Here is a 72,089-nt window from a genome sequence, read left to right as displayed (position 1 = left end):
GGTCCACTCTGCTAATCTGGCCTTCTCCTCCTATGAGGAAGAAGAGATTAAAGGGGCATCCTTCTCTTCAGATTCCTTCCCCAGTGGGATAGATTCTGAGGTAGTTTTCGTTTCCCTGGGTTCCTGGGAGCTTAAAGTCTCAGAGGCTTATGCTAGGATTCCAGATAATACCAAGCACTACTTTAAGGACAGTGTGCTGATCAATGGGGTAGATACTCCAGCTCTTAGGGATAGTGGGTGCAGTCAAACTGTAGTGGATTCTACCTTGGTAGACCCAGAGGAAGTTGCCAGACCTACTCTGTTACCCATTAATTTGGCTCATGGCCTACCTCTCATGCTCCCAGCACTGGCCAAGACCACTACAATGCCCCAGCCGAAGGGGAAACATAAGGCTAAAGGAATCTGAAAATCCAAAAGAGAAAAAGAGAATATTCTCCCTAACTCACCTACCACTGAGGTGGAGGTAGTTGGTGAAACACCAGAACCTGAAGAGGTAGAGGTGTTGCCTGAAGTATTTGATCCAAATGACCATCCTGAACTAAAAGACTTGTTAGTGGAAGGTGGTCCTAAAAGAGAAGAATTCAGAAAAGGCCAATGTGAGTGCCCATCTCTGGAAGGCCTAAGGAGACAGGCCTGCTCCTAGCTTGAGGGTGAACCTCCTGGGAAGCATAGGATTTATTGGGAAGGTGGGCTCCTGTATAGTTAGCCTACAGAGTCTACAGAAGGAGACCATAGGATGTTGGTGGTCCCCCTGCAGCTGATTCATGAAGTGCCCCTTGCTGGTCACCTTGGAATCAAACGAACCAAGCAAAGGTTATCCATGCACTTCTACTGGCCCATGATGGGGGTGCAAGGAGAAAGTCACTGCAGCAGTTGTGCCACCTGCCAGTTATCTGGTAAGAGTGACACCACTCCCTATGGTGGGTGTACCATTTGAGAGGGTAGGGATTGACATAGTTGGTCCTCTTGACCCCCACACATCCTCAGGCATTAGGTTTATCCTGATACTGGTCGACCATGCCACCAGGTATCCTGAGTCTATCCTATTGATTACTGTGACTAGTAAGTCAATTGCAAAAGCTTTACTTGGCATATTTACTAGGGTTGGCTTCCCTAAAGAAGTTGTGTCTGAAAGGGGCAGCAACTTCATTTCAAAGTATATGCAGGCCATGTGGAAGGAATGTGGTGTCACCTACAGGTTTTCATCCGCATGCCACCACAGACAAATGGTCTTGTGGAAAGGTTTAACAGAACCTTGAAGAGCATGATTGGGGCTCTGGAAGAACGCCAAAGAAGAAAATGGGATCTTCTGTTACCATGTTTACTGTTTGCCTACAGAAATGAGGGATGGGAGATGCCCACTCCCCCTATTACTACCCACGTAGTAGACTATGTGATAGGGCTCAGAAAAAGGATGGTACTCCTGATGGTCTGGCTAGTCAGAAACTGAAGGCCGGCAAGAACTGGTGAAACATTGGTATGGCCAGAAAGCTTCCCTCATCACTTTCACACCTGGTCAGAAACTCCTGATCATGAATCCTATAAGGCCTAGAGCTTTGCAGGACAAATGGTCAGGCCCTTACACAGTGGTGGAGTCACTGGGTGAGGTCAACTATCTATTGGACCTTGGAAGGGCTAGACAGGCTCCAAAAGTGTTCCATGAAAATAGACTGAAGGCTTTCATCCCAAGAGTTGAAATCGCTGCACTGCTGCTGGCTTGAGATGTTGAGGAAGAGGAGTCAGAACCTCTCCATGACCTGTTCCAAAGCGGTCCTTCAGACAGCTCAATTGAGGGTGTCCATGTGGCCCCTCACCTGACTTCGATCAAAAAGCAGAGGTGAAAATTTTGCTTAGGCAGTTTTCCCCCTTGTTTTCACAGTCCCCCGGTTTGACACCTTGGTGCAAACATGACATTGACACAGGATACAGTGTACCTAGCAAAAGTAGGGGATACAGAATGTCAGACAAAGTAAGGTCTTACATTACGACAGAGGTCAACAACATGTTGGATCTTGGGGTGATTGAACCCTCCTTGGTACAGCACAGTTGTATTTGTTCCAAAAGCAGGTACTTATGAGTTGCCGTTCTGTGTGGATTACAGGGCTCTGAATGCTGTCACCAAGACAGATGCACACCCCTTGCCTAGAACAGATGATCTGGTGGATACTTTGGGTGCCTCCAAATGCCTCAGCACATTTGACCTCACAGCAGGCCATTTGAAAATAGCTCTTGCAGAACATGCAAAGGAGAATACAGCTTTCTAAACACCAGAGGGTCTCTACCAGCTCAGGGTAATGCCTTTTGGGTTGAAGAATGCACCTGCCTCTTTCCAGAGGCTTGTGAATCACGTGTTGAATGGGTTGGATGAATTCTGTCTTGCATATCCGGATGACCTAGCAGTTGTCAGTGCCACCTGGGAAGACCATGTGAAACACCGTAGGATTGTGTTACAGGCTCTTCAGAAGGCCCACTTTACCATAAAGGCCAGTAAGTGCCAGATTGGACAAGGATAAGTGGTCTACCTTGCACATGAAGTAGGTGAAGGGAGGATACAGCCTCTACCCAGTAAAGTACAAGCAGTACAAGACTGGCCTACCCCCACTACTCAGACCCAAGTGAGAGCCTTTTTAGGACTCACTGGGAACTACAGAAATTTCATGGTAGACTATGGTAACATAGCTGCCCCTCTGAATGCTCTCACCACTCTAAAGAAACCCAAGAAGGTAACTTGGTCTGAAGAGTGTGAGAAGGCCTTCAATGGCTTAAAAGACTCCTTGTGTCAGGCCCCTGTCCACAGGGCCCCTGATTACCAAAGACCTTTTATTGTGCAGACAGATGGCTCTGACACTGGGATAGAAGCGACACTATCACAAGTAGATGAGAAGGGTAAGGAACACCCTATTGGCTTCATTAGTCGCCAGCTTCATGACAGAGAGCTCAGATGGTCAGCAGTGGAAGTGGAGAAAGAATGTTTCTCTGTTGTGTGGGCCCTAAGGAAGCTGAGGCCCTATTTCTATGGGACCCACTTTACTGTGCAAACTGACCATAAGCCATTAAAGTGGTTAATGAACATGAAGGGAGAGAATCCAAAGTTGCGTAGGTGGTCTATAAGTCTGCAAGGCTTTGACTTCACTATTGAGCATAGCCCCACTATCTTACCTTCTTACCTTTCAGAGCCGCCAGAGTGCTACTCCGGTGTTGATAGTGCATGGTATAAATATCCTTTAACATTAGAATTGACTTCACTTTAACAAAGGTTTTTCTCACTGAATTTCATGGGTTTAGTTATGCTTTTTCTCACACCACCTCTAGTAATAACTTGAGTTCATGGCATCAGCAAAGTCATAATCAATATTAACAGCATGCTTCTAAGTTACGCATCCTAGGATTGTTCACCATTCTGAGTACATAACCAACTGGCATTGGTCTGTGGCCACTTCACAATGGTTGCATTATGTGGTGCTTTTGCATAAATGTTGAAGCAGTTGTTTGTGATTCCCTTTTTTCTTGTGATCATTTAGTGGAAATATATCATAATATGAATGCACATTTACTTCAAACCTTTCACAAGAACGGCTCCTATCGATGAACAAACATGGCAGATTTTTCATTTCTGAAAAGCCTCAGTTGCTGCCATGCACCGTGGGAGTTATATACAATTTTATTGGGTGAAGGCACCCCTTTGTCCATCAAATTTAAAAATACAAATAAAAAATACACTGGTTTGCATGAAACCACCAAAAGGCATATCAGCAATGCTTTGTGCCCAACTTGTTAGTTATTTGTCGCAAATCTGTCAAACGGTTTTCCCTGTACACCCATCTTAAAGGATGCACATTTTCACCTAATCGGAAATGAATGGGCTCTGTCCAAAACCTGTTTTTTTTCAACACTTAATGGGCCCGATGTACACAAGGTTTTCCAATGGGATTGTGATATTGTAAAACACTTTTGTAAATCAGGACAAATAACTTTTCAACTGTTTGATGAATTTGCTCCAAATTTCAATTTTCGGCAGGGCAGAGTGTGCCAGGAAATAACTTTAGCAAAATTCAACCAGATAAGTCTAAGTCAAACGTTGCTAGCAATAGAATGTGTACCAAAGCCAGTGGTTCATATTTTTCACCTTAACTAAAGGGGGTTACTGTTGCTATCTATCTATTTATCTATCTACGAAATATTACATACATACATATATATATTCAGTAAAAAAACTTTGTTAAAGGGACGTTATGGTTAAGTTGCGCTAATAAAATCCTATGAAATTCAGTGAAAAAACGTTGTGAAAGGGACGTTATGGTTCAAAGTAAAACCGAAAACCCCTGAGATTCGGCAGTTATGGTAAGATAAGCAACCATAACTCGCGCCACCACCGTGCACTGCTAACACTAACACCCAGGACATCAAAGATGACATCACAAATGTCATTGATGACATCTCTGATGACATCACGTGGCTGGCTCTCCCTTTCTTCCTTTCCTGACATATCTAGGCCACATGATTTTCTTCAGTAACAGTCAGGAACTAAACATTGTAAATTACTATATTCGTAGACTTATCCTTCAAGTATGTTCTTAGAATAATTCCCTTATGGTCCAGTCATATCATATGAAACATATACATAGGAGAAGTCACAACCTTGAAAGACAGCAATCCTTTTTGTGCATTAAAATTATCAGTAGATTTATCAGCACTTTCTGATACTTTTAATGTTTTTTTATTACTGTACTTTCCCTGTATATGCTCATATTTTCATATGTTGTACTCACACTATTTTCCTTAGGGTCCAGACACATCATGTGATATATATAGATAGGGTAAGTAACAGCTTTGAAACAGAGCAATCATTTCTCTGCATAAAGGTAATCAGTTAGGTCATGAACACTTTCTGCTAATATTGCTGTTTCTTTTTCCTACTTCAATTCCCTTGTATATATTCATATTTGTAAGTGGTGTTGTCTCTTTGTGATTTGTGTATAATAATGCAATTATGTAGTAAGTGGGTTTTATTACCTACTTATCACAAGATTCACTGTACGCAAAACTCTAATATGAAAACAGTTATCATTTCAATATTTAACATGGCAAGTTTATGAATATTGCACCTCCATCATGTATGCTGCACACAATGCCTATGTTTCTACATGAGTACCTTAGTATACTGGATTGAAGTTAATAATAGAATGCTATTTATATCAATGCACAGCATAATGCACTGATTAGCACTTGATATTTATTCCAATAATCTTTGCCACTTTTTTATTAACATTACACTAAGAATCCCTTGTACAGACTTTTCATGAAAGGTAAATGCACATGTGATGTCATCTGTGATGTCATCAATGACATTTGTGATGTCATCTTTAATGTCCTGCGTGTTAGTGTTAGCAGTGCACGGTGGCGGCGCGAGTTATGGTTGCTTATCTTACCATAACTGCCGAATTTCAGGGGTTTTTCGGTTTTACTTTGAACCATAACGTCCCTTTAACAACGTTTTTTCACTGAATTTCATAGGTTTTTAGTAGCGCAACTTAACCATAACGTCCCTTTAAAAAAGTTTTTTTACTGAATTTCATAGGTTTTTAGTAGCGCAACTTAACCATAACGTCCCTTTAACAAAGTTTTTTTACTGAATTTCATAGTTTTTTAGTAGCACAACTTAACAATAATAACTTTGACTTTATGTACATATAATATGGAACATACTGAACCCTTTCTACTGAATTTGACGGTCCGCAGACATGTTTGGACAACAGTACCACCACCTAAAAACTCCGGGGAGTTATGTGTAATAGTTATATCATAACATAGGAACATTTAACAAATTCACAAAGCAGCACACATACAAAGTATATGTAGTAATACTTAAAAAATGTTACCCATACATGTAACACACTAACCATTCATGTAAATACAATATGTTTTAAAATGGAATATACCAAAAGAAGATAAAGTGGCTTCCATTATAATTACCTCACAGACGCTCCACAACCAACAGCAAGACCAGACGTATACACTATTGATAACATATCTCACCAGACATAGTAAGTGCACTTCTTTTTACTCATATATTTATAAACTTTCTACATTAGAAAAAAAAACATATTACTTTTTTGTTTTCTCACAGAAATGTGTAGTACTCTCGACTGGCTAGAGGAGCATTTCCCACGAGAGGAAATGTTAGAAAATAGTCCACCTAATGGTGCACACTTTACTATATAAACCAATTAATAAATATTATTTTGTATACATTTAACATATACATTTTTTTTATTACAGACCATACAAAAATTCCAAGCATCTCACAACAATCAGAGGATATCACTGTACAGTAGATTAATCAAAAAATGGACGACCTTATGCAAAATTTTATGGATTTGAAAAACTTTGTGGAAAATTATGTGAAACCCCCAACAGCACACCATTGTCCAACCTGCACTTGTCCCCCCTCACCCTATCCCACGCAGTTAACCCCAAACCCTGTCTATGGACCAAAGCGTTTCGATGAGATTTCCTTCCCTTCTTCACCTGATCCAGTTATCTAGAAATCCCTAATTCTCCTGTTTTTGTTTCCGTTTCTGCCCCACCTTCCCAGTCATAATTGTATATATATATATGAAATAAAGTTACTTTTCTTATATTGTGTTGTAATTACTTTCAGTTCCTTGTGATAAAACCAATTTAGGTGTCCACGGACATCGCGGTTGTTCGGAAATGTTCGTAAAGAAACGAAAATGAAACTGTCCTGAGGACACTACATCTGTCCGTAATGTTCTCATGCAAGTTGAAAAAGTTCTAAGAACACTCGTAGTGTCCTGAAATGTTCGTAAATAAACGAAAATGGAGGCGCCCTTAAGAACACTATGCCTATTCGTAGTGTTCGATAGCAAGCAGAAACTGTTCTAAGAACACTCGTGGTGTCCTGAATTGTTCGTAAATAAACGAAAATGGAGGTGTGCTTGAAACGCTATGTCTGTCCGTATTGTTAGCAAATAAATTAAACTGTGCTAAGAACAAACGGCTGTCCGTAACTGTTTGTTTTACATGTGACGCACTTTTAATTAGTTCAGGATCCGAACACTGTCCGCAGAACATCAACACGCATGCGCAAAACAATGTCCGTACATTGGGTGTCCTGCGGACGACTGCTACCTTAGCGAACATGCTCACAAAACAATCATGTGACCACGCCCACGCTCATCTCGTGCTCTAAATGCAGACACTGTTGGTGTCCTTGACGAGTTTAAAAGTACATTTCCAAGTAATCCACAATATTTCTCATTAAAAAATCACCATACCACAAATCCCACATAATAATCCTAACTTTCCACATAGTTTTTGTGACTTTTTGAACCTTTTTTGATGTTCGATCTGTCTTGCGGATGGCACGCATGTCCGCGACCCGCGCACAAGCACCCCGATATAAGACCACGCCCTAGAGCGCATTCTCATTGTGTTTCTGACTATTCCACAGAGCACACTGCATTTTGCTGCATACTTTGCAGATTTTGAGATTTCCATCTCCAAGCTTATGACATCCATGGCTCGACTATTACCACATGGTGCTACATCTGCCTCAGCACCACCCCCACCCCCTCCACCACCACCATTTCCCCAAGGGCCTGAAGAGGGGAACAGGAGTGAGGATACAGAGGAGGAAGAAGAGGATGACGAGAATGAGGTAGAGGAAATCCCTACTACTCGCCGTCGGCGTGAATCTTGGGTGTGGCGGTTGTTTACCATTCATGGAAACGGTCCTAAGTCTCATGCGAACCGTGTCACCTGTAATGAGTGCAAAATGGTACTCAGTCGCGGGAAGCATGGTTCGTATAGCTTTGGGACCACTACCATGAAGCGACACCTGCGCTCATTCCACACTGGGGCCATTCGCAAGGTTGTAACTTGCGAGAAGCATAGTAGGTTGATTGCCTCTACTTCATCTTCCGTTCCTGATCCTGTCACCACAAGGAACACCTCTGTTGGACAGCGTCTTCCTCAAGCTGCCTCACAGGCCATACAGAATTCTGATGACCCTAACCTTTCGAGGGTCACAGTTGTATGTGTGTACTGTGACACAGTACTCTGCAGGGGGGAGCGACTTCGGAGTGCTTTTGAGACGATCGTCTCAGAGCACCAGAAGACCTGCTCACTACCCAAAAAAAACCCACTCTACATCTTCCTCTCTCAGCTCGCCCTTTCTTATCCCTTTGGTTGGTGTCCCCCTCCCTTTACCCTCCTTTCCCTCCTCTCCTAGTGTGTCGTGTATAAAAAAGAACAAAGAAATACAAAATAACAAAAATCAAAAAAAAAAATAAGGCTCTTTTCAGAGCCGCCTTTCACAGTTAAAAAATAGAAGTGAAGATACATAAAGCATAGCCATTTCCATTTCGTGAAAGTCTGCGGACGGTCCGCGAACAGAAAAACAATTGCATTGCTACCCTATTGAAACCAATGCATTTTTCTCTAACAGGAAGTGGTGGCTCTGAAAAGAGCCTTTGGGAGATGTTTGAATGTAAAACATTTTAACTACGTAAGACGTACTTCAAAACGAATGCTGTATTTCTAAAAAAGGTCGCAATGCATTTTGTACATTTCTCAGAAAAATCTGATTGCCAGCATAAGTAAGATGGACTCCATCTTTGCGAAAAATGTATGTACTACGAAACAAAATATTTTCATTGTTAAAAGAGGACAGGCCAAAATCTCTTAGGAAGGCACAAACAGCCTAATTAACATTACGCCTAGCTTTTTCCATTTGTGGACCACATGAGAAAGAACAAAGCCACACTTGTCTCTGTGCAATCCGTGAAAAAATTATTTTAGAGTTCGGAAACATGTCCATTATCTTCTGAAGTCCTTCTTTCATTGCAAATTGCAAAGAAATTCCAGACACATGTCCTAAACTGTTCCCTCCACAATGAATTACAATTATGTCTTGATGTTCCTCTATCTTCAAAGTTGCACAGAGAGGTAGCAAGTCCAACCACTTCATTCCATGCACTCCATGCTAGTGCACTTCCACATGTGGGAATCCAAGATCTATAGATCCTCCACAGCTTTCTGCATGCACCTTCAAAAAATGAATCCACGAGTCTCCCAAAATCCATACAATCTTTTTTTTTAAACACTCAGCCATAGCTATCTGTTCTTCTCTCTGCAAAAACAATATCTGAGAAAACCTCTCCTAGCACAACACACTCACTAAACTTTACTGACCAATCCCTTGCTTCATCCAATCTCATTTCCATACCTCCCCTCCCCAAATTCCCCAGATGTAATACGCGGTGTCCTAGAACTACCGCCATGTCCGTGAACGTATCGTAACATGTACAGCCCTTCTACCATTTCGATTTCACCCTCTGTGCCATTCCCTCATTGGATGTAGCTAAGCAATCACATGACCATCCACCAATCAAATCCAATAACTCTACATGTAACTGCATCATCATAGAGCAGCACTACAAATGTACGGTGTATCTCTCGGAGTACAAGTCTCATACCATTGACAACCACGATCTACGAGAAATACTATACAAATCTCCAATAGTTCTACTTGCAGCTTGGTCCATATCCATATACATGAACAGAAAGTACAGGTAAGCATATTTTCTACACAGTACATGAACACATTTTCTAACCGACTTTTACCTTCTATAATCTGAAAAATGAATGGACGATCATTGTTTCATTGTCCTAAAATGACCTGTCACTTACAAACCTTTATATCGTTTAATTTCTTCATACACACACACACATGCCAATACTATTAAACGAACATTTTTAAAATAAAATATATACACGACATATAATCACACAAAATAACATACACATTGATCAAATCTCAAACAATAATATTTGTACAAACACATAATTGGTTTGAATTTTTTTCGTTTATATAAGTATTTACATACATTTATATAGGACAAGCAGACTATGACATTCACTCACTGTTACGTGCAAAAGCAGGCTATGACACATAGCTCTCAACTCACACGCTTTTGGCGGGTGTCACCCGCCTTGTAAAGGAATGACTCACCCGCCAAGCCTCCTGCACACCCATTCATTCCAATGGGCGTCTCACCCGCCAAGAACAAAATCAGGTGATTTCAACCACCTTTGCGACACACATGGTTGAGAGCTATGATGACAATGACTCACTATTACGTGGAAAAGCTTAGTTACAAGAATAGTGGTATACGTTGGTAGATTATGAATTCCACAAACCATAGTAAAGATATTTTCTTTCCTACTCTTAGTCATAATATTGTTTTAATGGTTTTCAGGAAGGCGCTGAGCATTTCAATTTAAAAAAAAATCTATGTCTAAAATGAAAAAGTGCTATATAGCAACCAAATTACTAATTTCTTTCTTTTACAATTGCAGTGAAGCCCATTCTCCTGAATAGAAGCAGCCGATTTTGATTTACAAAGAACAACTAAGAAGCAAACTACTCATTTTTGAAAAAAAAGTAAGTAGATTGTTACCATAATATTTGATTTATAACTCACATGCACTGTACGGTGCATTCATGGTATTTCCGTGCCTAAAAATAGAGATTCTGCACCATTCTGACCAAAAATCCCCCCCGTCTTAAACAGTGATCTCCTGTCAGAATGGCCCTCAAATTCCTATTTTTCGGGACACAAATTACCCAACTCAGCCGCTAGAATGTAGATGTTGTAGAACAAACAACTGTTTTAATTGTATAGCTTTACCTATATTATTTATTCTTCTCCACACCACCGGCTTACTTTTTTCTGTCATCTGAACCCCAGTTCTGTAACACATTAATTGAAGAATACCCATCCCTAGTAGTTCAACTTCCCAATTCACAATCACACACCATTACATACATCTTTATCATCTTACTCAAACAATCATGCACACAACACACATGCATTGCATAAAACCCCAACCCATACCTTCTGTATTTTTTTCAACAGACGCTAAAGAATGCCGACCAAAAAGCAACTCCGTAGAAAGGGACGCAGAAGTAGAGCAAATGAAAAGAAAAGTCTCCAACATAAACACCCATCTATAGCAGAATTTGTAAAAAACGTTCAAACACAACAGCTAATACAGTCATGTTGTGAAATAGAAGAAGTTTCTAGTGCAAAAACGTTGCCTCCTCTATCACAAAGTAAAACGACCCAAAAAACTATTAACAGAAAATCAACTATCACTACAAATAAAACGTCTTTTATAAATCTTGATATAGTACAAAGTAAGCATACCAAGAAAAGTATATTAGCCAAAATGTTCTGTCACAAAGTCCTTCAAAATCTGATAAAAACAGGAGAGAAACCAGGTTCAACACTTCAAACCTATCGTAGGAAAGTAATCTTAGAAGCGTTGATAGACAGTGCAATTCTTCTCAAAAGAAACTTATTTATTGCTGTGTTAAACAGAATTAATCCACTAACAAAACTAATAACTAAATTTCAAAAAAGACTTCTCAATAAACGAAATGTGAACAGAAATAACTTCTTAAATATCTGTGGAGGTGAATGGAGTCACACTACAAGCACAGAACCATACTTTAATGAAGAAGCGTACAAACAAAAACAAACAAATACAATTGCCATACATAGCAGTGGTCGAGGTTATGAAAAAGTTAATAATACCATAATGGAACAAGAAGTACTCCTTACAAAAATGTGCCCTGAAAACTTAGATTTACCCATCCATTCGACTGAATCAGAACATCTAATTTACACAAGGCCATGCACGTCAATGTGTAACATTCCCAAAATAAATTTCAAATCTTTACGCCTATTCCTCAATCAATATGTGAAAAGCAAAGACAAAATCAAAATTAAAATACTGCAAAATATGGATGCTTGTCCAGTACGCAAGCACACAGGACTGCAAGGACATTCGTTGGCCTGCATATCAGGAGCTACTTGCAAAACAACCTTCCATGATATCAAAAGGATATCAACACATTATGCAAGTATAAGAAATCTAGTTTATAAACTGTATTATGCAAAAAGTCCTGCTTTAGCACTAGCCAATTTAAATAACATTCTTCTACATGGTACACCAAAAGACCTACTAGAAGAAATCGAGTATATACAGAAAAAATATTTTGGAAATGAAACCCACTTACAAGATGAATTAGCTGTCAACCAACTTCGCAACAAATATGTACATGGCAACCGTTCACTACACACATACAAAAAAGAAATACTAAAATTTCAAAGCACTTCAGCTGAAGTACCAAACCACGTGTGTGTATGTTGCCGCAGAACGTGTTATAAAAGTAATACCAAAACTATAGACCTTTCATACAAAATAGAAGACAAAGAAGATTCTAAATGGTTTGAATTAGCTCTCTACCTTATAGCAGAAAACAAATACGAAATAACTGACCCCATAATACTTTGCAGTTACTGCACTACCAAACTTGACAACAACCAAACTCCTTCATGTGCTATCTCAAATAACTTGGAATTACATCCACTACCAAAACTCCTTCAACAACTTAATTTATATGAGAGGATCATAATTCAAACAGTTCATCCATTTCAAGCAATAATACGCCTTCAACCAAAAACTGCAAAATTACCTCCCTCTGAATTAGTGAAAGGTATTTGTGGAAAAGTAGTGTATTTACCATTAGATCTAAAAGAAAATGTGCACACTCTAGGAGTGCAACGTCCAATGCAACAATCTTTAATTATCTTGGTAAATGGAGTACCTACAAAAGACAAAATAATTTGGCAACAACTGGTAGATTTACATAAAGTTAGAGAAGCCCTGCAATATCTCAAAGAGAATAATGATTATTACAAAGAAATTAATATCGAAGAAAACTTGAAAGATACAACTGAAATAATTCAAGAGACACAAGAAACTGGTCAATTTGAGCTCCTAGATCCTGCTACAATAGCAAACACTTTAGACCATTATACAATTCACCCATTGCACTCTAATGACACCATATAAGATGCACTGGAAACGTACCAAATGCGTCAAACAAAAGGATCACCAAACAGCATATGGGAAAAAAGTATAGAAGCACGTGCTTTTCCTCTACTCTTTCCTACTGGCAAAGGAGGAAGATACGATGATAGACCTGTTCAAATATCAGCATCAGAATATCGCTCATTACGAATGTATTCTGAAGATCCCAGATTTCGACAAAATGTGGAATACATATTCAACCTACTATTTGAAAGTGAACTAGCAACTTTATGTTATGGAGTTGCACACATATTAAAATCAGGATCACACTTTCAAAATATGACAGCCACACAATTATTACAAAAAGTTCAACAAAAAGATGAGGTTTTACAGGCAAATCTTACAAATCTATTAGCAAATATGCGAGGTACTAAAGAGTACTGTTTTCAACGCCATGGAGATGTACGTTGTATGATCAGAAACCTTGGCCCACCCACTTGGTTTTTTACATTAAGTTGTGCAGAATATACATGGGAAGATATACATGCTTTCCTACGCATATGAAACGAAAACAAAACAAACATAGATATACTAACACCTGGAGAACTTTGTTCTCAGGATCCTGTTCATGTTTCTAGATATTTTCACCATCGCTTCATTGCTATGCTACATTTTATTTGTAATAAAAATGTTCCTCCCCTTGGAGAAGTGCAACACTTCTTTTGGAGAAAAGAATACCAAGCCATAGGAGCGCCACATGTCCACATGCTTTTATGGATTAAAGATGCTCCTAAATTTGGTCAAGACAGTGATGCCACTGTTTTGAAGTTTATTGAAAAATATGTCACTTGTGAAATTCCGTCAGAATCCACAAATAGTGATCTTCATGCAAAAATCTTACAATTCCAAAGACACAAATGTGGCAAATATTGTCGTCGCAAATACAAAAACAAAGGGAAATACTACACCAAATGCCGATTTGGTTTCCCTAGACCAGTTACAAATACAGGTCAAGTGAACAACCTCATGTCTTCAGTTAGACATAGTGTTAAAGGTAAGTCACCGAAAAATACATATTGCATAAAAAGAAAAGAAGAAGAAAAATATATCAATGATTACAATGCAATCATTGCCCACTTGTGGAATGCAAACATAGATGTGCAGTACATTGCAGACAATTCTACTGCAGTTGCACTATATGTCACAGCATACTTAACCAAATCAGAAAAGACAGAGCTCCAAGACCTCTGGAATGACCTGTCATCAGATAAAACAGTGTCTCAGAAATTATACAGCTTGGGAATAAAAATGCTGTCCCATAGAGAATGTGGATCCTATGAAGCAGCTGATCGATTAACTGGTACTGCATTGTATGGTAAATCTGAAAATATAGTATGGCTAAGTCTTGGTCCAGCTAAATCGGTTACCAGACATTTGGTCGAAAAAAATTGGTTGACCAGACAAATGGTCGAACCATTTTGGTCGAAAACCAAATGGTCGAATTTTTTTTTTTTTATTTTCACCCCTTTTTTTTTTTTTTGGGGGGGGTCCCCCCCAACCCCCTTTTTTTTCTAAAAACCCATTTTTGTAAAAAACGAAAACCCGAAAAATAAATATATAATTAAAAAAAAAATTCAACCATTTGGTTTTCGACCAAATTGCGTCAACCAAATGTCATTCGACCAGTTTTAGGTCGACCAAATGTCTGGACACCGCTAAATCTAGAAAAAGAGTCCTAAAATCATACGAAGATATAGAAACAATAGCCAAACATGATCCCAACTGCCAAGACATTTTAAAAAACAATTTATTGGACACATACTACCCAAACAGGAGTACCACTTTGGAAACCATGTGTCTATACCACATAGCCCAAAACTACACATACACAAATAATATAAAACCTGATGAGCAAAACCGTAAATACAAAGTGACAAACTGTGATGGCAGCTTAGTAAAACTCACCAAACCAAATTTAATTAATCATATCAAATTGTCATTAAAGACTCCTCAACATAAAGAAATATATTACATGTCCCTGCTACAACTCTTCAAACCATGGAGAAAAGAAGAAGAAATACTAGATACCTATGACTCATATGAAGACGCTTTCAAAGCCAATGAAAGCAGTATAACTGATGTAAACTTTGCACAGTACAAAACAATGTTGCACAATGAACAGCAACACAAAGAAGAACTCCAGGCCCAACTAGATAAGGACACTCCTGACAGTAGTCAACCGTCTGTCACAGGAAGCCAAGAACCACTGGGAGAACCACTAATAACAAATGGGGCAGAATTAGCTATGATAGAAGTAGAAAACACCATGTGTCACTATAAAGATAAAGAAGACTTAACTACACTACAATCAAAACTAAACAAAGAGCAACGTAGCATTTTTCAAGAAATAACAAAAGAAATTGCACATGGTGTGCAACATGAAAACAAAGAATGCACCTGCCAAAATTACAAACCTATACTATTGTATGTCATTGGTGAAGCTGGTTCTGCCAAAACATTCCTAATCAAAATCATCAGTAAGTTCCTTCAACAATTGACAAACAACAAACTGTCAGCTGTTGTCACTGCCCCCACAGGTTTAGCTGCCTACAACATAGGTGGTGTCACTTTACACCGATTACTACTCCTGCCAGTAGAACACCAAAACAAGTTAGATTATTACAAACTTTCTGCAGAAGCTGCAATGGAAGTATGCAGAGTATTGAAACAAACGAAAATGCTACTAATAGATGAAGTGAGCATGGTGTCCAACCTAATGTTGGCTTTGATTCACCTCAGATTACAAGAAGTACTCAAAACAAACTATGAAGAGCTCTTTGCAGGAAAACACATCATTGTTTTCGGAGATCTTCTTCAATTGACACCTGTAAAAGGTGAGCCTGTTTTTAAAACATTAGGACACAAACTCTGCCGTAAACCTGTTGCCAGCATTGGAAATGTCAACCTTTGGCAACATTTCCAATACAGAGGTTAACAGAAAACATGCGCCAATCTGCAGATCTCACTTATGCCAACATCTTAAAAAGTATCAGAGTTGGTATACTTTCTAGAGAAGCAGAAGCAATATTGAAAACCCGGCACATTCATGCACTTTATGGTGATAATGCATGTGCTACAGATGTTATGGAACAATAAGCCCACAAACATGTCAATAGTATGGCCTTAATGCCAACTCTTGCAAGCTGTTTCAAATTCAATGAAATAATGTTAAGCAAAGAAATGCAACCAATTATGGAAATTAGCGCCACAGACAAACTAGATGTACATGGAATGACACTACCCATGTGTGACCAAGCCACAGCAAGACTAAATAGTTTAGAAAAATCTCAAACACAGCAGGCTTGGAAAAGATATTAAAATTATCCTTAAATTGCAGAGTAATGCTTAAACGTAACCTTGACGTGGACCAAGGGCTAGTTAATGGAGCACTGGGTACAGTTGTTGGCTTTCAAACATAACCCACGTGACAACAAAATTAAGTTTGTCAATATTCTCTTTGACAAACTTTTAGAAGTAAAAAGAATAGGACGCTCAACAGCTCGATTCCTTCTCTTCAAAGACATGTATGTACGCAGAGAACAATTTTCTCTAACTCTTGCATACGCAGTCACCATTCATTAATCACAAGGTCTTACTCTAGACAAAGCAATGATAGACATTGGTAACACAGTCTTTAAAGAAGGCATGAGCTACGTAGCACTGTCATGCCTACGTACAATTGACGGTCTATTTCTAATAAACTTTGATGCAAGTAAAGTAAACGCTGATATTCCTTGCATTTTAGGATACAATAGACTTCGTTCACTATACACCCCCCCATCTACAAACATATCCTGTTCCACAAAAAGGTAAATGTTCTAAAAGAAAACTAAATCAAACAGAAATGCAACAGGATGTCACTGCAAATCCTCCAAAGAGACTAAAAGAAGGTAAAACTTCATCAAGTACCACAAGCAAAAAAGAACCAATTAGGGAAAGTAAACCAGGTACTTCTTTAAAGAAGGAAGACAAACTCCAAAAAAAGCAGTTAGATACAGAACTACCTGGACCATTTAAATTCTCAAATATAGCTGGTGTAAGTTGCTACGGAAATGTAGCAATGAATATTCTATTTCAATTACCACCAATTGTTGACAACATTTACTTACACAGTACAGACCCATTGTATTTGCAAATGTTAGTACTTCACAGAAATGCAGCAAACAATCCTGACAACACGTATAGTGTTTTTGGAATAAGACAACAAGTGGACTACTGTGCTGGAATGGTGAAATTCACTATAAACTCACAGGAAGATCCACAAGAATTTCTAATGTACTTACTATTAGTACTGGAAAACAAAAACATACCTATAAATGAAATCTTCCAGATTTCATACATGTGGAAACATACATGCACTCTCTGCAACAATGTGACACAAGAACAAATCCCCAATGAGTGCTTTGTCTATATATCAATACCTAATTGTGAATCCGTTCCATTTCAGCAACTTGTACAAAATGCAAACCACGGTAGATTATGTTCTACCTGCAATTCGAATAATCGCTCCACATTACTAATACAAACACATAGTAAATACGTAATACTAATGCTTCTACGTTACAATGCAGATGGTACGAAAAACAACTGCAAGCTGACTGGATTCACACATGGTCAAATATCACTTGGTAGGAAAACCTTCACAACAATAGGTATAATCTACCACGCAGGAGCCACAACCAACTCAGGGCACTACACTGCATATATAAAAAAAAATGTGGATGGTTTGAATGTAATGATAGCACCGTTACTCTAAAGCAGAGATTACCAGCTAATCTTACAAACGCATATTTAATGTTCTTAAAACCAAAATTCGATAACTGAACTGTACTTAAACCTTAAGTACACTTGTAGTAAAAAAATATAAACTGTCACAATATTTCAAAACCTATCTAACTGCCCAAAGATTCTACAACAACTAATCAGATTAATTAATACCACTCAAATGGAGCAAAAAATAGACAGTTAGAATACGCCAATTGGTATCTAACTGTCCCAAAATTTACAAATATGCAAACAGATAAATCAATACCACGAAATTATATCAAAACATAAACAGTTAGAATACGCCTACAGGTATCTAACTGGGACAAAATTTTACAATATCCAAACAAATACCTAATATCTTACTGCTCACAAAAACTGAAACAATCCAATCCATAAAGCATTAGGCAGAAAGAACAAGTAAACGAGGAAAACAAACAAATAAATAAACTGTAGCATAACAGAAAAAGGGTTTTTTTTTTATCCAACATGGATTTTTTTTCTCCCACAGACCCAATGATTTTAGCAACAAACAGAGAAACTTTGCAAATTGCACAGTACTCTGGTTTGTAATCTACTAAATATGAGGGTCAATAAAAAGAAGAAAATGTTGATTGTACAATGTAATAAGTCATTATAAAATACTAATACTAACATGCTATTTTCCTTTATTACAGAAATGAACAAGAAAAACATGGACTCCCGTTACTAAACCAAATAGTACGTATAACAAGATAAATACAACCATCGCACCATATCACACGCATACAAGCTTATAACATTGTTCCTTATAAATTAGTTTTTGACCCAAAGTTAAAAGCCACTATGGGTGTGATATGCTGCGGTGGTTGTGGCCAGGGCATACACTCTTGGGTGCATGGCCAAATGGCCATGCACCCAACATTCTATACCCTGGCCACAACCACCGCAGCATATCACACCCATAGATGCAAGCATTGCAACCATTTCTATGTCCGCGGACAGGGGGAAGGTCCTAGGACACATTCAACTTGCCAGAGGACAATACAAACAGCGTCCTCAGGACACCCCCATTTTCTTTATGTACGAACATTTCAGGACACCGCGATTGTTCTTAAAACATTTTCACCTTGCCAAAGAACAATACAGACAACGTCTCCAGGACACCCCCTGCAAACATTCCAAGACCCCATGAGTGGTCTTAGAACACTTTCAAGTTGACATCAAATCCATTCTGTTTATTTACGAACATTCCAGAACAGCCGTGTTGTCCGCAGACAAATCGAACACAACAAAAGCGTCTAGCACATAAATAAAATACAACTTTGAACCTATCTCATACTCCCCCATCCTCCCCAAAGACTTCTACACACCAACACACTCTACTAAATACACATTTTGAACAAACTTTCACTGCGTTGTCTGCGGACGTCCACAAATGCAAGAGGGCGGGCGCGACAGAAAATCTGACGTGCATCACGCACCACGCCGCCCAATCAGCGAACACGTCGCATGTCCGCGGACATGACGCAAGCCACTGGGCCAATCAGGGTGCTGTCCGCGGAGCAAACAGGGAAGTCCGTCCGCGAAGCGAACACAGATATCACTAATTTTTTTGCCTTACATTTTGGTCATTTTTAAAAAAAACTACTGGACGGATAAAGACTACCGTTTGTGAAAATGTACAAACCTATTGAATCATCATTTGCATACACCTTACGAGGATGGAATCTGAACATCAACATCCAATAGTCAATGATCTAAATTCAGAATTAAAAAAAAGAATTATACAACATTTTGAAATACCCAGCAGACATAAACCCTTATCATAAAGATTTCTATTTTCTAACTTCAAAATATGAACAAAAATGACCAACTCATACCCCAACTGAACACAATCCTTCCCTACATATCAACATCAGCATGCAAATAACATGATTACATCTTCAGGAAGGCAGGAAGGAATAGGGCAGCTCCCATCCCTGACCACCTCATACTGCAGGAAAAACACTGCCACTACATCCGGCAAAGTAAGCCCTGAAGGGCTTTACTATATTATTGAGGGCTGAAATCAAATACTGTGCAACAAGCGTACCACACCATCTTTATTTTATCTGAGGATCCTCATCATCCTGTTTAGTGGAAGCACACGTGTGGGGAAGTATTTGTGAAGCTGCATATCCTGTTTTTTAGGCAGTTGACTATCAGAGCCCTTCTTACAGAATTTGCTGCAAGACGGCCGCCTCCTCCTCATGCAAAGGAGTCGATGCATGACCTGACAAGCTTCCGTTCTGATTGGGCAGCATCACTGTTAATTGCACCAATCCTGAGCACCGGCAGGCGGAAGCCGGCCCCGTCAGCAAGGCCCCTCAGTAAGGCTCCTGTCTGAGCCTATCCGCAACCCTCCCACCCTCCCCACAGCACTACACGCTCCACCACCTCTCAGTCTCATGGAACAACCACCCATCATGCAGCCAGCCCACAAACGTGTGCCTTTGAAGCTTTCTCCCACCAAGAATACCAGTGAGTCATGTCATGGACTTTGAAATGCCTTCTTACTGACTTACAAAACTGCTGAACCTAGGTGTGCCTATGCCATTCTGCCTTTTCTGAACCTTAGTATATCCCTTCTCCCTTTTGCATTTCTGTGTTTTTGGGAAATTCGAACCGTGGTGTGTTTTTACAATCCTTCACCCCTATTCTTGGTAGTCAAGTGTTTCTATTGCATCTGTTTCCTCTATTGTTGACTACTAGGCCTGGCGAGTTTGTTTGTGCTGTGCAGTCTCTCTAGCTCCTATACTTATCTCTCCAGGACCCCTATGGTATTCACCATCTCACCTATCCATAACTGCTATACTATCACCTATTCTCCATCTCTTACGAAGTCTGGAAGAAAGACATTCAAAAAAGATAACTTGACCACAAACCCTGGTCTACCCGTTGCAGACAAGGTGAAAGCAGATAGAGGTCAAGAGGAAGGAGGGCAGAGTCAGCAGCTCGAATCAGCTCTTTACCCAGAGGCGCTTCACCCAGAGGAAGGTGTCAGCAGAGCTTTATCAAGAGGAAGGTGGCAAGCAAAGTGGGAGCAGAGAATTTAACCTGAGGAAGGAGTCAAACAGCAGGTGCAAGTAGCGCCTACCTAGAGGACGGGTTCAAGCAGCAGTTGTGGCAGTGTAGTGGTTGTCGGTGGTTGCAGCTGAAGCTTTCGCTGTCTTATGTGCAGGTGTGTTTTTTGCAGACTAATCACTTGTAAGTAAGCAGTGAACTATATTTTTGTATTTCACGTGAGTGCCAGCCAAGTAGTACTCCTCTTTATTTGGTGTGTTGAGAGTAGATTATATTTTAAGGCGCGGAAACATTTTGTAAGAAGATTCAGGAGTATTTGGCAATGTTGTATGGTCTTGGTCTATTTCATTGGAGACCAATTACTACACAAGTTCTCTTACTTTGAAAAGCAAAGTTACTTCCTGTTTCAATCTGTATCTGATCTTTGGGCAGTAGACATTTAGATCAGCACATTTGTCATAGCTTCACGACAGATGTCTGGTGAGGAGGTTCCCAATTTACTGATGCAGTTTGACTCGGAGCAAGGCACAGAGTCTGAAACAGATTCTGAGTGTGAGCATGAAGTAGATTCGGGAAGTGAGTTTTCTGTTGAGGTTAGTTCAACCTCCTCGTCTGATGAGGAAGGGTACAAAGGGGTACATGCAGCTTTTGTGGCACTTCCCACACAAAGTTCACCTGCAAGGATGTGGGGACATACAAGGAAAATGCCAGTTCATCACATGGGTGATGAGCCTGACTGTGTGCCTCCAGCAATGGCTCAGCCTGTTCTACCACCTTTCACTGGAGTATCAGGGTGCACAGAAAACACAGATGTGTTGAGCCTATTGACTTTTTCAACTTTTTTGTGGATGATGGGTTTATTTCAGATATGGTTGAGCAAACCAATCTGTATGCTGACAGTTCTTATAGGCATGAGGTGCCAATCTGAAACGCCATTTCCAAACACACCTTTGGGTTTCAACTATGGGTGTTGAGATGAGAACATGTGGGGTCTCACTCTGCTCATCGGAATAGTGTGGAAGCCGTCTATCTCACTGTACTGGTCTACTGAAGCTTTATTTGCAAGCCGTTTTTTCCAGAAATAATGAGTAAAGATCGCTTCCTAGTACTGCAACGTATGCTGCATTTCAATGATTGACCCAAATTGTGATAGACTATTCAAAGTTCAGCCATTACTAAAGTACTTTGCACAGCAATTGTCTGAGGTGTGTGCTCCTAGCCAGAACATATTCATGGATGAACCTTTGGGATTGTTCGAAAGCCAGCTTCTGTTCAAGAGGTATATTCCGAGCAAGAGAGCTCGATATGGAATCAAGGTTCATATTTTGTTTGAAAGTACCACTGGGTATGCCTACAACATGATTGTCTACACTGGAAAAGACTCCAGTATAAACCCTGCGGGCTGCCCAACCCATTTCAGATCCACCAGAGCACCGGGGGACCACTCCGGTTGTGATGGTGTGCAGTGTAAATACTCATTAACATTAACATTGTCAACCATTTTCTGAAGCATAGGCCTTTTCTCCCACTATCCAGGAATATCAAATCTAGGTGTTTTTTTTCATTGTCTACCACTTTCGGAAACCTAAGACGTTTCTCCCACTATCTAGGAATCTCGAATCTAGGTGTGTTTTTCTCAGTGTCTACTATTTTGAGAACCAGAAGGAAACTACTAGGAAGCATAGACCCAGTGGGAAACAAGAATCCCAGGGAGGAACCCATGACCCCTAACTTCATCTTCACTAATCAGAGGGTGGGGCAGGGACACCCCAACCACACATGTCCACATACTGCTAGCCCACAGAGGAAACTTAGGTAGTTAAGGACCACACATGGGATTGGAAGGAAGGGAACAGAATCCTCTAACCCAAACATCGCCAAACCGCGGGCGGGGGAATATACCCGCATCAGCCAGGTACACATACCACTAGAGCAATACAGGGGAAAACTGCCACTCCTCAACATGCCTGCTAACTAGGCGGCCAAACAACAATTCTAATCACACAGGATAATCACAGATATGATATGATATGGCATTTATAACGCATCTATACACAAGTGTATCAAGGCGCGACGAGGCAAGGGAGGGGGAACAAAAAGGGACGACAGACAACGATCTTACTAGGCCAGGTGTCATTCAGATCGCGCAAGTGCAATGGGAGGGGGAAAGGGAAAAGTGCGAGGGGGAAGGGAGAGAGGAAAGTGCAGTACATGGGATAATAGAATAAATAAGATAAATAAAAATGGCTAGATGGTGGCAAGTGCAAGGTAAGCACAGACATAAGTGCTGGTAGGGGGACTGAAGGGAGACAGAAAACAGTCCCCAGGTGCAGGGGTTGCCAGGGAGGCAGTGCAGGTGTGCAACTGGTGGGGCCTGGGCCAGAGATCAGAAAGGTAACCAGTGCAGTTTCAGCCAGGAATTCAGCAGGGGAGAGAGGGAGAGAAAGCAGAAGCAAAGAGGAAGGTTTTGAGGTGCTTCCGTAACCGGACGTGGTTCTCCTCAAGTTTCAGGGAGGCAGGAACGCTGTTCCAGAAGGAGACCCCTGCCGAACAGAGAGATCTTCCACCAATCCGTTGCTTAGAAACACGACTGCCCCTTAGGGAGTTGGAGGTGGATGAGCGAAGAGCTTGAGAAGGAAGATATTTGGGAAGAGAGCGTTGGTATTTCGGTCCCAGGCCCCAGAAGGCCTCGTGGACAATGCAGAGAGTTGTGAACTTAATCCTCACAGTCACTGAGAGCCAGTGCAGAGATTTCAGTCCTGGAGAGATACGATCCCTGGGCTTGAGGCCCAGGACAAGTCTCGCAGTCCTGTTCTGGATAAATTGCAGAGGGCAGAGAGTAGAGGCAGGCAGATTTAGATAGAGGCTGTTGCAATAGTCCAGCCTAGAGAGAACCTGGGCTCTGGAGATGGTGAGCTTCTGGGGGAAGTAGAGGAAAGGAAGAATACTTCTGAGGAGGTGCAGCTGGTAGTGTGACTTCTTAGAGACGTCAGAGATGTGAGGTGAGAAGGAGAGTGTGGAGACGAAGATGACACGGAGGTTTTTAGCCTTGCAGGTGGGAGCAGGAAGAGGGCCAAGAGAGGCCAGCCACAGAGAGCCGCAGGGAAGGAGGGAGTGGGTGTGCCGATGAGTAGAATCTCAGTCTTACTGGCATTAAGGCAGAGGTCATTGGCGGCACACAACTCCTGTATAGAAGACAGACAGTCAGAGATGAGGGAAGGAAAGGAGGAGGCTGAAGGTGGCCTGAAGATGAGCTGGGTATCATCCGCATAGCACTGAAAATTGGGGAAGAAAATGGCGATGTGGTGGGCAAGGAGTGCCAGGTACTGGTTGAACAGCCAGGGAGAGAGGTTAGATCCTTGGGGGACACCACAGGTAGAGAAAAAGATATCAGAGAGGAAGGACCCAAGTTGGACCTGGGAGGGTCGGTCTGAGAGGACAGAAGTCAGCCATGCAAAAGCCTGACCAGTGATACCCAGATAATCACGGAGACGGTTGAGCAGGATGGCATGGTGGACAGTGTCAAAGGCAGAATAGAGATCAAGCAAGATGAGGACACACAGGGTGTTGGAGTCAAGCTTGGAGAGCAGGTCTTCACAGATGTTCAGGAGAGCAGTTTCTGTGCTTCTGGCAGCTCTGAAGCCAGACTGATGGTCATGAAGGCAACCAACAGATTTGGTGTGAAGATTTAGCTGGGCGATGGCCAGTTTCTCCAGGAGAATGCCCAGGATGGGAGTGATGGAGATTGGGTGATTGTTTGCCGGGCAGGAGGGGTCGACAGAGGGTTTCTTAAGAAGAGGGTGCACAAGGGAGTGCTTCAATGGGGGGATGAGAAGACTCCAGTGGCGAAGGAGTGATTGCAGAAATCAGCCAGGGAAGGAGCCAAGGAGTCAATGTGGTCGTTGATAGTTTTGGAGGAACAGGGGTGTACCTCTCTCGACAAGACTTTCATAGTTTGGGCTTGTCTAGAAACCTTGTCTGCAGAGAAAAGGGAAAAGGCAGAGAAGGAGGAAGGGGGTGGCTGCAGAAAGGCCAGAGGAAGAGCAGGGAGTAGTGGGAGGAGGCGATAGGAGGAGAGTGAGGACAGGATCTCCTGGGTTTTTGAAATGAAGTGAGAAGCCAGTGCCATGCAGAGGGCCTGGTAAGGAGAGGTAGAGACTGCAGCCAGATTAGCCAGTTCCTTGCAGATTTTAAAGAGTTCAGCCAAGTTGTTAGATGCTGCAGAGATGCGGGCTTGGATATGAGCTCTCTTCTTGGTGAGGACGTAGAGCCTGTATTGCCTTTGCAGTAGGTGGCAGGCCAGTTTGTCAGAGGATGAACATGAAGCACACCATTTCCTCTCGGCCACCCTGCACTTGCGTTTTAGGGAGACGAGGTCTGAGTTTTACCAGGAGTTACACTTGACTTTGGGTTTCAGGCGTTTTCTCATGACAGGGGCAGGGATATCAAGAGTATCAGATATAGGAGAGTGGAGAGCGTAGAGGGCTATGTCAGGGTGAGAGTCAGCCAAAGGGAGAGGGGGGGGGGGTGAGAAGGTGGTGGCGAAATCCTAAACTGACACATGCTTTATGGGTTGGATGCCCGAGAAGGTGGGTGACAGTGATGGAGGTGGCTTGGCCTGAGGGGTAGGGAGGGTGAGGTGGGAGGATAGAAGAAAGTGATCACTCCAGGAGAGAGGAGTGGTGAGCGGGACAGAGAGGGGACGGTCTGTGGGGATCAGAACATCGAGAGTGTGCCCTGCAGAATGAGTCGGGCCAGAGGGGAGAATGGTGAGTGAGAGAGAGTCGCAGAGGTTACGAAAGTGTCCAGAGGGGGGACAGAGGCATCCAGGTGGATGTTGAAGTCTCCAAGAAGGAGGAGTTGAGTGTTTGAGGCCAGGAGTGAGGAGGAGAGCTCCGCCCACTCAGAGAGGAAGCAAGAAATCTGAACAGGTGGCTGATACATAGTAGCCACAGTAAGGGAATGGCTAGGGGAGAGAGAGAGCCTGCAGATGATGCATTCAAAAGAGGAGTAGGTCTGAGTAAGAGTGACAGAGGCAGGAATCCACTCAGGGAAGATAAGGGCTATACCCCCACTAGAGCAGTTGGGCCTGGGCTTGGAGAGGATCTTGTAGCCTGGCCATGAACCATGTCTCAGTGAGACCGAGGACATCAAGGTCAAGTTCTTCAAGAAGGTGGCAGATATCAGAGGAATGTTTGACAGCAGAGCGAGAGTTAAGAGTGGCAATGTGGAGAAGGTTGACATCCTTGAAGGACTTCCAGGGAGGGGTACAGATCAGCGGTACGCTCTGCGGAGGTGTAGAAGGAGCCCGAGAAGGCAAGGTAGCCAAGGAAAGGGGAGAGGGGCTGCCGTAGAGAAACGGAAGTTGATGAAGCGCGGGTAGCGTCTATCAGAGAGGTGAAGGTTGGCCTGAGGGCCTTGGACCAAGACGGTCCCATTAGAGTAAATTAATGATGACCTTAGAGGAATTGAAAGAGGCCAGGAGGGCATCCCAACGGGTGCCACCATTAATGGGAGAAGAGGAGAAAGGAGAGAGTACAGAGACCATATGAAGGGTCCATAAGTTAGGTGAAGGCACAACAAAGAGGATGTCAGTGAGAGTTTCCTTGGAGGAGGCACTGGTGTAGGTGTCAGCGATAGGGAGGCCTGGGTTGGAGACCAGGATGTCCTTTTTAAACTTCTTCCTACCAGATTTAGTGAGGAGAGCAGGATAGTCAATTGAGAAGCAGTTAGAGAAGATAGGAGAGAAAGAGGGCACCGTAGAATAGGTGGGAGAGGAGGGGGTGGAAGGAGAGGGGGAGACACTGGCGAGAGTAGGCAGACAAGATAGCGAGCAGCGATAAAGTTGTGCAATTGGACAGACTCTTAGGGTTAAAGAGCTCACAACTGCTCAAATTTAGGACAGGTGAGAAGCCACCTAAGTCTGAGAATCCTTAGCGGGGAGAAAAAGGCCTAGTTTTCACAGTGCAAAATTTTAAATACTGATACAGTGCATATCACAACATGTAGAGAACCACCTAAGTCTGAGAATCCTGAAAGGGGAGAAAAAGGCCTAGTTTTCACAGTGCAAAATTTTAAAAACTGATACAGTGCGTATTACAACAACATGTGGAGAACCAACTAAGTCTCAGAATCCTGAAAGGGGAGAAAAAGGCCTAGTTTTCACAGTGCAAAATTTTAAATACTGATACACTGCGTATTACAACAACATGTGGAGAACCACCTAAATCTGATAATCATGAAAGGGGTGAAAAAGGCCTAGTTTTCACAGTGCAACATTTGAAATACTGATACAGTGCGTATTACAACAACATGTGGAGAACCACCTAAGTCTGAGAATCCTGAAAGGGGAGAAAAAGGCCTATTCTTCACAGTGCAAAATTTGAAATACTGATACAGTGCGTATTACAACAACATGTGGAGAACCACCTAAGTCTGAGAATCCTGAAAGGGGAGAAAAAGGCCTAGTTTTCGTAGTGCAACATTTTAAATACTGATACAGTGCTTATTACAACAACACGGGGGAAGCACAGCCATGTTTACGAGTCTGAAGGTGGGGTAGGCAGGGAGGCTAGTGGAACTAACCTGTGGAGAATGGCAACTGGCGTCCCCTGCGGACACCACAAGACACAACAGGAGCCGCAACCATGGCAACCGCCCTTTGCCTTAGGGGCCCTTAGCCGCAGGGGCTGCCGGGCAGGGGCTGCCCAGGTAGCACCTGTAATGAGAAGGGGGGGCGTGATTCAGTCAATCAGAGTGAGCTGGGAGGCGGGAGGGAGGGAGGGGCCAGCTGAAGACCACGGAAGGGGAGAGGGGTCAGGGTAGCACACAACGAGGGAACAAAGGAAACAAACCCAAAAACCTTTAAAAATAGACACGGCCCACAGAGGGGCACAATACCTTCAAATGGAGCCTGCAGTCACCCACTCAGCCCTGGATGGAAGTGGTGTGCATGGTGACTGCTAGGTTACCTAGTTTGGCCGAGGAAAGTGATTCAGCCAATAAGGGTGTGCTGGGAGGTTAGGAGGCGGCAAGGAGGGAGGGGACACCTGAAGACCACGAAAGGGGAGAGGGGAAATGTTGAGTGCAGAAACACAAAGACAATTAGGTAAGAAAAAAAAGAAAAAGAAAAAAAAACCCTGCTAACCCAATTCTAAAACCTCAACTTTCCACATACACTTCTCATACAGAAACTCACACAACCACTTATCTGCACAGCAATCCGCACATACTTCACCACATTGCAACAACAGACAAACAACACAAAACCCAGCACAACAGCACATGGGAATTTACACCAACTCAAAAACCACAATTAAGCTCAGCAAACGGTGCAAACCGAACTGAAGCTGCCAACAGGACATCACAACTCTCACATTCCTATTCCATATACACCCTACTAACCCCACCCACTCCCCCCTTTTTTTCACACCCTCCTTTTCAGATCCACAAGAGTGCCTGGGGACCACTCCAGTGGTGACGGTGCGCGGTACAACTACCTTTAACATTAACATTAACACCTACGTCTGTGCAAATTCCAGACAGATGTCACTGATATCCTCTTTTCTGTCCAATCACCAGATCTTTGAACTCCTCATCTTATCTATATTCTCTCTCCTCACACATCTTCACCCATTAAAGGTGGCACTAGATGGGAAGTACTCTTGGCGGGCTTCTCATCATCCAGGAGTATCACTAAATGGCACTATTATGGCTCAGGGTCCTCAACCCAACTTCCTCCTCTCTGACCAGTGCTCGCCATAACTCAACTTCATTCCTAGCCATGCTACTCCTTCTCCCTCTCTCCCTGACCCCCCTCCTCTGACTGGTGTACCACGCCCCTGTACCCATTACCAGCAAACCATAAAAGGCATTGACCTTCTGTATCTAGTCACGTGTAATGCTCGTTCTGCCATCAAACACTCTGCCGACATCTGCCTCCTCCTTGAAGACCTTGAACTCAATATCCTCGCTCTCACCGAGACCTGGTTCAAGGCCAGCTCAGTCACTGCTTTTGACTCCCCCCTCCCTGATGCCACAAAATCATTTCCAAGCCGTGCCCTAACCATGCTGGTGGTGGGCATGCCCTGATCTTCCCTGAGTGGGTCCCTTCTTCCCTCATACCCACCCAGCCATACACCTCCTTTGAGGGCCTGGTCTGCTAAACTGGTCATCTCTCCCACTTCTTCCCTGACCATTTCCACTATCTACAGGCCACCTGGCTCCATCACCCTGTTCATCTTGGAATGGGCTGATTTCTCCTCTGCTCTCCTTACATCGACCTCTAAACTCCTTCAAAGGCGTGACTTCAACATACATCTTGACTCCTCTCTCACAGCGTCCTCTCTCTTCCGTGACTTCTGCACCTCGCTCTCCCTCTCCATTCTCCCCTCTGGTCCTACCACTCAGCTGGACACACTCTCGATGCCTTGATAAACACTGATCTTTTGCTCTCGTCTCCACTCACCACCCCACTCTCTTGGACAGACCACCTGACTGCACACCCTCACCCCCCAGCTCTGCCAACCTTGTTCACGAAATCCACCCAATGAAATGAGTGTCAGCTGCTGCCTTCTCATCCACCTTCATCCCCCTCTCCCACCACAGACTCTACCTCTGACTCCACTCTCAGAAACCTCCATCTTGCCATCACTAACACGCTCTACATTCTTGCCCCATTCTTTCCTCCACTCTCCGTGCTCTGCAACTCATACAAAACAGGACTGCAAGACTTGTCCTTGGCCTCAAGCCCAGGGATCATTTCTCTCCAGCACTGAAATCTCTGCACTTCCTCCCAGTGGCGGCAATGATTAAGTTCAAAACCCTCTGCATTTTCTGCATTGTCCACAAGGCTTTCTGGGGCCTTGGGCCTCAATACCTTCAACTCTCTCTTCCTAAATATCTTCCCTCTCAAGCTCTCCGCTCATCCACCTCCAACTCCCTCGGGCTCAGTTGCTTCTCCAAGCAACAAGCTGGTGGTAGATCTCTTTCTTCTGCTGGGCCTCCCTCTGGAACAGCCTCTCTGAAATGTGAGGAGAACGATCTCCGGTTCTGGAAGCACCTCAAGACCTTCCTCTTTGCTTCTGCTTTCTCTCCTCCTGTCCCTTGCTGATCTCCTGGCTGAAACTGAAACTGCACTGGTTACTCTAATCTAGGGCCCAGGTCCCCACCCGCCAGTTGCACACCTGCACTGCCCCCCTGGCCACCGGTGCACTCCGGGACTGTTTCTGTATCCCTACAGCCCCCTACTTGCACCTGAAACCTGATGTCTGCACTTACCCTTGCACTTGCCACCAGCTGGCCGCACTTTTAATTATTGTCTTTATTTATTTAACTGTTATCCTATGTACTGCACTGCTCCCTACCGCTTCCCCCTGCATTTTTCCCTTCCCTCCTCCCCTGCCCTTGCCCGGTCTCATTGTCACTTGGCCTCGTAAGATCATTGTCTCTGTCTTCCCTCTGTTCCCCTCCCTTGCCTCGTCGTGCCTTGAAACACTTGTGTATAGGCACATTATAAATGCCATATCATATCATATCAGTCATGAGGATCCGCCTGAAACATGTCCCCTAGCATAACACCTGGTACGACTCTGAACGTTCAGCCCTGAAACACAAGTGCAGAGCTGTGGAATGGAAGTGGCAGACCTCAGGCTCACCCTCTGACAAGCTGGCCTGTTGCCTCTCCAAAGACAATACCAACTTTCCATCCATTCCAAGAAAAGGGCTCACATCCAGGCGTGCATCTCTAGTGCTTCCAACAACACGGCTGAACTCCAAAAACTCATGAACCCTTTGCAATGCATTGGCCATGCACTTCACTCCAAAAACCCATGACATCCTGAGCATGCTCTCTTCCCTTCCCCTCCCCTCTTCCCCTCTTCCCATCCTCCTGCCACCTATGGACTCCCATCGTCCCTCTGCTCTTCTATCCTCCTTCTCTTCTATCACATCTGACAAGGTCACTAGAGTTGTCCGCTCTATGAAGGTCTCCTCCAAACAGGTCTCCCCCTGTTCTTCCAGAACTATTAAGGAAAATATCGGCTCCCTTGACCCTGCACTTGCTGAATTCTGCAATCAAATTATCTTAAAAATATAAGTGTGTTTTTGGGCATTTCAAAAGTAAAATACTGGCATTTCTCAATATGGAAACAGGGCTTTTGTCTTTCTATGCACAAATGGTTCCATTAACGTATGTAAGCATTCATCAAAGTGATGGATAACAGGTCCTGCTTCAGAATAGAGCTGACTAGTCCAAAAACAGTAAAAAATAAATGTTATCTTGTGTGAGGGCTAAGTGGGCCATTTAACCCATACTCATTCTTGTACTCTTGAAAAGTGGAATACGATTTGTGAAACTGGCCTCTTGCCCTTTGCTACTTTTCAGGCCCTCCACCCCCTCACTGCCCTACTGCTTCATCTGTCCTGTTCTTCCCCCTATTGGCATGACGTTTTAAAAAAATAATAACTGCAGTTTTTGAGTTTTTCTTGTAATAATCTGTTTTTGCAAAATGCCAATGTTCTAGTGTTTTTGCTATAATTTCAGTTTCTGCATGTTTTGACAATTTTACAGGTTATTTTACAATTGCCAAAACATTATAAATTGGTGGGTTTTCCTTATGAAACATGGCAGCACACATACAGCAACTCTTTTATATTGCATTATTTTATTTTCATTAAAACCTACAATATATGTTTTGCTGTTACATTTAGTCTGTTGAACAACTACATGATATTTCAGTGTAAAAATAATATTCTGACCATGCAATCAATGAATAGTGAACAAGATTGTGATGTCATCGGGGATATCATCATTGTGTTCTAGTTTCCAGTATTATCCTTGATAACGTGAGATCTTAAGTGCTGTCACAAAAGATGACATCCCTTATGTTATCGGTGTGCTTATGAGCTGCACAAAAGGGGATCGGGGGCTCGATTTAAGGTGGTACAGCTTCCAAAACTTTCTGAATTTCAAGGATTTTGTTCTGTTAAATCATCACCTTCACATCACTTCAAAAAACTTTTTTATCACTGAATTTCAGTGGACGTTTTGTGCTATTTCTCACACCACTTGTAGTAATAACGTTTTTTATTTCCTCACCTTCACTTCAGTGACGCAGTGAGACAGGGAGCACCTACAAATCAGAGGGAGGGAACCAGCCCTAGAAACCTAGGGGTGCAACGGCAGGCAACCGGCTGGCGACTTACGAAGGATCCTAATACCATACACTTCTCGACCCAGCGGGGCAGGGAGGAGCTTTTTCACCTCTTTCCTACCCTCGGACCACCAAACAGTTTCAAGGAGATGAGACCACTGGTGCAAAACACAGTGAGTGTTGAATGCCCAAAAGCAACAAGGTAAGAAAAGCCCCACTAACCAAACTGCTAAACCTCAACTCTCCTCTCTGCATACACCTCTCAAACGCTTAACACAACCACATCCTTGCGCAGCAATCCACACCCACTTCACTACACTGTAACAACAAAACAAACCACATAGTCCTGCACAACAGCACATGAGAGTCTGGCGATCCATAAACCGCACCCATGCTCAGCGAAGGGTGCTAACTGAACGGAAGCTGCCAACAGTACATCATAACCTTCTTGCTCTACCTTTGTCCCGCTGTTAGGAAAGAATTCATAATTGTATGTAATTTTCCCTCCATGTGTACAACTCCAAACTTGTTGCTGCTGTTTAGACCCCATAGACTGACGTTGCCAGAGAAGCACAGCCTTCAGATGCGCTCCTCTGGGCTTTCACTCACTTTTATGGGGAAACTGACATGCCCTTAAGACAGTCAGTACTGGGAGACTCTGTTTCCCTTAGTCCTTTTCCAACTTTTGTGCAACATGTAACAAGTACACAATGTACCTTACAGTACAGTGTACTTGGGTCTCATAGTCTATTACAATGACCTTAGATACTCTCGTAGGACTTTTTCGGGGATGTGCAGATGTGTCATGGACAGGGCTCGTGGCAGCTTATCTTTTCATGCAATTTTAACCCTTTCCTGCCATGTTCACCGCGTTAACCGCGTTTGGCACGAATAGGTGGCCTGGCTCCAAAATGGCCATGCCACAAGGTTCTTTGTCCTGTCCTTTGGCCATCTTGCCCCTTTGCCTTCCCCAGGTTGAGCCGATCCAGGTCAGTTCTTATTTGGACATGCAGTTTCCCACGAAATGCCAAGCTTTCACGGGCCTCTGCATGCCTTGTGTGTGTGCCTCCAGTATGTGGGCTGGGGTGTCTGTCCCCAATACATACCCTGGGTGCCAGAGAGAATGGAGTGCCATGAATCACTGGGACCACCATGGTCCATGATTGGTCCAAGTATGGTGTGTGTGTTTATGAGCAGATCTCCCATTGGGTCCTCTCCGTTTGGCGTGAATGGAACTTTGGATAAGAGAAGGCTGAAAACACCCATATCATGTCAATCGCTGGAGTTCTCACTGAACTAAGGATAGGATCCAAGTATCCTGATACTACGAAGCTGAGGCGAGGAAACGCTGGTGACCTGCTGGAAGGTTTGGCACCCTGAGCCTGCTGTCGTTCCGTGAGACCCCTCTGCATCTGATCGTCCTAGAAGGTCTGCGAAGATGCTTTGACCCATTGGAATAGTGCAACTAACTATTCTCGGCACCTTCATCAAAACATGCAAGTTAGCTTTCTCGGAAGTGTCCCTGGGCCAACCAGTGGACTGACCAGCTTACCCAGTTGCTTTGCTCTGTCACTGCCACCATTTTGAGGAGGCCCTCGAAACTTGGTATACTGCTAGCTCTTTGGGCACAGCACCCTCACACCAAATTTTGTACACTTGGCGTTCCCCTGAAGTGAGACGAGTGCGCCAGGACTAGAGCATATGCGATTACCGTGTTGCCTCCCGCGGCAACAACCTTTGCAAATATGCTGCATTTGTGACCCTCTTGCCCCTGAAGCCTGCTGCAGTGAAACCAGGTCGATCCAGCCAGCCGAGGTGGAGAAATCGCCACTGTCCGGTTTGGGATTCCTCACTGTATCTCAGGAACTGAAAGCTGCAGAGACGTCCTTTTTGTCGCGTTCAAACCTGCAAGCGAAGTGGACTGAACTGGTGAAGTTTGGGTCAGAGTGTGCCTGGGACCGGTGAGTACTTCCAACACTAACTGGTGACCCCAGCGCCATGGCCCCTTTTTACGCACGAGTGGCCCCTGAGGGTCCCTCTCCTTTCCACTGCTGGCGCAAACTAGTGACTCCATCCCTCACTCTAGAACTGCCTCTACCTTCAAGTGGAGGCCCTCCTGAATAGTGCGAACGCATTCTTCATCACCTCATCCACCTTCCTGAGCTGCTAAAGACCCCTGAAGAGACCCTGTGTTGCCCATTGGAACAACCGTGTGCGCTTGCACTAGATGTATTATTGAGCATAAGGCTCCTCTCTTCTTAGGGTTTGGACTGCCCCTTAGTTAGGTGTGGTGTTGATGTCGAAGGGGCTTAAAAACGACCTGCAATGCCTGCTTTCTTCCCATCTAGGTTGTCGACATATTTCATGCAGTTAACCTTTTAGACCCCAATGGTCTTGTATATATATTGTATTGCTTGTGTTGTGTTGCATTGCTTAGTATTGCTGTGATTCTTTTACTATTGTCTGAGATACAAAGGCCTTGTAATAAATGTGTCTATATTTTTTATATAACACCTGTCTAGGAGTAATTTGTAAGTGTCCTTGCTTTGTGTGTTCATTGAGTTTTTTCAGTCATCCTCACCCTTCCTGATACTTAGTCTTGACCGCCTGCCATAGCTATCTTGATTGATCTGGCTTGTCCAAAGGTGACCCTGTTCCAAGAAACTAGGCTGGCCTTATGAACTTCTGCCCACCAGGTCAGAGTTCAGAAATCCATCTTAACAAATTGCTGTACAGCGGTGGGATAGGACTGAAGGTATCCAGTGTTGCACACTAGTGAAGGCATTTCGAGTTTTTTCTACCCAGGACTCAGAGTGAATTGTTGTAGCATAACTGAAAAAGGCCATATACCTATCTAACAGTATTGAAACAAGTACCTTGTTAACCTTAAATGCTTCTAAATCTGAAACATTAAGAAAGAGTGTACTGAGAGCGGTTTACTTGCTCAAGGCAAAACAATGGAAATGAGTCAAAGAATCATGTAATGGCAAGAGGCACAACTCAGTGCCATAGCTCCTGAGGAAAGTGCAGAAGGTGGTGGGGCTGCTCTCATTGGCAGAACTGACAAGTCTGTCGCTGCACTTATCAATGGGACCCATGAGGGTTTAGATGATGTAATGTCCAATGTTTCCTTTGCCAGTGCTGATGCTGAGGCCATGCTTGAATTCAAGAAGCAAGAACTGCTGTTTAAGCAGAAGGAGCTTGAATCTAACATGGCCAAGCTGAAGATAGAGCAGGCAGAAAAACAGAAGGACAGGGATCACCAGTTGGAACTGGCCAAGCTTCAAGTTTCCAATGGATCTAAGGGTCCTGGACATGGGTCTGGGTCCTCCTCTCATCCTCGGTTTCCTAAAGATCTGCTCAGTGTGTATGAGGAAAAGAATGACATTATGGACTGGCTGAATACTTTTGAGTATGCATGTGAAGTTCAACAGGTTGACAATTCTGATAAAATTGCCTGGTTGCTTAGCAGACTGTCCCATTCTGGCTGCAGTGGCATTATAGAAATGTCAAAAGCTGAGAGAGCAGATTTTGCAATGTTGAAGCAAACTCTCATCTTAACGTTTGGAAAGACTCCTGCCCAATACTTATAAGAGATTCAGAAAGTACAAAAGGAAATAAGGTGGTACTTGGGTGTCTTATGTAACTGAATCCTTAAACAACTTGACTGACTGTGTTGAAGGTTATAACGCCTCCACTTTGATCCTAAGAAGCTTGCCATAGCAGCAGATTTGTGGGTGTCACATAGAGTGTCCCATAAGGACAAGACTCATCCTGGTAAGCAGGTGGAGGGAAAAAAGTCTAAAGATAAGGAGGGTGGGGAATCTGATGAAACTTCCTCCCAGAAGGGCCACAAAAAGAAAAATAAGGGTAAGTCACAAGAGAACGCACAGGGTAGTGGAGGTTATCCTCCGAAACAGAACTCTGGTTATAATAAGCCTCTCTATGTAAACAGACCCAATGGATCTTGTTTTGCTTGTGGAGTAACTGACCATGTGAAGGGGGACCCCAAATGTAAGGTCAAAACCTTGGGGGTCCACTCTGCTAATCTGGCCTTCTCCTCCTATGAGGAAGAAGAGATTAAAGGGGCATCCTTCTCTTCAGATTCCTTCCCCAGTGGGATAGATTCTGAGGTAGTTTTCGTTTCCCTGGGTTCCTGGGAGCTTAAAGTCTCAGAGGCTTATGCTAGGATTCCAGATAATACCAAGCACTACTTTAAGGACAGTGTGCTGATCAATGGGGTAGATACTCCAGCTCTTAGGGATAGTGGGTGCAGTCAAACTGTAGTGGATTCTACCTTGGTAGACCCAGAGGAAGTTGCCAGACCTACTCTGTTACCCATTAATTTGGCTCATGGCCTACCTCTCATGCTCCCAGCACTGGCCAAGACCACTACAATGCCCCAGCCGAAGGGGAAACATAAGGCTAAAGGAATCTGAAAATCCAAAAGAGAAAAAGAGAATATTCTCCCTAACTAACCTACCACTGAGGTGGAGGTAGTTGGTGAAACACCAGAACCTGAAGAGGTAGAGGTGTTGCCTGAAGTATTTGATCCAAATGACCATCCTGAACTAAAAGACTTGTTAGTGGAAGGTGGTCCTAAAAGAGAAGAATTCAGAAAAGGCCAATGTGAGTGCCCATCTCTGGAAGGCCTAAGGAGACAGGCCTGCTCCTAGCTTGAGGGTGAACCTCCTGGGAAGCATAGGATTTTTTGGGAAGGTGGGCTCCTGTATAGTTAGCCTACAGAGTCTACAGAAGGAGACCATAGGATGTTGGTGGTCCCCCTGCAGCTGATTCATGAAGTGCCCCTTGCTGGTCACCTTGGAATCAAACGAACCAAGCAAAGGTTATCCATGCACTTCTACTGGCCCATGATGGGGGTGCAAGGAGAAAGTCACTGCAGCAGTTGTGCCACCTGCCAGTTATCTGGTAAGAGTGACTCCACTCCCTATGGTGGGTGTACCATTTGAGAGGGTAGGGATTGACATAGTTGGTCCTCTTGACCCCCAAACATCCTCAGGCATTAGGTTTATCCTGATACTGGTCGACCATGCCACCAGGTATCCTGAGTCTATCCTATTGATTACTGTGACTAGTAAGTCAATTGCAAAAGCTTTACTTGGCATATTTACTAGGGTTGGCTTCCCTAAAGAAGTTGTGTCTGAAAGGGGCAGCAACTTCATTTCAAAGTATATGCAGGCCATGTGGAAGGAATGTGGTGTCACCTACAGGTTTTCATCCGCATGCCACCACAGACAAATGGTCTTGTGGAAAGGTTTAACAGAACCTTGAAGAGCATGATTGGGGCTCTGGAAGAACGCCAAAGAAGAAAATGGGATCTTCTGTTACCATGCTTACTGTTTGCCTACAGAAATGAGGGATGGGAGATGCCCACTCCCCCTATTACTACCAACGTAGTAGACTATGTGATAGGGCTCAGAAAAAGGATGGTACTCCTGATGGGTCTGGCTAGTCAGAAACTGAAGGCCGGCAAGAACTAGTGAAACATTGGTATGGCCAGAAAGCTTCCCTCATCACTTTCACACCTGGTCAGAAACTCCTGATCATGAATCCTATAAGGCCTAGAGCTTTGCAGGACAAATGGTCAGGCCCTTACACAGTGGTGGAGTCACTGGGTGAGGTCAACTATCTATTGGACCTTGGAAGGGCTGGACAGGCTCCAAAAGTGTTCCATGAAAATAGACTGAAGGCTTTCATCCCAAGAGTTGAAATCGCTGCACTGCTGCTGGCTTGAGATGTTGAGGAAGAGGAGTCAGAACCTCTCCATGACCTGTTCCAAAGCGGTCCTTCAGACAGCTCAATTGAGGGTGTCCATGTGGCCCCTCACCTGACTTCGATCAAAAAGCAGAGGTGAAAATTTTGCTTAGGCAGTTTTCCCCCTTGTTTTCACAGTCCCCCGGTTTGACACCTTGGTGCAAACATGACATTGACACAGGATACAGTGTACCTAGCAAAAGTAGGGGATACAGAATGTCAGACAAAGTAAGGTCTTACATTAAGACAGAGGTCAACAACATGTTGGATCTTGGGGTGATTGAACCCTCCTTGGTACAGCACAGTTGTATTTGTTCCAAAAGCAGGTACTTATGAGTTGCCGTTCTGTGTGGATTACAGGGCTCTGAATGCTGTCACCAAGACAGATGCACACCCCTTGCCTAGAACAGATGATCTGGTGGATACTTTGGGTGCCTCCAAATACCTCAGCACATTTGACCTCACTGCAGGCCATTTGAAAATAGCTCTTGCAGAACATGCAAAGGAGAATACAGCTTTCTAAACACCAGAGGGTCTCTACCAGTTCAGGGTAATGCCTTTTGGGTTGAAGAATGCACCTGCCACTTTCCAGAGGCTTGTGAATCACGTGTTGAATGGGTTGGATGAATTCTGTCTTGCATATCCGGATGACCTAGCAGTTGTCAGTGCCACCTGGGAAGACCATGTGAAACACCGTAGGATTGTGTTACAGGCTCTTCAGAAGGCCCACTTTACCATAAAGGCCAGTAAGTGCCAGGTTGGACAAGGATAAGTGGTCTACCTTGCACATGAAGTAGGTGAAGGGAGGATACAGCCCCTACCCAGTAAAGTACAAGCAGTACAAGACTGGCCTACCCCCACTACTCAGACCCAAGTGAGAGCCTTTTTAGGACTCACTGGGAACTACAGAAATTTCATGGTAGACTATGGTAACATAGCTGCCCCTCTGAATGCTCTCACCACTCTAAAGAAACCCAAGAAGGTAACTTGGTCTGAAGAGTGTGAGAAGGCCTTCAATGGCTTAAAAGACTCCTTGTGTCAGGCCCCTGTCCACAGGGCCCCTGATTACCAAAGACCTTTTATTGTGCAGACAGATGGCTCTGACACTGGGATAGAAGCGACACTATCACAAGTAGATGAGAAGGGTAAGGAACACCCTATTGGCTTCATTAGTCGCCAGCTTCATGACAGAGAGCTCAGATGGTCAGCAGTGGAAGTGGAGAAAGAATGTTTCTCTGTTGTGTGGGCCCTAAGGAAGCTGAGGCCCTATTTCTATGGGACCCACTTTACTGTGCAAACTGACCATAAGCCATTAAAGTGGTTAATGAACATGAAGGGAGAGAATCCAAAGTTGCGTAGGTGGTCTATAAGTCTGCAAGGCTTTGACTTCACTATTGAGCATAGCCCCACTATCTTACCTTCTTACCTTTCAGAGCCGCCAGAGTGCTACTCCGGTGTTGATAGTGCATGGTATAAATATCCTTTAACATTAGAATTGACTTCACTTTAACAAAGGTTTTTCTCACTGAATTTCATGGGTTTAGTTATGCTTTTTCTCACACCACCTCTAGTAATAACTTGAGTTCATGGCATCAGCAAAGTCATAATCAATATTAACAGCATGCTTCTAAGTTACGCATCCTAGGATTGTTCACCATTCTGAGTACATAACCCACTGGCATTGGTCTGTGGCCACTTCACAATGGTTGCATTATGTGGTGCTTTTGCATAAATGTTGAAGCAGTTGTTTGTGATTCCCTTTTTTCTTGTGATCATTTAGTGGAAATATATCATAATATGAATGCACATTTACTTCAAACCTTTCACAAGAACGGCTCCTATCGATGAACAAACATGGCAGATTTTTCATTTCTGAAACCACCAAAAGGCACATCAGCAATGCTTTGTGCCCAACTTGTTAGTTATTTGTCGCAAATCTGTCAAACGGTTTTCCCTGTACACCCATCTTAAAGGATGCACATTTTCACCTAATCGGAAATGAATGGGCTCTGTCCAAAACCTGTTTTTTTTCAACACTTAATGGGCCCGATGTACACAAGGTTTTCCAATGGGATTGTGATATTGTAAAACACTTTTGTAAATCAGGACAAATAACTTTTCAACTGTTTGATGAATTTGCTCCAAATTTCAATTTTCGGCAGGGCAGAGTGTGCCAGGAAATAACTTTAGCAAAATTCAACCAGATAAGTCTAAGTCAAACGTTGCTAGCAATAGAATGTGTACCAAAGCCAGTGGTTCATATTTTTCACCTTAACTAAAGGGGGTTACTGTTGCTATCTATCTATTTATCTATCTACGAAATATTACATACATACATATATATATATTCAGTAAAAAAACTTTGTTAAAGGGACGTTATGGTTAAGTTGCGCTATTAAAAACCTATGAAATTCAGTGAAAAAACGTTGTTAAAGGGACGTTATGGTTCAAAGTAAAACCGAAAACCCCTGAAATTCGGCAGTTATGGTAAGATAAGCAACCATAACTCGCGCCGCCACCGTGCACTGCTAACACTAACACCCAGGACATCAAAGATGACATCACAAATGTCATTGATGACATCACTGATGACATCACGTGGCTGGCTCTCCCTTTTTTCCTTTCCTGACATATCTAGGCCACATGATTTTCTTCAGTAACAGTCAGGAAATAAACATTATAAATTACTATATTCGTAGACTTATCCTTCAAGTATGTTCTTAGAATAATTCCCTTATGGTCCAGTCATATCATATGGAACATATACATAGGAGAAGTCACAACCTTGAAAGACAGCAATCCTTTTTGTGCATTAAAATTATCAGTAGATTTATCAGCACTTTCTGATACTTTTAATGTTTTTTTATTACTGTACTTTCCCTGTATATGCTCATATTTTCATATGTTGTACTCACACTATTTTCCTTAGGGTCCAGACACATCATGTGATATATACAGATAGGGTAAGTAACAGCTTTGAAACAGAGCAATCATTTCTCTGCATAAAGGTAATCAGTTAGGTTATGAACACTTTCTGCTAATATTGCTGTTTCTTTTTCCTACTTCAATTCCCTTGTATATATTCATATTTGTAAGTGGTGTTGTCTCTTTGTGATTTGTGTATAATAATGCAATTATGTAGTAAGTGGGTTTTATTACCTACTTATCACAAGATTCACTGTACGCAAAACTCTAATATGAAAACAGTTATCATTTCAATATTTAACATGGCAAGCTTATGAATATTGCACCTCCATCATGTATGCTGCACACAATGCCTATGTTTCTACATGAGTACCTTAGTATACTGGATTGAAGTTAATAATAGAATGCTATTTATATCAATGCGCAGCATAATGCACTGATTAGTACTTGATATTTATTCCAATAATCTTTGACACTTTTTTTTATTAACATTACACTAAGAATCCCTTGTACAGACTTTTCATGAAAGGTAAATGCACATGTGATGTCATCTGTGATGTCATCAATGACATTTGTGATGTCATCTTTAATGTCCTGCGTGTTAGTGTTAGCAGTGCACGGTGGCGGCGCGAGTTATGGTTGCTTATCTTACCATAACTGCCGAATTTCAGGGGTTTTTCGGTTTTACTTTGAACCATAACGTCCCTTTAACAACGTTTTTTCACTGAATTTCATAGGTTTTTAGTAGCGCAACTTAACCATAACGTCCCTTTAACAAAGTTTTTTTACTGAATTTCATAGGTTTTTAGTAGCGCAACTTAACCATAACGTCCATTTAACAAAGTTCTTTTACTGAATTTCATAGTTTTTTAGTAGCACAACTTAACAATAATAACTTTGACTTTATGTACATATAATATGGAACATACTGAACCCTTTCTACTGAATTTGACGGTCCGCAGACATGTTTGGACAACAGTACCACCACCTAAAAACTCTGGGGAGTTATGTGTAATAGTTATATCATAACATAGGAACATTTAACAAATTCACAATGCAGCACACATACAAAGTATATGTAGTAATACTTAAAAAATGTTACCCATATATGTAACACACTAACCATTCATGTAAATACAATATGTTTTAAAATGGAATATACCAAAAGAAGATAAAGTGGCTTCCATTATAATTACCTCACAGACGCTCCACAACCAACAGCAAGACCAGACGTATACACTATTGATAACATATCTCACCAGACATAGTAAGTGCACTTCTTTTTACTCATATATTTATAAACTTTCTACATTAGAAAAAAAAACATATTACTTTTTTGTTTTCTCACAGAAATGTGTAGTACTCTCGACTGGCCTCCCACGAGAGGAAATGTTAGAAAATAGTCCACCTAATGGTACACACTTTACTATATAAACCAATTAATAAATATTATTTTGTATACATTTAACATATACATTTTTTTTATTACAGACCATACAAAAATTCCAAGCATCTCACAACAATTATGTGAAACCCCCAACAGCACACCATTGTCCAACCTGCACTTGTCCCCCCTCACCCTATCCCACGCAGTTAACCCCAAACCCTGTCTATGGACCAAAGCGTTTCGATGAGATTTCCTTCCCTTCTTCACCTGATCCAGTTATCTAGAAATCCCTAATTCTCCTGTTTTTGTTTCCGTTTCTGCCCCACCTTCCCAGTCATAATTGTATATATATATATATGAAATAAAGTTACTTTTCTTATATTGTGTTGTAATTACTTTCAGTTCCTTGTGATAAAACCAATTTAGGTGTCCACGGACATCGCGGTTGTTCGGAAATGTTCGTAAAGAAACGAAAATGAAACTGTCCTGAGGACACTACATCTGTCCGTAATGTTCTCATGCAAGTTGAAAAAGTTCTAAGAACACTCGTAGTGTCCTGAAATGTTCGTAAATAAACGAAAATGGAGGTGTCCTTAAGAACACTATGCCTATTCGTAGTGTTCGATAGCAAGCAGAAACTGTTCTAAGAACACTCGTGGTGTCCTGAATTGTTCGTAAATAAACGAAAATGGAGGTGAGCTTGAAACGCTATGTCTGTCCGTATTGTTAGCAAATAAATTAAACTGTGCTAAGAACAAACGGCTGTCCGTAACTGTTTGTTTTACATGTGACACACTTTTAATTAGTTCAGGATCCGAACACTGTCCGCAGAACATCAACACGCATGCGCAAAACAATGTCCGTACATTGGGTGTCCTGCGGACTTCTGCTACCTTAGCGAACATGCTCACAAAACAATCATGTGACCACGCCCACGCTCATCTCGTGCTCTAAATGCAGACACTGTTGGTGTCCATGACGAGTTTAAAAGTACATTTCCAAGTAATCCACAATATTTCTCATTAAAAAATCACCATGCCACAAATCCCACATAATAATCCTAACTTTCCACATAGTTTTTGTGACTTTTTGAACCTTTTTTGATGTTCGATCTGTCTTGCGGATGGCACGCATGTCCGCGACCCGCGCACAAGCACCCCGATATAAGACCACGCCCTAGAGCGCATTCTCATTGTGTTTCTGACTATTCCACAGAGCACACTGCATTTTGCTGCATACTTTGCAGATTTTGAGATTTCCATCTCCAAGCTTATGACATCCATGGCTCGACTATTACCACATGGTGCTACATCTGCCTCAGCACCACCCCCACCCCCTCCACCACCACCATTTCCCCAAGGGCCTGAAGAGGGGAACAGGAGTGAGGATACAGAGGAGGAAGAAGAGGATGACGAGAATGAGGTAGAGGAAATCCCTACTACTCGCCGTCGGCGTGAATCTTGGGTGTGGCGGTTGTTTACCATTCATGGAAACGGTCCTAAGTCTCATGCGAACCGTGTCACCTGTAATGAGTGCAAAATGGTACTCAGTCGCGGGAAGCATGGTTCGTATAGCTTTGGGACCACTACCATGAAGCGACACCTGCGCTCATTCCACACTGGGGCCATTCGCAAGGTTGTAACTTGCGAGAAGCATAGTAGGTTGATTGCCTCTACTTCATCTTCCGTTCCTGATCCTGTCACAACAAGGAACACCTCTGTGGGACAGCGTCTTCCTCAAGCTGCCTCACAGGCCATACAGAATTCTGATGACCCTAACCTTTCGAGGGTCACAGTTGTATGTGTGTACTGTGACACAGTACTCTGCAGGGGGGAGCGACTTCGGAGTGCTTTTGAGACGATCGTCTCAGAGCACCAGAAGACCTGCTCACTACCCAAAAAAAACCCACTCTACATCTTCCTCTCTCAGCTCGCCCTTTCTTATCCCTTTGGTTGGTGTCCCCCTCCCTTTACCCTCTTTTCCCTCCTCTCCTAGTGTGTCGTGTATAAAAAAGAACAAAGAAATACAAAATAACAAAAATAAAAAAAAAAAATAAGGCTCTTTTCAGAGCCGCCTTTCACAGTTAAAAAATAGAAGTGAAGATACATAAAGCATAGCCATTTCCATTTCGTGAAAGTCTGCGGACGGTCCGCGAACAGAAAAACAATTGCATTGCTACCCTATTGAAACCAATGCATTTTTCTCTAACAGGAAGTGGTGGCTCTGAAAAGAGCCTTTGGGAGATGTTTGAATGTAAAACATTTTAACTACGTAAGACGTACTTCAAAACGAATGCTGTATTTCTAAAAAAGGTCGCAATGCATTTTGTACATTTCTCAGAAAAATCTGATTGCCAGCATAAGTAAGATGGACTCCATCTTTGCGAAAAATGTAGGTACTACGAAACAAAATATTTTCATTGTTAAAAGAGGACATGCCAAAATCTCTTAGGAAGGCACAAACAGCCTAATTAACATTACGCCTAGCTTTTTCCATTTGTGGACCACATGAGAAAGAACAAAGCCACACTTGTCTCTGTGCAATCCGTGAAAAAATTATTTTAGAGTTCGGAAACATGTCCATTATCTTCTGAAGTCCTTCTTTCATTGCAAATTGCAAAGAAATTCCAGACACATGTCCTAAACTGTTCCCTCCACAATGAATTACAATTATGTCTTGATGTTCCTCTATCTTCAAAGTTGCACAGAGAGGTAGCAAGTCCAACCACTTCATTCCACGCACTCCATGCTAGTGCACTTCCACATGTGGGAATCCAAGATCTAGAGATCCTCCACAGCTTTCTGCATGCACCTTCAAAAAATGAATCCACGAGTCTCCCAAAATCCATACAATCTTTTTTTTTAAACACTCAGCCATAGCTATCTGTTCTTCTCTCTGCAAAAACAATATCCGAGAAAACCTCTCCTAGCACAACACACTCACTAAACTTTACTGACCAATCCCTTGCTTCATCCAATCTCATTTCCATACCTCCCCTCCCCAAATTCCCCAGATGTAATACGCGGTGTCCTAGAACTACCGCCATGTCCGCGAACGTATCGTAACATGTACAGCCCTTCTACCATTTCGATTTCACCCTCTGTGCCATTCCCTCATTGGATGTAGCTAAGCAATCACATGACCATCCACCAATCAAATCCAATAACTCTACATGTAACTGCATCATCATAGAGCAGCACTACAAATGTACGGTGTATCTCTCGGAGTACAAGTCTCATACCATTGACAACCACGATCTACGAGAAATACTATACAAATCTCCAATATTTCTACTTGCAGCTTGGTCCATATCCATATACATGAACAGAAAGTACAGGTAAGCATATTTTCTACACAGTACATGAACACATTTTCTAACCGACTTTTACCTTCTATAATCTGAAAAATGAATGGACGATCATTGTTTCATTGTCCTAAAATGACCTGTCACTTACAAACCTTTATATCGTTTAATTTCTTCATACACACACACACATGCCAATACTATTAAACAAACATTTTTAAAATAAAATATATACACGACATATAATCACACAAAATAACATACACATTGATCAAATCTCAAACAATAATATTTGTACAAACACATAATTGGTTTGAATTTTTTTCGTTTATATAAGTATTTACATACATTTATATAGGACAAGCAGACTATGACATTCACTCACTGTTACGTGCAAAAGCAGGCTATGACACATAGCTCTCAACTCACACGCTTTTGGCGGGTGTCACCCGCCTTGTAAAGGAATGACTCACCCGCCAAGCCTCCTGCACACCCATTCATTCCAATGGGCGTTTCACCCGCCAAGAACAAAATCAGGTGATTTCAACCGCCTTTGCGACACACATGGTTGAGAGCTATGATGACAATGACTCACTATTACGTGGAAAAGCTTAGTTACAAGAATAGTGGTATACGTTGGTAGATTATGAATTCCACAAACCATAGTAAAGATATTTTCTTTCCTACTCTTAGTCATAATATTGTTTTAATGGTTTTCAGGAAGGCGCTGAGCATTTCAATTTAAAAAAAAATCTATGTCTAAAATGAAAAAGTGCTATATAGCAACCAAATTACTAATTTCTTTCTTTTACAATTGCAGTGAAGCCCATTCTCCTGAATAGAAGCAGCCGATTTTGATTTACAAAGAACAACTAAGAAGCAAACTACTCATTTTTGAAAAAAAAGTAAGTAGATTGTTACCATAATATTTGATTTATAACTCACATGCACTGTACGGTGCATTCATGGTATTTCCGTGCCTAAAAATAGAGATTCTGCACCATTCTGACCAAAAATCCCCCCCGTCTTAAACAGTGATCTCCTGTCAGAATGGCCCTCAAATTCCTATTTTTCGGGACACAAATTACCCAACTCAGCCGCTAGAATGTAGATGTTGTAGAACAAACAACTGTTTTAATTGTATAGCTTTACCTATATTATTTATTCTTCTCCACACCACCGGCTTACTTTTTTCTGTCATCTGAACCCCAGTTCTGTAACACATTAATTGAAGAATACCCATCCCTAGTAGTTCAACTTCCCAATTCACAATCACACACCATTACATACATCTTTATCATCTTACTCAAACAATCATGCACACAACACACATGCATTGCAGAAAACCCCAACCCATACCTTCTGTATTTTTTTCAACAGACGCTAAAGAATGCCGACCAAAAAGCAACTCCGTAGAAAGGGACGCAGAAGTAGAGCAAATGAAAAGAAAAGTCTCCAACATAAACACCCATCTATAGCAGAATTTGTAAAAAACGTTCAAACACAACAGCTAATACAGTCATGTTGTGAAATAGAAGAAGTTTCTAGTGCAAAAACGTTGCCTCCTCTATCACAAAGTAAAACGACCCAAAAAACTATTAACAGAAAATCAACTATCACTACAAATAAAACGTCTTTTATATATATATATATACGGGATCCAAGATGGCCGCCGGGGTGAGGAGTCGCAGCTAATCCGCGCTCCGCCCGGGCCGCCAAAAATAGCACGACCGAAGCCGTGACGGACCGTCTTCCGCCCCCCCCACCACAAAGCTGCCCCCCCCAACCACCCCCCCCCAGCGAAGAAACAGGCGCTGCGGCGAAGCGAGCGCCGCCGTAAATAGAAAGAGCGAGGTTGACTGCCCCTCCCCCATCAGCGCCGGGGGAGAATCTCGGACGTCGCAGGAGCCCATCCACCGCGGCATCGGGAGGCCGGGAAGCGCCGGCGGCGGGGGAGTGAGATTGGGGACACAGCGGACCCGGAGGACAGAACCGCCCCCACATCACCCCACACCGCCCTGAAGCGAAGGAGGAGCGGCGTGCGGCCGAGCCGCGGCGGCGCCGAGAGAAAACAGCGTGAGCAGGGCGGACCGCAGGAAAGGAGCCGCGGGGGCCGCCCTGCACAGAGCGCACAAGGAAAACGAAGCGCAAGAGGTGAGCTGGCCCGGGGGGGGACCAGAAACAAGGCGCCCGCCCGCGCGCACACACCCCGGGGGGGTCCCAAGACAATAGGAGGACAAAAGGGGAAAAAGGAAAAAAAAAAAAAAAAAAAAAAAACTCCCCCCGGAGACGCAAGGAATCACAACACCCCGGAGACACAAGGAATCACAACACCCCGGAGACACAAGGAATCACAACATAAGTCCCCCCCACCCACACAGGCAGGATTCAAGGCCCACAAGACAGGGGTGAGGAGAGGGGGGAAAACCCAGGAAGGAGGATCACACTACTGCAGAACCCCCAACAGATAAGAATCTCTCGGAGGGCAGGCAAGCGAGGAGGCCCCACCTGAGGGCTACAAGAGGGCGCAGGAGCCCCACAGACTGTCAGCCGGAGCGCTCGACCATGTCTAGAGCAAAAGGAAAGGGGAACCCCATCCAGCAGACTCCCCAGACGGCGAAACAAGGGGCTGACATCCTACAAATGTGGTCAACAGAGGGGACATCACAACCGAGAGGGAGAAACCAGGGAGACTCCACGGGGGAGGCAGAACCACTATCCCAGCAGCAGCAACCACCGACCAGGGAGGACATGCAAACCTGGTTCATGGACCTGCAAGAAAAATTCATGTCTACAGTCCAGGAACAATTTACATCCATGAAGAACGAAATGAAACAAGCGGTACAAGACATGAGAACTGATATAAACAACCTAGAAGAAAGAATAGATATAGTGGAAAAAACGGTGCAAAGCCTGGAAGAAGACACGAGACAAACAAGCGAAACGCAAGAACACCTGGTAACACTCACTCACAACTTGGAACTACAATGTGAGGATCTGGAGAACCGCTCTAGATGCTCCAATATCCGAATCAAGAACATGGCGGAATCAGTCCTAGACAAAGACCTGAAGAAAGCAGTGGGAGAAGTGTTCAGAGACATTCTGGGAACACAAGACATTGAAGAAATAGGAATCGACAGAATCCATAGGGTGGGACCGAAAAGAGCGGGGGCCCCAGGGGAAAGACCTCGAGACGTCCTGGTGGCTCTATCGTCCTACCCGCAGAAAGAACAGATTCTTAGGAGAGCCAGGGAATTGGAACATGTAAAAATGAATGGGCAAGACATCCAATTGTATCAAGACTTGGCACTAATAACCCTCCAAAAAAGGAGAGCAATGGCCCCACTGGTGAAAGTCCTAACAGAAAAACAAATCCGCTACAAATGGACCTTCCCCTTTGGGCTACTGTTCACATGGGAAGGGAAACAGAAAAGAGTGACCACACTGGAAGAAGGCCTCAGTACAATGGGACTACAAGATGAAGAGTTGGAACAGAGGGAGGCCACAAACAAGAGAGAGCGAACGAGGAGACCTAGGGGCTGGGAATACACCAAACAGAAGAAGGCAAATGCAGAGAGGGACACCCGGAGAAAGGTACCATGAAGAACACAAGGAAAACATATGCTTGGGGAACAGATATGGAAACGCTACTACTGAGACCCAGTCGGGGGGGGGCATGGGAACGGAGCCGAACGGACAATTCAAGGACGGCGGTCTGGTCGAGACCCAACGATCTGGAACTCGTTAAAGACAAATGAGTCAATGGGGTTTAGGAATCCCCATAACACACCCCCCGAGGGTATGGAGGGCAGGGAACGAAGGGCGCAACGCCCTAGTGTCAATAGGAACCCTCGCCCTGCTCGGGGGACAGTTTGGTTGTTTTAAAGTTCAAAGTTGGGGGGGAAGGGAAGTACAAGGGAAGGGTGGTTGGGGGGGGAGGGAGTTCAAGGGAGGGGGAAAAGTCGGAGAACTCTGATTAATGAATCATACATCACAGGCGTACCGAAGCAACGGCACTCGAACAATACAACATGGGGATGATTCGCCTTGTTTCATACAATATTAGGGGGATGAACCACCCAACGAAAAGAGCGAAACTGGAGCAACAATTCAAAAGGGGGAAGGCCGACATCCTACTCCTTCAAGAAACCCATATCAGAACAAGGGACAAACAGAAAACAAGGATAAAAGGTTACAAAATATGGGCACAGGCGACGGCAAAGGAAAAAAAGGCAGGGGTCCTGATTGCGGCGAAGGAAGGGAAAGATTTCAAACTTCTGGACATAACTGTAGATAAAGAAGGCAGATTTGCCTTCGCCAATGTAGAAATCGAGGGATCTCGCATCACACTAGCCTCGATATACGCACCAAATCAGGGGCAGGATGGCTTCCTCAGGGACACTCTGTCAAAACTGGAGGTCTTCGCGAGGGGAGATGTGATCCTGGGAGGGGACTTTAACATGGCGTGGAACCCACAATTAGATAGGAGTACAGGTAAAACACAAGGCCAGGGGGCACCCACAAAGCGCCTGCGACAACAAATGGACCAATTGGCCCTAATCGATGTATGGAGGGAGAGAAAAGGCGAACATAGGGGGTACACCCACTTCTCACATGTCCATAACACCATGTCCAGGATAGACTACTTTTGGGTGTCGGTGGGCCTGCTGGGAAAAATACAAGATGTAGATAAGGGGGCAATAGCCCTCTCAGACCATGCCCCCCTTTGGCTAGACGTGACTTTCCCAGGGAGAAAGAATGGGCTGTGGAGATGGAAGCTACCCCAGGATCTGATCCAGGACCCTGTAACCGGGGAGTCAATCAGGGAAGCGATTGAAGAATACTTTATTCAAAACGACACAGGGGAGGTAGCTCTGAGCGCAGTCTGGGACGCGTTCAAAGCAGTACTGCGGGGAAAGATGATTGCGCTGAAATCTACGAGAGACAAACAAAGGTTTCAGTGGGAAAGGGAATTGGAAAAGGCGATTGAGGACATTCAAGAAAAAATGCTAATACATCCCACGAAAATACTGAGAAAATCACTAAAACACACGCAGGGCCAACTAGAGATGCTACGGACGAGAGGCGCAGAAAAAAACCTACTCTATCTGAAACAGAGATATTACATTAAAGCAAACAAAGCGGATAGACTCTTGGCGAGACAGCTCAGGACAAAACAGAAAGAAACAACGATCAAGGCCATACGCGATGCGAAGGGGGACATTCATACACGCACACATGACATGGGGGAATCACTGAGACAATTCTATCAAACTCTCTACTCCACAGAACGCCCAGACACCTCCGCCCAAGACTCATATTTAGAGGCCCTACCGATTCCGAAAATATCAGAAGAAGAGAAACAGACATTAGAGTCCCCTATTAGTGAAGAGGAAATCAGGAAAGCAATAAAAGAGCTCCCAGTTAACAAAGCCCCAGGCCCAGATGGGTTTACGGCCCAATTCTATAAAAAATATTCTGACATTCTGACCCCGATATTAACCAGGCTCTTAAACTCCTTTAGAGAGAAGGGCAATATAACTCCCACAATGAACGAAGCGAAAGTATTAGTTTTCCACAAACCAGGTAAGGATCCAACGAATCCGGCGTCATATAGACCAATCTCCCTGATTAACTTAGATGCAAAAATCTACACAAAGATTCTGGCCACAAGATTGTCCCAACTACCCCCGAAACTAATCGGCGAAGATCAATCGGGCTTCATTCCCGGTAGACAAACGCATGACAATACAAGGAGGCTCGCCCACCTGGTGGAAAAAATAGGCATATCCCACACCCCTGCGATTCTTCTGTCTGTAGACGCCGAGAAGGCCTTTGACCGAGTTGAATGGTCTCTCCTATTCAAAATCTTGAAGTGCATGGGGTTTGGGGAACAATACATCGCGAGCATCCGAGCGAACTATAACTCCCCATCCAGTAGAATTGTCATTAACGGCGAGGTTACGGATAAGGTAATTATATCAAGAGGCACGAAACAGGGATGCCCCCTCTCGCCCTTACTCTATGCTCTATTTTTGGAACCACTCCTAATAAAGATACGGGAGTCAACCAACATCAAAGGGATAGACATGGCGGGACAGCAACATAAAGTAATCGCCTATGCGGATGACATGCTAATAACCCTAGAGGACCCCGAATTAACCTTAGCAGTAGTAGTGAGGGAATTAGAACACTATGGAACCATATCGGGTCTAAAAATCAATAGGAAAAAATCAGAGATCCTAATCCTGGCAGGAGACACCGCAAACATAGAAAGGGAAGCCAAATTGCAGGACCTTAAGATAGTAAAAAGTAGCATAAAATATCTGGGAATAGTGGTTCCACATAACATCGAGTTATTCTACGGAGAAAACTACCCATCACTAATCGCAAACATTAGAAAGGAACTAGCAAGATGGAACCCGCTACAGATTTCGTGGTGGGGCAGAATACAAACTATCAAAATGTCGATCCTCCCGAGGGTCCTATACTATTTCCAGGCTATCCCGGTGGGAGTCCCCGACACCTTTTTCAAGACCCTGACCAAATTAATATCATCCTTTATATGGAAAGGGAAAACCCCCGGGATAGCAAAAATGGTCCTAACGGCCCCAACCAGGGATGGGGGGATGGCGCTCCCACATTTTAAAAAATATTATCAGGCGGCACAGCTCAAAGTCCTGAGGGAATGGGTAAGGGAGACCCCGCAGAGGATATGGGCCAAGCAAGATAGGGCGGTAGCTAGGACCCCACTGGTTGAACTCCTTTGGAAACAGAGGCAATACAGACATGAAAACCTGAGGATTAGCGAAATTATGAGGACCACGCTAAAAGCATGGGACCACCAAACACGTACAGGTATTATGACCACGGAACTCGGACCCTTTACTCCCATTTGTAGAAATCCACAATTTCCCCCGGGGACGGAACTAGGGGCATATGACAGATGGGAAGAGGAGGGCATAACCAAAATAGGGGAAATGTTTGCAGACAAAGAAATTATCCCAATGGAATCCTGTTTTACTGGCTCAAACCCCCCAAAAGGTGAGAGATATAGATATGAGCAACTGAAACATTGGCTAAGCTCCCCGAAGATCACGGAAGCAGCAACCAGAGATCTCACAGCCTTTGAGACATACCTCATATCCAACTCGGGGGAAAAAAAGTGGGTGGCAACTCTTTATAAATTCATAAACACACAAGGGGAGGATATTAAATGGTCCTACAGAATAAAGTGGGGCAGAACATTAGGGAAAGAACCAACGGATAGACAATGGGTGGACCTATGGAAGCAGATCCCCAAGATGACCCGCTCGGCACAAACTAGGGAGATGTGGGTCAAAGTTATGACTCAATGGCACTACACCCCAGAGAGACTCCACTCCATGTACCCAAATGTGTCAAATCTATGCTGGAGAGGATGTGATGAAGTGGGTACCTGGAGACATATTTGGTGGGACTGTGAGGGCATTAAACCATTCTGAGAAGAAATTAGAAACGACTTGGGCAGAGTGTTCCCGGATGTGGGGCTGCTTGGGGAAGAGGTCTGGCTATGTGGACTCAGGGATGGCACCGCAAGACTATACAGTAAATCACAATGAAGAGCATTCACAGGCCTACTCATCGCGGCATGGACCACCATAGCACAGAAGTGGAAGAGCAAGGATACTCCACTGAAATTTACATGGTTGCAAAAAGTTTGGGCCCACATTACAATGGAGAAAATCACCCACAAAATACAAGGTTCCGGAGACAAATTCGGAAAAGAATGGGAAGGGACCCTGCAATACCTCCAGTCAGACTTTATGGAACAGTGGTGTCCCCATAATATTAAAGTCTCAGATATTTTCAATGCCTAATAAAAGCCAGAGACAATTAGAGCTCTCCGACACAGGGGGAGGGAGGGGGGGGGGTAGAAGGGTTTGTTAACCAAAGTTTTCAAGTTAATTCTCTGTTGTATTCATGCAAACTAATAAAGATATGTTTTAAAAAAAAAAAAACGTCTTTTATAAATCTTGATATAGTACAAAGTAAGCATACCAAGAAAAGTATATTAGCGAATATGTTCTGTCACAAAGTCCTTCAAAATCTGATAAAAACAGGAGAGAAACCAGGTTCAACACTTCAAACCTATCGTAGGAAAGTAATCTTAGAAGCGTTGATAGACAGTGCAATTCTTCTCAAAAGAAACTTATTTATTGCTGTGTTAAACAGAATTAATCCACTAACAAAACTAATAACTACATTTCAAAAAAGACTTCTCAATAAACGAAATGTGAACAGAAATAACTTCTTAAATATCTGTGGAGGTGAATGGAGTCACACTACAAGCACAGAACCATACTTTAATGAAGAAGCGTACAAACAAAAACAAACAAATACAATTGCCATACATAGCAGTGGTCGAGGTTATGAAAAAGTTAATAATACCATAATGGAACAAGAAGTGCTCCTTACAAAAATGTGCCCTGAAAACTTAGATTTACCCATCCATTCGACTGAATCAGAACATCTAATTTACACAAGGCCATGCAGGTCAATGTGTAACATTCCCAAAATAAATTTCAAATCTTTACGCCTATTCCTCAATCAATATGTGAAAAGCAAAGACAAAATCAAAATTAAAATACTGCAAAATATGGATGCTTGTCCAGTACGCAAGCACACAGGACTGCAAGGACATTCGTTGGCCTGCATATCAGGAGCTACTTGCAAAACAACCTTCCATGATATCAAAAGGATATCAACACATTATGCAAGTATAAGAAATCTAGTTTATAAACTGTATTATGCAAAAAGTCCTGCTTTAGCACTAGCCAATTTAAATAACATTCTTCTACATGGTACACCAAAAGACCTACTAGAAGAAATCGAGTACATACAGAAAAAATATTTTGGAAATGAAACCCACTTACAAGATGAATTAGCTGTCAACCAACTTCGTAACAAATCTGTACATGGCAACCGTTCACTACACACATACAAAAAAGAAATACTAAAATTATAAAGCACTTCAGCTGAAGTACCAAACCACGTGTGTGTATGTTGCCGCAGAACGTGTTATAAAAGTAATACCAAAACTATAGACCTTTCATACAAAATAGAAGACAAAGAAGATTCTAAATGGTTTGAATTAGCTCTCTACCTTATAGCAGAAAACAAATACGAAATAACTGACCCCATAATACTTTGCAGTTACTGCACTACCAAACTTGACAACAACTAAACTCCTTCATGTGCTATCTCAAATAACTTGGAATTACATCCACTACCAAAACTCCTTCAACAACTTAATTTATATGAGAGCATCATAATTCAAACAGTTCATCCATTTCAAGCAATAATACGCCTTCAACCAAAAACTGCAAAATTACCTCCCTCTGAATTAGTGAAAGGTATTTGTGGAAAAGTAGTGTATTTACCATTAGATCTAAAAGAAAATGTGCACACTCTAGGAGTGCAACGTCCAATGCAACAATCTTTAATTATCTTGGTAAATGGAGTACCTACAAAAGACAAAAAAATTTGGCAACAACTGGTAGATTTACATAAAGTTAGAGAAGCCCTGCAATATCTCAAAGAGAATAATGATTATTACAAAGAAATTAATATCGAAGAAAACTTGAAAGATACAACTGAAATAATTCAAGAGACACAAGAAACTGGTCAATTTGAGCTCCTAGATCCTGCTACAATAGCAAACACTTTAGACCATTATACAATTCACCCATTGCACTCTAATGACACCATATAAGATGCACTGGAAACGTACCAAATGCGTCAAACAAAAGGATCACCAAACAGCATATGGGAAAAAAGTATAGAAGCACGTGCTTTTCCTCTACTCTTTCCTACTGGCAAAGGAGGAAGATACGATGATAGACCTGTTCAAATATCAGCATCAGAATATCGCTCATTACGAATGTATTCTGAAGATCCCAGATTTCGACAAAATGTGGAATACATATTCCACCTACTATTTGAAAGTGAACTAGCAACTTTATGTTATGGAGTTGCACACATATTAAAATCAGGATCACACTTTCAAAATATGACAGCCACACAATTATTACAAAAAGTTCAACAAAAAGATGAGGTTTTACAGGCAAATCTTACAAATCTATTAGCAAATATGCGAGGTACTAAAGAGTACTGTTTTCAACGCCATGGAGATGTACGTTGTATGATCAGAAACCTTGGCCCACCCACTTGGTTTTTTACATTAAGTTGTGCAGAATATGCATGGGAAGATATACATGCTTTCCTACGCATATGAAACGAAAACAAAACAAACATAGATATACTAACACCTGGAGAACTTTGTTCTCAGGATCCTGTTAATGTTTCTAGATATTTTCACCATCGCTTCATTGCTATGCTACATTTTATTTGTAATAAAAATGTTCCTCCCCTTGGAGAAGTGCAACACTTCTTTTGGAGAAAAGAATACCAAGCCATAGGAGCGCCACATGTCCACATGCTTTTATGGATTAAAGATGCTCCTAAATTTGGTCAAGACAGTGATGCCACTGTTTTGCAGTTTATTGAAAAATATGTCACTTGTGAAATTCCGTCAGAATCCACAAATAGTGATCTTCATGCAAAAATCTTACAATTCCAAAGACACAAATGTGGCAAATATTGTCGTCGCAAATACAAAAACAAAGGGAAATACTACACCAAATGCCGATTTGGTTTCCCTAGACCAGTTACAAATACAGGTCAAGTGAACAACCTCATGTCTTCAGTTAGACATAGTGTTAAAGGTAAGTCACCTAAAAATACATATTGCATAAAAAGAAAAGAAGAAGAAAAATATATCAATGATTACAATGCAATCATTGCCCACTTGTGGAATGCAAACATAGATGTGCAGTACATTGCAGACAATTCTACTGCAGTTGCACTATATGTCACAGCATACTTAACCAAATCAGAAAAGACAGAGCTCCAAGACCTCTGGAATGACCTGTCATCAGATAAAACAGTGTCTCAGAAATTATACAGCTTGGGAATAAAAATGCTGTCCCATAGAGAATGTGGATCCTATGAAGCAGCTGATCGATTAACTGGTACTGCATTGTATGGTAAATCTGAAAATATAGTATGGCTAAGTCTTGGTCCAGCTAAATCGGTTACCAGACATTTGGTCGAAAAAAATTGGTTGACCGGACAAATGGTCGAACCAATTTGGTCGTAAACCAAATGGTCGAATTTTTTTTTTTTTATTTTCACCCCTTTTTTTTTTTTTGGGGGGGAGTCCCCCCCCAACCCCCTTTTTTTTCTAAAAACCCATTTTTGTAAAAAACGAAAACCCGAAAAATAAATATATAATTAAAAAAAAAATTCGACCATTTGGTTTTCGACCAAATTGCGTCGACCAAATGTCATTCGACCAGTTTTAGGTCGACCAAATGTCTGGATACCGCTAAATCTAGAAAAAGAGTCCTAAAATCATACGAAGATATAGAAACAATAGCCAAACATGATCCCAACTGCCAAGACATTTTAAAAAACAATTTATTGGACACATACTACCCAAACAGGAGTACCACTTTGGAAACCATGTGTCTATACCACATAGCCCAAAACTACACATACACAAATAATATAAAACCTGATGAGCAAAACCGTAAATACAAAGTGACAAACTGTGATGGCAGCTTAGTAAAACTCACCAAACCAAATTTAATTAATCATATCAAATTGTCATTAAAGACTCCTCAACATAAAGAAATATATTACATGTCCCTGCTACAACTCTTCAAACCATGGAGAAAAGAAGAAGAAATACTAATATACCTATGACTCATATGAAGACGCTTTCAAAGCCAATGAAAGCAGTATAACTGATGTAAACTTTGCACAGTACAAAACAATGTTGCACAATGAACAGCAACACAAAGAAGAACTCCATGCCCAACTAGATAAGGACACTCCTGACAGTAGTCAACCGTCTGTCACAGGAAGCCAAGAACCACTGGGAGAACCACTAATAACAAATGAGGCAGAATTAGCTATGATAGAAGTAGAAAACACCATGTGTCACTATAAAGATAAAGAAGACTTAACTACACTACAATCAAAACTAAACAAAGAGCAACATAGCATTTTTCAAGAAATAGCAAAAGAAATTGCACATGGTGTGCAACATGAAAACAAAGAATGCACCTGCCAAAATTACAAACCTATACTATTGTATGTCAGTGGTGAAGCTGGTTCTGCCAAAACATTCCTAATCAAAATCATCAGTAAGTTCCTTCAACAATTGACAAACAACAAACTGTCAGCTGTTGTCACTGCCCCCACAGGTTTAGCTGCCTACAACATAGGTGGTGTCACTTTACACCGATTACTACTCCTGCCAGTAGAACACCAAAACAAGTTAGATTATTACAAACTTTCTGCAGAAGCTGCAATGGAAGTACGCAGAGTATTGAAACAAACGAAAATGCTACTAATAGATGAAGTGAGCATGGTGTCCAACCTAATGTTGGCTTTGATTCACCTCAGATTACAAGAAGTACTCAAAACAAACTATGAAGAGCTCTTTGCAGGAAAACACATCATTGTTTTCGGAGATCTTCTTCAATTGACACCTGTAAAAGGTGAGCCTGTTTTTAAAACATTAGGACACAAACTCTGCCGTAAACCTGTTGCCAGCATTGGAAATGTCAACCTTTGGCAACATTTCCAATACAGAGGTTAACAGAAAACATGCGCCAATCTGCAGATCTCACTTATGCCAACATCTTAAAAAGTATCAGAGTTGGTATACTTTCTAGAGAAGCAGAAGCAATATTGAAAACCCGGCACATTCATGCACTTTATGGTGATAATGCATGTGCTACAGATGTTATGGAACAATAAGCCCACAAACATGTCAATAGTATGGCCTTAATGCCAACTCTTGCAAGCTGTTTCAAATTCAATGAAATAATGTTAAGCAAAGAAATGCAACCAATTATGGAAATTAGCGCCACAGACAAACTAGATGTACATGGAATGACACTACCCATGTGTGACCAAGCCACAGCAAGACTAAATAGTTTAGAAAAATCAATCTCAAACACAGCAGGCTTGGAAAAGATATTAAAATTATCCTTAAATTGCAGAGTAATGCTTAAACGTAACCTTGACGTGGACCAAGGGCTAGTTAATGGAGCACTGGGTACAGTTGTTGGCTTTCAAACATACCCACGTGACAACAAAATTAAGTTTGTCAATATTCTCTTTGACAAACTTTTAGAAGTAAAAAGAATAGGACGCTCAACAGCTCGATTCCTTCTCTTCAAAGACATTTATGTACGCAGAGAACAATTTTCTCTAACTCTTGCATACGCAGTCACCATTCATTAATCACAAGGTCTTACTCTAGACAAAGCAATGATAGACATTGGTAACACAGTCTTTAAAGAAGGCATGAGCTACGTAGCACTGTCATGCCTACGTACAATTGACGGTCTATTTCCAATAAACTTTGATGCAAGTAAAGTAAACGCTGATATTCCTTGCATTTTAGGATACAATAGACTTCGTTCACTATACACCCCCCCATCTACAAACATATCCTGTTCCACAAAAAGGTAAATGTTCTAAAAGAAAACTAAATCAAACAGAAATGCAACAGGATGTCACTGCAAATCCTCCAAAGAGACTAAAAGAAGGTAAAACTTCATCAAGTACCACAAGCAAAAAAGAACCAATTAGGGAAAGTAAACCAGGTACTTCTTTAAAGAAGGAAGACAAACTCCAAAAAAAGCAGTTAGATACAGAACTACCTGGACCATTTAAATTCTCAAATATAGTTGGTGTAAGTTGCTACGGAAATGTAGCAATGAATATTCTATTTCAATTACCACCAATTGTTGACAACATTTACTTACACAGTACAGACCCATTGTGTTTTCAAATGTTAGTATTTCACAGAAATGCAGCAAACAATCCTGACAACACGTATAGTGTTTTTGGAATAAGACAACAATTGGACTACTGTGCTGGAATGGTGAAATTCACTATAAACTCACAGGAAGATCCACAAGAATTTCTAATGTACTTACTATTAGTACTGGAAAACAAAAACATACCTATAAATGAAATCTTCCAGATTTCATACATGTGGAAACATACATGCACTCTCTGCAACAATGTGACACAAGAACAAATCCCCAATGAGCGCTTTGTCTATATATCAATACCTAATTGTGAATCCGTTCCATTTCAGCAACTTGTACAAAATGCAAACCACGGTAGATTATGTTCTACCTGCAATTCGGATAATCGCTCCACATTACTAATACAAACACATAGTAAATACGTAATACTAATGCTTCTACGTTACAATGCAGATGGTACGAAAAACAACTGCAAGCTGACTGGATTCACACATGGTCAAATATCACTTGGTAGGAAAACCTTCACAACAATAGGTATAATCTACCACGCAGGAGCCACAACCAACTCAGGGCACTACACTGCATATATAAAAAAAATGTGGATGGTTTGAATGTAATGATAGCACCGTTACTCTAAAGCAGAGATTACCAGCTAATCTTACAAACGCATATTTAATGTTCTTAAAACCAAAATTCGATAACTGAACTGTACTTAAACCTTAAGTACACTTGTAGTAAAAAAATATAAACTGTCACAATATTTCAAAACCTATCTAACTGCCCAAAGATTCTACAACAACTAATCAGATTAATTAATACCACTCAAATGGAGCAAAAAATAGACAGTTAGAATACGCCAATTGGTATCTAACTGTCCCAAAATTTACAAATATGCAAACAGATAAATCAATATCACGAAATTATATCAAAACATAAACAGTTAGAATACGCCTACAGGTATCTAACTGGGACAAAATTTTACAATATCCAAACAAATACCTAATATCTTACTGCTCACAAAAACTGAAACAATCCAATCCATAAAGCATTAGGCAGAAAGAACAAGTAAACGAGGAAAACAAACAAATAAATAAACTGTAGCATAACAGAAAAAGGGTTTTTTTTTATCCAACATGGATTTTTTTTCTCCCACAGACCCAATGATTTTAGCAACAAACAGAGAAACTTTGCAAATTGCACAGTACTCTGGTTTGTAATCTACTAAATATGAGGGTCAATAAAAAGAAGAAAATGTTGATTGTACAATGTAATAAGTCATTATAAAATACTAATACTAACATGCTATTTTCCTTTATTACAAAAATGAACAAGAAAAACATGGACTCCCGTTACTAAACCAAATAGTACGTATAACAAGATAAATACAACCATCGCACCATATCACACCCATACAAGCTTATAACATTGTTCCTTATAAATTAGTTTTTGACCCAAAGTTAAAAGCCACTATGGGTGTGATATGCTGCGGTGGTTGTGGCCAGGGCATACACTCTTGGGTGCATGGCCAAATGGCCATGCACCCAACATTCTATACCCTGGCCACAACCACCGCCGCATATCACACCCATAGATGCAAGCATTGCAACCATTTTTATGTCCGCGGACAGGGGGAAGGTCCTAGGACACATTCAACTTGCCAGAGGACAATACAAACAGCGTCCTCAGGACACCCCCATTTTCTTTATGTACGAACATTTCAGGACACCGCGATTGTTCTTAAAACATTTTCACCTTGCCAACGAACAATACAGACAACGTCTCCAGGACACCCCCTGCAAACATTCCAAGACCCCATGAGTGGTCTTAGAACACTTTCAAGTTGACATCAAATCCATTCTGTTTATTTACGAACATTCCAGAACAGCCGTGTTGTCCGCAGACAAATCGAACACAACAAAAGCGTCTAGCACATAAATAAAATACAACTTTGAACCTATCTCATACTCCCCCATCCTCCCCAAAGACTTCTACACACCAACACACTCTACTAAATACACATTTTGAACAAACTTTCACTGCGTTGTCTGCGGACGTCCACAAATGCAAGAGGGCGGGCGCGACAGAAAATCTGACGTGCATCACGCACCACGCCGCCCAATCAGCGAACACGTCGCATGTCCGCGGACATGACGCAAGCCGCTGGGCCAATCAGGGTGCTGTCCGCGGAGCAAACAGGGAAGTCCGTCCGCGAAGCGAACACAGATATCACTAATTTTTTTGCCTTACATTTTGGTCATTTTTAAAAAAAACTACTGGACGGATAAAGACTACCGTTTGTGAAAATGTACAAACCTATTGAATCATCATTTGCATACACCTTACGAGGATGGAATCTGAACATCAACATCCAATAGTCAATGATCTAAATTCAGAATTAAAAAAAAGAATTATACAACATTTTGAAATACCCAGCAGACATAAACCCTTATCATAAAGATTTCTATTTTCTAACTTCAAAATATGAACAAAAATGACCAACTCATACCCCAACTGAACACAATCCTTCCCTACATATCAACATCAGCATGCAAATAACATGATTACATCTTCAGGAAGGCAGGAAGGAATAGGGCAGCTCCCATCCCTGACCACCTCATACTGCAGGAAAAACACTGCCACTACATCCGGCAAAGTAAGCCCTGAAGGGCTTTACTATATTATTGAGGGCTGAAATCAAATACTGTGCAACAAGCGTACCACACCATCTTTATTTTATCTGAGGATCCTCATCATCCTGTTTAGTGGAAGCACACGTGTGGGGAAGTATTTGTGAAGCTGCATATCCTGTTTTTTAGGCAGTTGACTATCAGAGCCCTTCTTACAGAATTTGCTGCAAGACGGCCGCCTCCTCCTCATGCAAAGGAGTCGATGCATGACCTGACAAGCTTCCGTTCTGATTGGGCAGCATCACTGTTAATTGCACCAATCCTGAGCACCGGCAGGCGGAAGCCGGCCCGTCAGCAAGGCCCCTCAGTAAGGCTCCTGTCTGAGCCTATCCGCAACCCTCCCACCCTCCCCACAGCACTACACGCTCCACCACCTCTCAGTCTCATGGAACAACCACCCATCATGCAGCCAGCCCACAAACTTGTGCCTTTGAAGCTTTCTCCCACCAAGAATACCAGTGAGTCATGTCATGGACTTTGAAATGCCTTCTTACTGACTTACAAAACTGCTGAACCTAGGTGTGCCTATGCCATTCTGCCTTTTCTGAACCTTAGTATATCCCTTCTCCCTTTTGCATTTCTGTGTTTTTGGGAAATTCGAACCGTGGTGTGTTTTTACAATCCTTCACCCCTATTCTTGGTAGTCAAGTGTTTCTATTGCATCTGTTTCCTCTATTGTTGACTACTAGGCCTGGCGAGTTTGTTTGTGCTGTGCAGTCTCTCTAGCTCCTATACTTATCTCTCCAGGACCCCTATGGTATTCACCATCTCACCTATCCATAACTGCTATACTATCACCTATTCTCCATCTCTTACGAAGTCTGGAAGAAAGACATTCAAAAAAGATAACTTGACCACAAACCCTGGTCTACCCGTTGCAGACAAGGTGAAAGCAGATAGAGGTCAAGAGGAAGGAGGGCAGAGTCAGCAGCTCGAATCAGCTCTTTACCCAGAGGCGCTTCACCCAGAGGAAGGTGTCAGCAGAGCTTTATCAAGGGGAAGGTGGCAAGCAAAGTGGGAGCAGAGAATTTAACCTGAGGAAGGAGTCAAACAGCAGGTGCAAGTAGCGCCTACCTAGAGGACGGGTTCAAGCAGCAGTTGTGGCAGTGTAGTGGTTGTCGGTGGTTGCAGCTGAAGCTTTCGCTGTCTTATGTGCAGGTGTGTTTTTTGCAGACTAATCACTTGTAAGTAAGCAGTGAACTATATTTTTGTATTTCACGTGAGTGCCAGCCAAGTAGTACTCCTCTTTATTTGGTGTGTTGAGAGTAGATTATATTTTAAGGCGCGGAAACATTTTGTAAGAAGATTCAGGAGTATTTGGCAATGTTGTATGGTCTTGGTCTATTTCATTGGAGACCAATTACTACACAAGTTCTCTTACTTTGAAAAGCAAAGTTACTTCCTGTTTCAATCTGTATCTGATCTTTGGGCAGTAGACATTTAGATCAGCACATTTGTCATAGCTTCACGACAGATGTCTGGTGAGGAGGTTCTCAATTTACTGATGCAGTTTGACTCGGAGCAAGGCACAGAGTCTGAAACAGATTCTGAGGGTGAGCATGAAGTAGATTCGGGAAGTGAGTTTTCTGTTGAGGTTAGTTCAACCTCCTCGTCTGATGAGGAAGGGTACAAAGGGGTACATGCAGCTTGTGTGGCACTTCCCACACAACTTCACCTGCAAGGATGTGGGGACATACAAGGAAAATGCCAGTTCATCACATGGGTGATGAGCCTGACTGTGTGCCTCCAGCAATGGCTCAGCCTGTTCTACCACCTTTCACTGGAGTATCAGGGTGCACAGAAAACACAGATGTGTTGAGCCTATTGACTTTTTCAACTTTTTTGTGGATGATGGGTTTATTTCAGATATGGTTGAGCAAACCAATCTGTATGCTGACAGTTCTTATAGGCATGAGGTGCCAATCTGAAACGCCATTTCCAAACACACCTTTGGGTTTCAACTATGGGTGTTGAGATGAGAACATGTGGGGTCTCACTCTGCTCATCGGAATAGTGTGGAAGCTGTCTATCTCACTGTACTGGTCTACTGACGCTTTATTTGCAAGCCGTTTTTTCCAGAAATAATGAGTAAAGATCGCTTCCTAGTACTGCAACGTATGCTGCATTTCAATGATTGACCCAAATTGTGATAGACTATTCAAAGTTCAGCCATTACTAAAGTACTTTGCACAGCAATTGTCTGAGGTGTGTGCTCCTAGCCAGAACATATTCATGGATGAACCTTTGGGATTGTTCGAAAGCCAGCTTCTGTTCAAGAGGTATATTCCGAGCAAGAGAGCTCGATATGGAATCAAGGTTCATATTTTGTTTGAAAGTACCACTGGGTATGCCTACAACATGATTGTCTACACTGGAAAAGACTCCAGTATAAACCCTGCGGGCTGCCCAGCCCATTTCAGATCCACCAGAGCACCGGGGGACCACTCCGGTTGTGATGGTGTGCAGTGTAAATACTCATTAACATTAACATTGTCAACCATTTTCTGAAGCATAGGCCTTTTCTCCCACTATCCAGGAATATCAAATCTAGGTGTTTTTTTCATTGTCTACCACTTTCGGAAACCTAAGACGTTTCTCCCACTATCTAGGAATCTCGAATCTAGGTGTGTTTTTCTCAGTGTCTACTATTTTGAGAACCAGAAGGAAACTACTAGGAAGCATAGACCCAGTGGGAAACAAGAATCCCAGGGAGGAACCCATGACCCCTAACTTCATCTTCACTAATCAGAGGGTGGGGCAGGGACACCCCAACCACACATGTCCACATACTGCTAGCCCACAGAGGAAACTTAGGTAGTTAAGGACCACACATGGGATTGGAAGGAAGGGAACAGAATCCTCTAACCCAAACATCGCCAAACCGCGGGCGGGGGAATATACCCGCATCAGCCAGGTACACATACCACTAGAGCAATACAGGGGAAAACTGCCACTCCTCAACATGCCTGCTAACTAGGCGGCCAAACAACAATTCTAATCACACAGGGTAATCACAGATATGATATGATATGGCATTTATAACGCATCTATACACAAGTGTATCAAGGCGCGACGAGGCAAGGGAGGGGGAACAAAAAGGGACGACAGACAACGATCTTACTAGGCCAGGTGTCATTCAGATCGCGCAAGTGCAATGGGAGGGGGAAAGGGAAAAGTGCGAGGGGGAAGGGAGAGAGAAAAGTGCAGTACATGGGATAATAGAATAAATAAGATAAATAAAAATGGCTAGATGGTGGCAAGTGCAAGGTAAGCACAGACATAAGTGCTGGTAGGGGGACTGAAGGGAGACAGAAAACAGTCCCCAGGTGCAGGGGTTGCCAGGGAGGCAGTGCAGGTGTGCAACTGGTGGGGCCTGGGCCAGAGATCAGAAAGGTAACCAGTGCAGTTTCAGCCAGGAATTCAGCAGGGGAGAGAGGGAGAGAAAGCAGAAGCAAAGAGGAAGGTTTTGAGGTGCTTCCGTAACCGGACGTGGTTCTCCTCAAGTTTCAGGGAGGCAGGAACGCTGTTCCAGAAGGAGACCCCTGCCGAACAGAGAGATCTTCCACCAATCCGTTGCTTAGAAACACGACTGCCCCTTAGGGAGTTGGAGGTGGATGAGCGAAGAGCTTGAGAAGGAAGATATTTGGGAAAAGAGAGAGTTGGTATTTCGGTCCCAGGCCCCAGAAGGCCTCGTGGACAATGCAGAGAGTTGTGAACTTAATCCTCACAGTCACTGAGAGCCAGTGCAGAGATTTCAGTCCTGGAGAGATACGATCCCTGGGCTTGAGACCCAGGACAAGTCTCGCAGTCCTGTTCTGGATAAATTGCAGAGGGCAGAGAGTAGAGGCAGGCAGATTTAGATAGAGGCTGTTGCAATAGTCCAGCCTAGAGAGAACCTGGGCTCTGGAGATGGTGAGCTTCTGGGGGAAGTAGAGGAAAGGAAGAATACTTCTGAGGAGGTGCAGCTGGTAGTGTGACTTCTTAGAGACGTCAGAGATGTGAGGTGAGAAGGAGAGTGTGGAGACGAAGATGACACGGAGGTTTTTAGCCTTGCAGGTGGGAGCAGGAAGAGGGCCAAGAGAGGCCAGCCACAGAGAGCCGCAGGGAAGGAGGGAGTGGGTGTGCCGATGAGTAGAATCTCAGTCTTACTGGCATTAAGGCAGAGGTCATTGGCGGCACACAACTCCTGTATAGAAGACAGACAGTCAGAGATGAGGGAAGGAAAGGAGGAGGCTGAAGGTGGCCTGAAGATGAGCTGGGTATCATCCGCATAGCACTGAAAATTGGGGAAGAAAATGGCGATGTGGTGGGCAAGGAGTGCCAGGTACTGGTTGAACAGCCAGGGAGAGAGGTTAGATCCTTGGGGGACACCACAGGTAGAGAAAAAGATATCAGAGAGGAAGGACCCAAGTTGGACCTGGGAGGGTCGGTCTGAGAGGACAGAAGTCAGCCATGCAAAAGCCTGACCAGTGATACCCAGATAATCACGGAGACGGTTGAGCAGGATGGCATGGTGGACAGTGTCAAAGGCAGAATAGAGATCAAGCAAGATGAGGACACACAGGGTGTTGGAGTCAAGCTTGGAGAGCAGGTCTTCACAGATGTTCAGGAGAGCAGTTTCTGTGCTTCTGGCAGCTCTGAAGCCAGACTGATGGTCATGAAGGCAACCAACAGATTTGGTGTGAAGATTTAGCTGGGCGATGGCCAGTTTCTCCAGGAGAATGCCCAGGATGGGAGTGATGGAGATTGGGTGATTGTTTGCCGGGCAGGAGGGGTCGACAGAGGGTTTCTTAAGAAGAGGGTGCACAAGGGAGTGCTTCAATGGGGGGATGAGAAGACTCCAGTGGCGAAGGAGTGATTGCAGAAATCAGCCAGGGAAGGAGCCAAGGAGTCAATGTGGTCGTTGATAGTTTTGGAGGAACAGGGGTGTACCTCTCTCGACAAGACTTTCATAGTTTGGGCTTGTCTAGAAACCTTGTCTGCGGAGAAAAGGGAAAAGGCAGAGAAGGAGGAAGGGGGTGGCTGCAGAAAGGCCAGAGGAAGAGCAGGGAGTAGTGGGAGGAGGCGATACGAGGAGAGTGAGGACAGGATCTCCTGGGTTTTTGAAATGAAGTGAGAAGCCAGTGCCATGCAGAGGGCCTGGTAAGGAGAGGTAGAGACTGCAGCCGGATTAGCCAGTTCCTTTCAGATTTTAAAGAGTTCAGCCAAGTTGTTAGATGCTGCAGAGATGCGGGCTTGGATATGAGCTCTCTTCTTGGTGAGGACGTAGAGCCTGTATTGCCTTTGCAGTAGGTGGCAGGCCAGTTTGTCAGAGGATGAACATGAAGCACACCATTTCCTCTCTGCCACCCTGCACTTGCGTTTTAGGGAGACGAGGTCTGAGTTTTACCAGGAGTTACACTTGACTTTGGGTTTCAGGCGTTTTCTCATGACAGGGGCAGGGATATCAAGAGTATCAGATATAGAAGAGTGGAGAGCGTAGAGGGCTATGTCAGGGTGAGAGTCAGCCAAAGGGAGAGGGGGGGGTGAGAAGGTGGTGGCGAAATCCTAAACTGACACATGCTTTATGGGTTGGATGCCCAAGAAGGTGGGTGACAGTGATGGAGGTGGCTTGGCCTGAGGGGTAGGGAGGGTGAGGTGGGAGGATAGAAGAAAGTGATCACTCCAGGAGAGAGGAGTGGTGAGCGGGACAGAGAGGGGAAGGTCTGAGGGGATCAGAACATCGAGAGTGTGCCCTGCAGAATGAGTCGGGCCAGAGGGGAGAATGGTGAGTGAGAGAGAGTCGCAGAGGTTACGAAAGTGTCCAGAGGGGGGACAGAGGCATCCAGGTGGATTTTGAAGTCTCCAAGAAGGAGGAGTTGAGTGTTTGAGGCCAGGAGTGAGGAGGAGAGCTCCGCCCACTCAGAGGGGAAGCAAGAAATCTGACCAGGTGGCTGATACATAGTAGCCACAGTAAGGGAATGGCTAGGGGAGAGAGAGAGCCTGCAGATGATGCATTCAAAAGAGGAGTAGGTCTGAGTAAGAGTGACAGAGGCAGGAATCCACTCAGGGAAGATAAGGGCTATACCCCCACTAGAGCAGTTGGGCCTGGGCTTGGAGAGGATCTTGTAGCCTGGCCATGAACCATGTCTCAGTGAGACCGAGGACATCAAGGTCAAGTTCTTCAAGAAGGTGGCAGATATCAGAGGAATGTTTGACAGCAGAGCGAGAGTTAAGAGTGGCAATGTGGAGAAGGTTGACATCCTTGAAGGACTTCCAGGGAGGGGTACAGATCAGCGGTACGCTCTGCGGAGGTGTAGAAGGAGCCCGAGAAGGCAAGGTAGCCAAGGAAAGGGGAGAGGGGCTGCTGTAGAGAAACGGAAGTTGATGAAGCGCGGGTAGCGTCTATCAAAGAGGTGAAGGTTGGCCTGAGGGCCTTGGACCAAGACGGTCCCATTAGAGTAAATTAATGATGACCTTAGAGGAATTGAAAGAGGCCAGGAGGGCATCCCAACGGGTGCCACCATTAATGGGAGAAGAGGAGAAAGGAGAGAGTACAGAGACCATATGAAGGGTCTATAAGTTAGGTGAAGGCACAACAAAGAGGATGTCAGTGAGAGTTTCCTTGGAGGAGGCACTGGTGTAGGTGTCAGCGATAGGGAGGCCTGGGTTGGAGACCAGGATGTCCTTTTTAAACTTCTTCCTACCAGATTTAGTGAGGAGAGCAGGATAGTCAATAGAGAAGCAGTTAGAGAAGATAGGAGAGACAGAGGGCACCGTAGAATAGGTGGGAGAGGAGGGGGTGGAAGGAGAGGGGGAGACACTGGCGAGAGTAGGCAGACAAGATAGCGAGCAGCGATAAAGTTGTGCAATTGGACAGACTCTTAGGGTTAAAGAGCTCACAACTGCTCAAATTTAGGACAGGTGAGAAGCCACCTAAGTCTGAGAATCCTTAGCGGGGAGAAAAAGGCCTAGTTTTCACAGTGCAAAATTTTAAATACTGATACAGTGCGTATCACAACAACATGTAGAGAACCACCTAAGTCTGAGAATCCTGAAAGGGGAGAAAAAGGCCTCGTTTTCACAGTGCAAAATTTTAAAAACTGATACAGTGCGTATTACAACAACATGTGGAGAACCAACTAAGTCTCAGAATCCTGAAAGGGGAGAAAAAGGCCTAGTTTTCACAGTGCAAAATTTTAAATACTGATACACTGCGTATTACAACAACATGTGGAGAACCACCTAAATCTGATAATCATGAAAGGGGTGAAAAAGGCCTAGTTTTCACAGTGCAAAATTTGAAATACTGATACAGTGCGTATTACAACAACAAGTGGAGAACCACCTAAGTCTGAGAATCCTGAAAGGGGAGAAAAAGGCCTATTCTTCACAGTGCAAAATTTGAAATACTGATACAGTGCGTATTACAACAACATGTGGAGAACCACCTAAGTCTGAGAATCCTGAAAGGGGAGAAAAAGGCCTAGTTTTCGTAGTGCAACATTTTAAATACTGATACAGTGCTTATTACAACAACACGGGGGAAGCACAGCCATGTTTACGAGTCTGAAGGTGGGGTAGGCAGGGAGGCTAGTGGAACTAACCTGTGGAGACTGGCAACTGGCGTCCCCTGCGGACACCACAAGACACAACATGAGCCGCAACAATGGCAACCGCCCTTTGCCTTAGGGGCCCTTAGCCGCAGGGGCTGCCGGGCAGGGGCTGCCCAGGTAGCACCTGTAATGAGAAGGGGGGGCGTGATTCAGTCAATCAGAGTGAGCTGGGAGGCGGGAGGGAGGGAGGGGCCACCTGAAGACCACGGAAGGGGAGAGGGGTCAGGGTAGCACACAACGAGGGAACAAAGGAAACAAACCCAAAAACCTTTAAAAATAGACACGGCCCACAGAGGGGCACAATACCTTCAAATGGAGCCTGCAGTCACCCACTCAGCCCTGGATGGAAGTGGTGAGCTTGGTGACTGCTAGGTTACCTAGTTTGGCCGAGGAAAGTGATTCAGCCAATAAGGGTGTGCTGGGAGGTTAGGAGGCGGCAAGGAGGGAGGGGACACCTGAAGACCACGAAAGGGGAGAGGGGAAATGTTGAGTGCAGAAACACAAAGACAATTAGGTAAGAAAAAAAAGAAAAAGAAAAAAAACCCTGCTAACCCAATTCTAAAACCTCAACTTTCCACATACACTTCTCATACAGAAACTCACACAACCACTTATCTGCACAGCAATCCGCACATACTTCACCACATTGCAACAACAGACAAACAACACAAAACCCAGCACAACAGCACATGGGAATTTACACCAACTCAAAAACCACAATTAAGCTCAGCGAACGGTGCAAACTGAACTGAAGCTGCCAACAGGACATCACAACTCTCACATTCCTATTCCATATACACCCTACTAACCCCACCCACTCCCCCCTTTTTTTCACACCCTCCTTTTCAGATCCACAAGAGTGCCTGGGGACCACTCCAGTGGTGACGGTGCGCGGTACAACTACCTTTAACATTAACATTAACACCTACGTCTGTGCAAATTCCAGACAGATGTCACTGATATCCTCTTTTCTGTCCAATCACCAGATCTTTGAACTCCTCATCTTATCTATATTCTCTCTCCTCACACATCTTCACCCATTAAAGGTGGCACTAGATGGGAAGTACTCTTGGCGGGCTTCTCATCATCCAGGAGTATCACTAAATGGCACTATTATGGCTCACGGTCCTCAACCCAACTTCCTCCTCTCTGACCAGTGCTCGCCATAACTCAACTTCATTCCTAGCCATGCTACTCCTTCTCCCTCTCTCCCTGACCCCCCTCCTCTGACTGGTGTACCACGCCCCTGTACCCATTACCAGCAAACCATAAAAGGCATTGACCTTCTGTATCTAGTCACGTGTAATGCTCGTTCTGCCATCAAACACTCTGCCGACATCTGCCTCCTCCTTGAAGACCTTGAACTCAATATCCTCGCTCTCACCGAGACCTGGTTCAAGGCCAGCTCAGTCACTGCTTTTGACTCCCCCCTCCCTGATGCCACAAAATCATCTCCAAGCCGTGCCCTAACCATGCTGGTGGTGGGGTTGCCCTGATCTTCCCTGAGTGGGTCCCTTCTTCCCTCATACCCACCCAGCCATACACCTCCTTTGAGGGCCTGGTCTGCTAAACTGGTCATCTCTCCCACTTCTTCCCTGACCATTTCCACTATCTACAGGCCACCTGGCTCCATCACCCTGTTCATCTTGGAATGGGCTGATTTCTCCTCTGCTCTCCTTACATCGACCTCTAAACTCCTTCAAAGGCGTGACTTCAACATACATCTTGACTCCTCTCTCACAGCGTCCTCTCTCTTCCGTGACTTCTGCACCTCGCTCTCCCTCTCCATTCTCCCCTCTGGTCCTACCACTCAGCTGGACACACTCTCGATGCCTTGATAAACACTGATCTTTTGCTCTCGTCTCCACTCACCACCCCACTCTCTTGGACAGACCACCTGACTGCACACCCTCACCCCCCAGCTCTGCCAACCTTGTTCACGAAATCCACCCAATGAAATGAGTGTCAGCTGCTGCCTTCTCATCCACCTTCATCCCCCTCTCCCACCACAGACTCTACCTCTGACTCCACTCTCAGAAACCTCCATCTTGCCATCACTAACACGCTCTACATTCTTGCCCCATTCTTTCCTCCACTCTCCGTGCTCTGCAACTCATACAAAACAGGACTGCAAGACTTGTCCTTGGCCTCAAGCCCAGGGATCATTTCTCTCCAGCACTGAAATCTCTGCACTTCCTCTCAGTGGCGGCAATGATTAAGTTCAAAACCCTCTGCATTTTCTGCATTGTCCACAAGGCTTTCTGGGGCCTTGGGCCTCAATACCTTCAACTCTCTCTTCCTAAATATCTTCCCTCTCAAGCTCTCCGCTCATCCACCTCCAACTCCCTCGGGCTCAGTTGCTTCTCCAAGCAACAAGCTGGTGGTAGATCTCTTTCTTCTGCTGGGCCTCCCTCTGGAACAGCCTCTCTGAAACGTGAGGAGAACGATCTCCCGTTCTGGAAGCACCTCAAGACCTTCCTCTTTGCTTCTGCTTTCTCTCCTCCTGTCCCTTGCTGATCTCCTGGCTGAAACTGAAACTGCACTGGTTACTCTAATCTAGGGCCCAGGTCCCCACCCGCCAGTTGCACACCTG

Source organism: Ambystoma mexicanum, chromosome 1p (genome assembly GCF_040938575.1).
Source record: "Ambystoma mexicanum isolate Mex_15411 chromosome 1p, UKY_AmexF1_1, whole genome shotgun sequence".
In the NCBI taxonomy this organism is placed as follows: domain Eukaryota; kingdom Metazoa; phylum Chordata; class Amphibia; order Caudata; family Ambystomatidae; genus Ambystoma; species Ambystoma mexicanum.
The sequence above is the reverse complement of the archived record's forward strand: the minus strand, read 5'-3'. Positions refer to the sequence as shown.